Source organism: Phragmites australis, chromosome 11, assembly GCF_958298935.1.
Source record: "Phragmites australis chromosome 11, lpPhrAust1.1, whole genome shotgun sequence".
Taxonomy (NCBI): Eukaryota; Viridiplantae; Streptophyta; class Magnoliopsida; order Poales; family Poaceae; genus Phragmites; species Phragmites australis.
The window spans coordinates 24,422,001-24,493,772 of record NC_084931.1 but is presented as its reverse complement, the minus strand read 5'-3'; the positions used below and the strand labels follow the sequence as shown (position 1 = coordinate 24,493,772).

Sequence of the window (71,772 nt, the reverse complement as noted above, 5' to 3'; positions counted from 1 at the left end):
ATGTGAACACATGACACTCCAGTGTGCCTAAAATCCATCATCGGACCTTCCGATGAGTTGTGAGGAACCGTCCAAATAGTATTCTAACTAATCATCAGGAGGATCATTATTCATGATCACAACCTCGACAATTAACCAGAATACCATTCCGGTAGTCCCGGCACGTGTTTTGTGCCTATGATCGGAACACATGCCTTCCAACTCAAATATCACAACACAGTTTAATAGAGAGCAAATAATTAAACTGGATTACAATTATTAAACATGCAACTGCTTCCACAATTTACAACAAAAGAGGAACAACAACAACTATGCAGCGGAAGAAAAACCTATACAACAAAAGAGTATGGAGCCGCATGCCCTTAGGCTCCATACCAAAAGCGCCGGAGTTCGGAGTAGAAGGTGCTACTCCTGCCCGCCACCCTGATCGGCAGGCACAAAGTAGCCGAACACCGCCTCTTCCTCGCCAACCTGAGAACCTGAAAACAACTTAAGGGCAGCACCCCTTAGTACGAAGGTACTAGCAAGTCTTACACAGTATGAGTATATATATTCTCGACTCCAAGGATCATGCATTTAAAGCTGTAGCAAGGATTAAGACATGTTTAAGTTCATTAAGCGGTAAGCAACCTAGACTCTAGGTGTAAGCAACTGACTTAACCGACCACCCACTCAAACCCTGCCAACTAACTGATCAGAACAGGTATATAGACAACAAATGTATAAAAGTAAACCATTACCACCAAACCACCGACCACATACCGAACAAACCACCCAAACCAACCATGCCACAACCCACATCGAAACTCTACGACCAAAACATGATCGCTCAGTGGAGATAAGCGATAGCGATGCTCATGACCAAGAGCGCGGCAGTTCGAACTGATTATACACCCTGCAGGGGGATACTCCTGGACCCACACGACACAGGGACCATACGGCTTGTGCCACCCGCTAAGATGCACACAAGGGGGTACCCGTGACAACCTTTCCCAACCAGGCCCAACCATGTGGATCAACTATAGCTCGGCGCGGCGGTATTAGAACTACTCCCCGAGCAAACTAATACCGCTAACAGCCCGGACTCAACCCGGACTCACACCGTCTATGACGAGGCCCACATGACCACGTCTGCGAAGGTAATCAGCTCGCCTACCATTATATCAGCATGTGGTGAGTAAGGTAAGTGCTAAAGCCGACTACACCGACGATCGGTGCTTAACCGGTACAAGCGGTCTACGGTGTTCGGGTTCCCTCCCCGAACTGCCTGAGGACTCCTCGTGAGCAGATGACACCCCTAACACCGCCCACACCTCGTCTCAACTCACCACTCACCAAACCGACTCATCCTCAACACAACCACAAGTGTGAACAAGTAATAAGCCCTAGGCTCGCGACAACGGTGGACGCCGTCGTCGACTTCTACCGGAAAGCCTAAGTACCACTAAGCATAGCGAACTATCATTAGACCTCGACGACACCACTAGGCTCCTAGGAACAACACATGAAACGTGACCGAAATAGGATAATGCATCAGCATAGGTTCTACCCAACTCGGTACCCGACACATGCAATGTATACATAAGCGTAGATAACATATTAAATTTTCAAGTAGACACGGTGCAGTATGATAGATGCTTGCCTTGCTGCCTTAGCTGCTGCTCACAGCTACCTGAGTCACGATCACCACTGCGGGAACCTTCGGGGACAGCCTCGTTCGCCTCGTTCGCCGGGTCGAAGTTCCCTAAAAGAATCACGCATGCAATGTAATGAATATGAATGACATGTAATGAAAGATGCTTCACTGTAAGACAACAGTGGAGATGCAATGCACTTATGCCATGAGTTAAAAGCCTTAAGGATTTCCTTATCTGAACTACTGTTTAGCATTTAACAACTTCCTAGATGGATTAAGCTAAACTCTAAGCTTAAATCTAAAAGAAAACTAACTATACTTAACATGAGGGTAACTCTTTTAAGTGAATAGGGAACCCACTAATAGGATTTGCACAACTCGATTTATGGACCAACCAAATATGAAAGGCTTAAAAATTGAAACCATTTTGACAACTCATTAATCCTCAGTAAGCATTTCATAAACCCTAGCACTTTTAAAGAACATGGCATAATTTAACAAGATTGACAAAATTGGATTTACCAATTTTGGACTTATAAAAAATTGTTTAAGAATTATTGAAGATTAAACACATTTCATTAATTGAACAAATTTAATTATACATTTCACAACACCTAGTATTTTTCATGTGCAGAGTATGATAATACAAGGCCAACAAAATTAGATTCATCAATTTTGGAAATACCAAACTTTAACTATGAATTATCAAAGCCTAGACATATTTCATTAACTCAATAATTCACAGCACACATTTCATGGCCACTGGTATTTTTAATGGATAGATCATGTTACAACAAAACCAACAAAATTGGTTTCATGAATTTTGGAGCTCTACATAATTTCCTATGTATTTTTCAAGATTTCAGCCGATTTATCAACTCAACAGATATTTACTTCGCAATTTTCGATTTTCTCTAATATTCAAATGAGCCCACGCCTTTTTCTACCGGCACCGGCCGAGCTCAAGCCACTGACCGGTGGGGCCGGCATATTTTGACCCGAGTCAAAATTGACTCGCGCCAGGACAGAGCGCAGCGCGGCCGGCCGGGGCTCGGGTTGAGGCCGCCGGCGGCGAGCGGCGCAGTCCAAGCGGCCGGGAAGGGCAGCTGCGGCTCCAGCATATGCGCGTGGATCCATTTGAGGCATACGTGGTCACCGGCGACGGCTGGAGAACGGCTAGCGGCGGCGGACGGCGGAAGCTACACGACGGCGGCTCGGTTTTGACTCGCCGACGACGAACGGCGGCGTAATAAGCCTGGCCGAACGCACCTACGCGTTCTACGCGAGCATGTGGATCTAACGGCGTGCTTGCCGGCCGACGAGCTCGACGGCGGCATGGCTGGCGGCACGCGCGGGGAGGTGGCGGCGGCTCGACCATCGTGGGAACATGCGCCGGTGACGGGACGGAGGGAAAACAGCGCGCACATAAGGTGTACAGGAGCACGGGGAAGCTCACCGTGCAGTCGGTTGGGCCGGAGAAGTGAGGACGTGGCGGGTCGACGAAGGACGGCGGAGCTCGGCTGCCGCTGTTGGGGAAGAAGGCGCGGACGGCTCCAATCCTTGCGGGAAACGACCGGGGAAGGAGGGGAAACGGCGGAGGAGGGCCTTGGCGACCTCCCTCTGTGCTCTACCTTGCTCGGGCTCGGCGGAAAACGCCGGCGGCGCGATGATTTGGCCGGCGGCCAGTGCGTGTAAGTGTGCTCTGGGCTTTGCTTTCCGGCAGCGCGAGAGAAGGAGCAGAGAGAGAGAGAGAGAGAGAGAGAGAGAGAGAGAGAAGAGGGCGGGGAGGGGAATATAAGGACACGGTGCCGTGTCCGGGCTTCCGGCAACGTGGCCTGGCCACCGAAGTCAACAAAGGCGGCCGCCGCTTGCTCTGTGAGAGCGGGAGAAGGGGGAGCAGAGCCGTGTGCGTGCGAAGGGGATGACAGGCGGGGCCGATGAACAGTAACCGGCCGGCAAAAAAATATCTTCACCACTTTGGTTATCAAGGTGGAGGTCTTACTGTGGTCTAAAATTTGTGGAACAAATTTTGTTGGCTTCTATAAATCATGAACAATCCATTTTACCTTGTTTGACCCAAAAAGCTTGCACCAAATTCAAATGAAATGCTCCAAAGAGGCAAGCTTTTCTAACTTGTGTTGATTTTTATGCCTTTAAAATAATCCCCAAAAATTTGGGAAAATTCATTTATATTCTCCTCCAGGCACCTACTAATTTCTAAAATTGTCACCGGCCCTATGTTCCATAGAGGTTTTGAGAGATGCTTTACAACGCATCAGTTAACCCTAGTTTAACCAAATTCGGTTAAATTTCACATTGCATGTCTACACTGCTTAAAACAAAACAAATGATGCTAATGATGCCCATTAGCACTTAATTACATGTTCTAGAAACTCTGGGCCGTGACATGAGTTATCTTGAGTCGTCCGAGCCTTTGTAGCATCTCTGTGTAAAATACTCTGGTGTATTCATCCGATGTTCATTCTATTCACTTCGGACCATCCGGTGAATTAAACATTCTCTTCTTTTCCCTGAAAAATACTCTGGTACAACTATCTATATGATCACCGGACTATCCGGTGAGTTGATCTTCATTCTTCAATACTTGCAGTTATCTCTACAAGAAATGCTCCTGTGCTATACTCCGGTGTGCACAAATAAATCACCGGACCTTCTGGTGGGTTGATCTTAAGTCTTCTGCACTTGCATTCTTCTCTACAAGAAATGCTCCGGTGTTACCCAGTGCAGACCACCGAACTATCCGCTGAGGTTCTCAGGCTTCTCCCCCTTTGTTAGAAATACTCCGGTGAGTTCATGTTCTATTCACCGGACTATCTGGTAAGGTTATCAGCCTCTAGATCAAATACTCCGGTGAGTGTAAACTCCTCTACACCGGATCTTCAGGTGGGGCAAATCTTCTTGGGACTTCTCCAATTCAATCAAACTTTGTCCCGGCTGTGGTGGCTTCTTGATGTATTGCATCCATAAGAGCTACTAGCATATATTCTTGATAAACATGTTAGTCCCAATGACTATGTTGTCAATAATAATCAAAATCATAATTATAGCATAATAGGGCTATTCTCGCTACAGAGAGGAGGCATGGGAGGAGGCCGGTGGAGGAGTGGCGCGGGAGGGGTGGGGGGATAGAGAAAGAGAGCAACAGATGCAGATATAGTGGCCACACACTGAGAGAGAGAAAGAGGGAGTTGGAGTCAGACGTGAGTATTGCGAGCTAAAATCGGATTGGAGTCAGATTTCGGGTCCGAATGACTTTTCACTAACGATTCAAATTAGCAACCGATAGTGATACTATCGCTGCCAATTTTTAATACGACTCGGCAATGAAAAGTCATTATTACTGCCGGTCATTTTTTTAGAACCGGTAGTGATGCCTATTATTTTAGGAATCGATAGTGATTGATCAGCATATTAAGACGTATTCTATAGTAGTGGTGGCAGACCAGTGTCTTTATGTTGTCCACACTTATTCCGTAAAAAGGAGTCTTTTGGTGATGAGATGAAGGTAAATAATCTGGTACTAGTGTGGTAGGTTTTTTTTTTTACACTCGCTATTTTCAGTTTGATATTACTCGACCACCAAATTGGCCTTCGAAAACCGTCATGAACGCTAGATTTGGAGGCTACATGCTTTTTGTGTGGGAATACTCTACTTGTTATCTCATTGACATGTGGCTCTGGAACCATAAATCGTCGAGATAGTAGAATAGAAAATATTCAAATGTACTTACCTTGATTATACGTGGAAAATTCCCAATGTCTCATTTTTTATATTTAGTACTTCCTAACTAAGACCCAATTAATGTAATAGGATTATAAGATGTATGTTCCTACAATGTGTCAAGACTATAACAACTTTGATCTTGGTGTTTAGCTTAGTTTCATCTATAGTATCTATAAGAAATTTCTATATTGCAGACATATGCAAGAAACTCATCTCGCAGGTGCTTGCCATGACCTTTGGATGACACTCACCACAACTTTTGATTGTTAGATCAAGTTTGTTTGATGTCGCACGATGATATCTATGCATCGTTGTTCATATATGGTAGGCTCTCTTGTGCCGCTCGTATGCTCATGAGCTTGCTAGCAAGCATAGGCATCAAGTCACTTCTTTTCAAATTCGATCATGGGAATTTTCTTTAATTTAAATTTGAGTAAGCATTATTTCGAGTTGAAATTTATATTCGGGAGTAATCATTATTTCGAGTTGAAATTTATATTCGGGGTGCTGAAAGTCATTTTTTGGAGTTGAAAACTTGGATTGATTCAAGTTTAAAGTAAGTTTCTTAAGTTGAAACTAATGAACGTTAAATTTGTACGAGTTCTGGCTTAAAGACCATTCCAACAGTTGCTTTTACTGTGTGTTCACATATTGTAAGTCTGTCTATTTTGCAGAAATAAGGAAAGCGAAAAGGATCAAGTGATCGCGCGAAGAAAGTGAAGCAGGTGGCACAAGATGTCTACAATGCAACTCATGGATGGACGCTAGATCTAATTTAGGGCTCATGAAAGCTTTTTAGTTTTCTGGTATCATAATGTCTGGGTTACTGGTATGTAGTGTTAGTTTTGGGAGATGGTAAGCTGAAAGTTTGAGTAGGGGTTTTCTATTCTGCAAAGGGATAAAAAGTTCAGTCTGTATGCATGTATGTGACAAAACCAGAAGGTCGATGATGGTGTGGGGCTTTTTAGTTTTTTGTTTCTTTGTTGTTATAGACTTTTGAAGTCGGAACATGTAGCTTGAATGTTTTATTGGTTTTAGTATAAAAATTGGGTTGGGTTTCTCTCCTACTATTTCAAAAAATTAAAAAATATACAAATTTGAGTTTATAGTAGTGCAATTTCTGGGTTTAGTCATCACAAGTTTGTTCGGAAAGAGGTGGTGGGAGTGGATTGTGGTTGGGTGATTGGCCTTTCTATGGACGGTGCAGACTATCTCCAACCATATTCCCTTCATTTCGTTCTCTTCCTAATTCCTTTCCCCGTTTCCCTTTCCTTTATTTCCTCTTATCTCCAACAGCTTCCCTTCGAAGGGAATCGCGAAGGGAACGGAGAGAGAATCCTGTCCTGAAGGGAATGACTCTGGGAATCTCGTCGTGAAGGGAACCGTGAAGGGAAACCGTTGGGAGCGCTGAAGGGAACGGGAATCCCTTTACGACGGGAATCTACCCGTGAAAGGAATCCCTTGGGCTTGGTCTAATTAGCGCGTGAGAGCCGACAACCTTTTGACTGTGTGGTAGGAACCGTGAGTAGGGTTGAGAAAAAGTTTTGAAAAAAATTAATCAGAAAAAATTTAGCTCAAAATTAAGAAAAATTACCGAGAAAAAGTCTAGCGTAAAATTTTTGAGAAAAAAATTAGCCCTGAGAATAAAAAAAAATGGACAAAAATTTTTTAGGTAAAAATCAACTAGAAAAAGTAGCTAAGAAAATTTGAGAAAAATTACCAAGAAAAAGTTTAGCTCACAAGTTTTGAGAAAAAAGTTAAGGAGAATTTTTTTAGCTCAAAACATTTTAAGAAAGGAGGAACAGATTCAATATATTAAAATACTAATGGGCTCCTGTGGACCGTCTTGCTCGGATAGCCCAAGTCACGCACGACTTGGCTGCTGGCGCGCACCCTCAAATCAGAAGTTGTGCCTTTCCATAGGCTAAAATGTAGCCATAGAAATGTTAGAAATAAACATATGCTTTTATCCTATCCGAATTCATTAAGCTTTGGAATCTATACACTCTATGGAATGACCGAGCTAGAATCTTGATGACATAACATTTTAGGATCTTTTCGTTACATCAATACGCATTACCTTCCAACGATGAGCAAAAGTGTACCGAGAACAATATGATACTCAGAGAAAAGCAAGGAAAAAGCTTTCTCAAATTTCCTTTTGCACAATGCATGCCTACATCAGCATAGCTTAACACACAGCATTAATCATGGTAGTACCAAACAAAATTGTAACTTCTATCATCTTATGAGTTTTGAGGTTAATATTATACACTCACTTTTGGTTAGCACATATAAAGATTCCAGCCGATTAATTATACTAATCCCTCTTTCTTTGACCCGCCCAAAATGCAAGGAGGAGAGAGAACAAAAGCAGTGGTAACAACACAACATTCCTTCCTGGCCAGAGGATCATCTTACCTTTCCAAGGCTTAATTTGAACACTATTTCTTTTTGTACACGCGAGTGGACTGCCAAGAGCACGGTATTGGATTCTATAGTGTACTCGAGTAGTGAATGCCTACTTGGCTCAACACGGAACACCCGATGCTGTCGGCTAACGCCATCTTACGATCGTACTTTACTGAAAAAAGATAGCAAAGGCTCCTAGTGGAGTTTGGAAGTCAGCAGTGGCGTGCGGATGTAGGGCTAGCATATGCAACGCAGGCCGACATCACTACAGCTAGTAGAAAACCAGCAGGCAGGTGTAGGGTTTTATTTGGAAAGGGCACACAGGCTGCCAACGACCACGAATCCGCGCAAAGTTTGCCGCTCGGTGTAGGCATTTGTAGCACCTGAATTCGTAAGAAGAGCTAGCACTATTGCTTACCTAATTCCCCATTAGCTGCACAACACAGCGAGACAACTAAAAAGCTAGGCAAGCAGCCTGAGCAAATCAGGTAATTTTGCCATCGTTACGGATCGGACGCATCTGACGCGTGGTCGGTGGTCGTGCGTTAAGATCGTCGAATATGCATGTTGATCAAGCAAGGGGCACAGAGCAATGAGTGAGAGCTTCCGCGGCGTCTGTGTACGTACGTGAGAGCAAGAGGCATAGACCGAGCGAGCGTACAGTACGCGAGACTGTTGAGCAAGGCGTCTGTGCATCTGAAGGGATCGTGCCGACAGGCTGATCGATCCGATCCGCCGCTGCGCGTCTCCGCCTTTTTTTTCCATCCTCCCATCTCTGCTCCGCTCCGCTCCGCTCGATCGCCATGCATGCATGCATGCTTGTTTCACCTGTACGCTTTTCTTCTCCGCCCAACGCCGTCCGGCAGGCCCCATGAGCTGCGGACCGCGGCTTTTTCGCCCAGCAAAAAGCAGCGGCTCCAGCTGCCCGCCAGCCCGGCCCGCTCATGTGTGATCTTTTTGTCCTTGCCATCGGTCGTGCTCCTACCAGCTGCTGCCACTGCATAGCTTCTACATTAGCTGTCGCCTGTCGGCATGGTTAGTTAAACAAACCCTAGTAGAGCTGGGCCGGGCTCATGATGGAAGTATATGCGATTGCCAGCCACACACTCAGGTGAAGTGTACTCCCTCCAGTCATAATTCATATTGTTTTAGATAAGATATAGACTTCAATACAATCATTATTTTTATTAAAATATATTATAAAATATATAATATTATGAAATTATTTTTAAGATATACATATGATTTAAAATTTTATATTAAATATTTTAAAAGCTATTGTTAGTTGAAATTTTAAAAATTTGATCGAAATTTTTTCTAATTGACATATATTTATAACTGGAGGTAGCATCTTATAACAGCAGCCACCTATCGCTGTTGCCGCCGATGATGCGTCGCTGGAACCGTCGTGATCGGTCTGTGCTTTACCAGGATCTTGATAAGGGGGTGGGGGCAAAGCGAAATTAAATTAGTAGGTCTGCCGCCCGGCCGGCCTGATCGATTCGCTATGATTCCCTGGAAACAAAAGGGCCGCGTTGAAGGGTCAGCGATGGGGAGGATATCGAACACGGGACGGCCGGGCGGGGCACCTGACGGCCAGCGCCGCCGATCGAGGTCATCGAGTGCGACGCAGCAGACGTACGGTCTCCATTACCTGGGTCCGTTTCGCCTTAGTTGTGCACTCACTGTACGTGCGTGCCAGTGGATCTGTGATTGCTAGGTTTCCTCTCTCTCGTCCTGTCGATTAGCTTAATTTGCATGCATCGGACATTCGGACGTCCTGCCGCTGGTGCATGGTCAACGGTTTGAGGTTTTATGTCAAGTGTTTTTTAAGATGGTTGATCAAGTTTTCGGATGGCTTGGTCTCTTAATGCAATTATTTTGTTTTATATAAAAAACCTAGAGTTTTCTCTTTTTTTGAGTGAGAAAAAAAGTAGATGGTTGAGCTATTAACGGATCAAGATAACCATGTTTTCAGATGTCGCAGTTTTGATCCAACCCATTTACATGGAGTTAGCCTATTATCGGCTGGTTGCCACTTGGTGCCTAGCCTTAGGATATGTGAACTGGCACATAAACACAACTATAACTCAATTGTTCCTCGGCCCAGATAGATGAGTCTTTGTATAATGATCTTATGGACAGAATAGGGATTTCACAGCCCATTCCACCGGGCTCTAGGGAGAGAGACGATGTTCTTATCCTCTCTCACGAGCGTTCTAGAGTGACGAAAGTGACCACTCAAGGCGGAACAAAGCTTCTAGCCACCAATTCAATCGGCCCCCTCGTCTTCGACGGCCTTCCAGCCTCGGTGGAGGAGGGTGGTCTGGTCTCTCGGTTGTTAGTAGTATTTCCTTTTCGTAGCGTATATTCTCTAGGTTTTTTTAGGTTTAGTTTTTCGATGATGTCGGTTTGTGGTGTTATTGTGAAAGAGTGTTTGTCCCTCTGGGAGGTCCATAGTGGTGGCGTCGTCGTTTATGATATTTTCCCTACTATTCTCCTATGGAGGTTTGGCTTCCTTCGAGTCAAATCCATCGACACATTAATAGTCTTTGGATTTGGCTACATGAGTTTTGATGTGCGCTGCATCTCTGGGAAGAGGTGTGAGCTTTAAATCTGAATGCGTCGGTTCTCCCTTCTGAGCCGTCGGTGTTGATCAGCCAATAGCTCAACCATCTACTTTCTGGCCGGCGAGATTGCATGAAGCATTTATCGTTCTCAATACATCCTAATTGCGGGATATTACTCTTAATGACTACTAAAAATCAAAATCTAATAGTTTTTAATGACCTCTTCTCGTCGGTATGGATTTTGATTCAGTTCCTTCGATCATATTCGGCGATGGTGAATTAGAGATGAAACTTGGGGTATCGGTGACAGGATATGTGTTTTTTTTTAATGTTTCTTTTCTTCTCGCGTTCCTGTTTTGTAATATGTCGATGCTATATTTGATCTAAGAAAAGTCACCCAGAGAGCACGCGCTAACTTTCTGTTTCAGTGCAGAGTGCTGACTGACAGTGACTGCTAAGTTGGTTGGTGCGTTGGCCTCGCCAGTCGCCACGTGATGGGAGCACAACTTGCGCGCTGCCTGCCTCGTAGATTCGTAGCAGCAGTAGTTTTGAATCTGAGCACACGTGCTCCAAAAGAATCCTAATCGTGCTCCAAAAGAATCCTAATCAACAAACAACCACAATCAATCATCCAGGAAGGAACGGACACGACCATTGCACGACGTGACTGAAGTTTGAAAATTCACGTTGCTGTCATGTTGAAGATAAGTTTGATCAGTTTTTATCTGATAATACGTGGCTTCGGCATCAGCTGCAAAAGTGAATCCCGAGTGAAATAAAATACGATAGTTTTATCCCAACCGACGCTACTAGAGCCAGCACAAGTACTTACATCGCTCCATAATTTTCTAACATCGACTAGCTATAGCATCACATTACACAGTGTGTGAAGCGATATTTGAAATTTCTCTCTATTTCAAGCACCACTCCAAGCGCACACTAAATATCCACGAACACCAGCTGTTGTGCGTGAAGTTTCCTAGCGTGCTCTTTCGATCGAAGGACAAGCCGCCGACAACTACGAGGAGGACACGACCATTCCATGGGCCTGACAGGTGACCGCGATGTAGGGCTCTGGATGTCCCCGTCAAAGCACGCCGGTGGAAAACGATGGCGCGCCTTAAGATTGAGCCAACCCAACGATTATCAACATGATCGACTGAAAATCACTGCTGGTGCTGGGGTTTTGTCCATGTAAGACATGCGCTAAGCTGGGCTTCAGCCCGGGTTATGGATCTAAGTTTTCATTAAAATTACTATAGAAACAGTAGAAATTTTTAGATCTAAATCAAATTTGAATGAATCAGTCTAGGTCTTGACCTAAGGCTGGTTCCGCCTCTGAACATGCGGCATGCATGCGGTGTTAGTTTGTCCGTCAAAGATGTCGGGAGACCAAATAGATTGCCTTGAAAATTCAGGAGAGAAAATTGGATGTATGCAGACGCCACTCATGCGAGGTTAGGTTGGCTCCTGTGTGTCTCTGATATCTCGTTGGCTTTGCTTGGACAGGCCTTCCCTCCCCTTGTTGAACAACCTGATTAGAGATAGACTCGTATCTGAATATCGACAGTTTGTTTGGTCTCTTCTTCTATCTTTAATTTTGTTGTATCTAAACTATCAGTATGTATGTGTACATCTCTTTAGTTTCTATTATATAAAATACGAGTTAGTTCTCACGTGATATATTTTTTCTATTCTTCTCTCATCTAATGAACCTCTTAAAATTTAAATAATTTACTTATTTTTATCATCTACTTTCGTCTTCTAACCTCACTATCTCGTTACCGGCTACAGATATAAGACATGTTTTACTAATAATAAATAAAAAAATTAGGAGAAAAAATAGTGGATATTCTTCTCATTTTTTGGATCCCATTTGAAATCAAGCTATGACATTGCTCTAGACGTATTCGTTGGACAGTGCTCGCATAGCACATTCATGTCTCCGTACTTTGATTTTGTGCTTAATATTATCACATCTAATATTTATATTTTTATTATAAAATACTTAGATAGTACATAATGAGGGCATGTTTGGTTTGGCTTTTTTGGGTTTTTTTATTGAAAGCCAGAAGTCAAACCAAACAGCTCACAACTAATTTTAGAAAGTTGAAAAGTTGATTTCTGAGAAAATAAACTGAACGCTGAGAAACTGGTTAAGAGTAGCTTTTTTAGTTTTTGATATGCTGAAAAACTAATTTTTTTTTCAAAAGCTAATAAAAAAAGGCAGCGGATAGAAATCCGAAAAGTAACTTTTTTAAAAGAACCCCTCATTCTCAGACTAAGCCTAACCAAATATCCGCTGAATTACAGATCCCTACGGCGAATAACATCTTAAAGCTTTCACCCCTGACTCTGCCATCATTGGAGCAACGGTCAAGGCTGCTCCGCTGGTGAACGGCGACATGTCTCGGAGGGCCCTTGTGTTCCTCTCGCTCGTTCCACATGCACTTGCAGTTTTGTATTGCTGGCGTTGGAACTGCTCGTCTGCATATGTGCCCGGTCTTATCTGTTATTTATAGTCGTATGGTGTCCATCCTTTATCCACGCGAGCAGTTCTGAATTAGCAGCGAGGAGCTGCGTGTCTGACTAGAGGAAAGGTGCAAGTTGAACTCTCCTGCTGCACTTTCCAGAAGAAGATTCGGTTTGCTACCTAGTGATTCCTACTTGGCATGCAACATGCATTAAAGAAAAGATTGTAGTTGCCTGATATTTTTGGTGGTCTCAGTCGACTTACGCAAAAAAAATAAGATGAAGAAAATACAAATTTAGCATCCATACCAACAGCCGGTGAATACATTAAGATGCATATAATCATTTTATACATATGAGCATACATGCTGAATCTAGAATTTGAATCTGAGTGAGCAGACTTCACTACGAGGACTATAAGCAACTAAGCTATGCTCATTTTACTGCAACATCCGTTCTCTCCGCGCCAACCGCCTCCGCGACCCCCGCACCCATGGCGCCGAGCCGTGCCGAAAATCGCCGCCATGATCCCCCTCGTCTTCGCAACTGCCCACCCCTCCCACGGCTATAAAATTCGAATCAAACCCCTTCCTTTTACCTCACCGCACCCGTACACTCAAATTCCGCCAGATTTCATCCACCCGCGAGATTCCGAGCCGCCGCGAAACTTCGTCAAGCACCCCCACTGTCGTCAAGCCTCTCCGCGCAACCCTGATGCCATTCGAGCCCATGCCCACGTTCTCCAGCCACACCTCATCATCTCCCGCAGTTTCCCGTTGAAGCCCGGTCATCGCACGAAACTTTAGTTACCGCCGAAGCCGTGCCATTTGTAGGGAAAATGGTCATATTAGCCCATGTTTGTGATTTGATGATTAATGATAATATAGTCAATAGGACTAACATGTTTGCCAAGAATATATGTCAGTAGGTCTCATTGATGCAATCAATGAAGAAGCCACTAAGGTTGGAATAAAGTTTGGTTGAATTGGAAAAAATCCTAAAAGAAATGAACTCACTGGATGATCCGGTGTTCACATAGATGAACACACCGGAGAATATATCCAGAGGTATTTGACCTCACCGGAAGGTCCGTGCTAAGTATTTGCTAAACACCGGAGTATTTCTTAATGACACGTGTGCAAAATGGATACAAGTACTACGCCGGATGGTCCGATGCTATGGAAGTGCACACACCGGACAATGAACAGTACAAAGAGGCAGGCAAAGCTCAAACGAATGGTCTGGTGATGAAGCCATGTGTACACCGAAGCATATTTTCCAGAGAGGGTTGTATTTGGCTCGGCTGGTTGAGGGTTGCTCACCGGATAGTCCGGTGATGAATTAATAAGCATTGGAGTAATTTGCACAGAGAAGATGTTGGCTCGGATGGCTAAGATATACTAACCGGAATATCCAATGATGAAGATGTAGTATATACCAGAGTATCCGGTGTTCACAATGGCTTGAGTGGGGTTCCAACTGCTACTTTGTGAAGTGTACTCACCGGATGATCTGGTGTTACTACTACTGTTCTCACCGGATCATCCGGTGTTAACAGCTTTTTAGAGTCGTTGGGTTAACATCTAGTGCGCAGGTTTGAGGCTATAAATACCCCTCTACTCAGTCATTTGAAGGTGTGGCGTGCTGCTGGAGTCTAGATAAGTTCATATACACATCTAAGCCACCAAAGTACTTAAAGTGATCATTCAAGGCAATTAAGCACAAGATTAGAGAGTGATTAGTGCTTATAGACCCAGAGAGTGTGTTGCTAGATGATTGCTGCCTAGAGAGTGGATCAAAGAGTGATCCAAGCTTATACCTCTTGGTACGCTGACGCCTTGGAGTCTTGGTGACTTACTGGCAACTTGAGCCGGAGTTGCTCAAGCTTGTTGACCATCCAACTTGGTGTGGAGCGGTAACGAGAAGCGTGTACGGGGATACGGAGGCCCTTGCCTTTGTGGCTCAAGCTCCAAAGTGATCACAATGGTGAGGAACCGGAAGAGGGGCTAGTGGTAAGACCTTGCCTTTGTGGTTTGATGGCTCATTCGGGTGGAAACCTTATCTTTGTGACTTGGTGGCTCAAGAGCCATGACTGCGTGCCGACCGGGAGCATATCCTTTGTGGAGCTTCAACGTGAACTAGGGGTGACATTCATGCTATCGATACCACAGGAAAAAAAATCCTTGTGCCGAGTTTTCTCTCTCTACCTTATTTACGTTTTCGCATTTTGTTACTTGCAATTTACCTCCTTAGATAAGTTGCAAGCGCTTTGATCGGTAGAGTAGACACACTAGATAAACCTAGTGCACATTTAGATTGAAATTGATATAAGTTTATCTTGTGTTATTTTTTGAGCCAAAATAGTTCTAGTGTCCTAATTCATCTTCCCCTCTTAGGACATCACCGATCCCTACACCATTGAAGCTCACTGTCGCCAGGCCGCTCCGCCGCCCTCCTACGCCAATGTACCCATCAAACAAACTCCCCGACACCAGCCACTGGAGGTCAACTTCGGCGACCCTCCAGAGCTACGCCGTCCTGCCCGCCCATCGTCGACGACACCGACCGCCAGAGACCAGGTGAGCCCCCATCGTCCGATCATAGATGAACGACCACAATTAGATCTGGGCGTACCTCTTAGTGAGCCATTAGGACGCCACCACGTGTCATATAATCCTATTCATCACTCATAGTCCACGTCAGCGCCACTTGCCTTCCATGTGTCGGTCCACATCAGCCAAGCCGAGCCAATCACCAGCCATATGAGCGTGCTGACGTCATAATTAGGTTTTCTAAATTAAAATTAATGTGTTAATTCTTTTAAATAGGTAATTTTGCAATTAGGTCCCTAGACTTTTTGGGTTTAAAAAAAGCCCCTTTCAACCCCTATTTTTTACATCTAGCCCCCTAAGGTTTATATACTTACATATAGGTCCCTAAAATTTAACAAATAAGCCCCTAGACCTTTTCTGTTTTTACTAAATAGCCCTTGCCTTTTAAAAAACAGACCACTATAACTTTAAACCTTTATAACTTTTTTGTTATAGCTCCATTTTAGGTGATTCTTGCGCTCACACGATCATAGCAATGAGTACCTTCTGTTAGTAGGTTTTTTTTATAGCACTTTGATACTATATGGTATGATGTCTTGGTGTTTTATTTGTGTTTTTTGTCGGTAGTTTCCGTGATTAGTTGATAATGTTCTGGAACAGTTCGAGGGATTTCAAGATCAAAATTTAGACAACACTGAGCAGCACTCCAGAGAAAGCAAATATCCTTGATCGCATTGACCTTATTATAGAAAAGTGTGTCTTTTATTTATATGGCATGCTTGTCAATATGTATCCCATGTTTAGAGTTTACTAGTACTTTCTAAATTATCCTTGTCGCTTGGGTCGTAGTTTGGGTGTCGAGGGTAGAAATGTTTAGTCATGCTGTCTAGTCAAGTGGTTTAAATGTTAATATGTTTAATGGTCTATGCAACATGAATTGAGAATGAAATTTTTTATAGAAACATGGAATTAGGGATCCTAACAAGATGGTTGAATTGATGATGGTGCGAGAATGCACAATTGGGTTGTGGTTTGTACCTGTGTAGGATCCTAAGGACCGGTTCATGGATATGTAACCCGGCACAATGGTGCAACCATAAGGCTTATATAGGTATGGTCTGGCCAATTAATTAGCCACTCCTCCGATTCTGTAGACACTAGTGGATGGTTGAGTGGCACAAGAGGGGCCTCTGCAGTGATGGAATCAATGTTAGCGGTGAAACCTTAGTGGGTGCTTATAGGTTGGTGGGAGCTTTGTATCGGCTTTGTAATAATCTCCTAGAGGCAGATCATAGGAAGTGTGCAAGTGCTTGGCCAGCACAGCAACATGGAGACTGTCACCTAGTAATGTGGGTGATGAAATCACGACTCGTGGGTAAAGTGTGCAACCTCTATAGAGTGTAAAACTAGTATATCAGCTATGCTCACGGTCAAGAGCAGGCTTGTACTTCTTCATGATTAGTATGGGATCTTGGATGTTGGGTTTTGGTAGTCGGATGGTGATAACCCAATGAATTGGTAACCGGACATGGAATATCTAGTGAGTTTTAATAGTCGGATGGAATTCGATGATATGTTCTTATGAAGTTAGTGTTGTCACACATAGTAAATATGACTGTTATATCTTTTTGAGTCCTAGGTTAGGATGTTATAGATGCAGTAAATCTGAGTCAAGCCTTTCTGTTCTTAAGCCCTTGTGTCATGATTTTCCATATTTGTGGAGTACGATATGTACTCACACTTGCTATTTCTAATAATAAATGCTGCTTAGTTGGAGTATACTATACGAAGATCAAGTAAGCTAAAGACTACAATGAAGACGGAACGTCCTAGGTCGTGTTTCCCTCAGTCGATTGCTTGTGGTGTGCCTTGAGGTTTCGTTGGAGTGTTCTCGTGTTCTTCCGCTGCTGTTCAAAACTCTGGTATTTGTTTGAATAAAGCAATTTTTATTTGATATAATACTATTATCACTAATGATGTCATCATATATATATATATATATATATATATATATATATATATATATATATATATATATATATATATAGTTTACATTTGATTTGGCCTTGTGAAACCGGATGTGACATTCACGACCACGATGAATCATTTGATTAGATAAAAATTTTATAAAAAAGACCATCATGTTGGTGTACTTCACTGCTCTCTGAAAAATAGTTTGAAAGGTTTGGAACCTTGTTGCAGATTGAACCCATGCTTAACAATCGCGAGCAGTAGCCAATTAACCATACAGCTTCAAGACATGCAATTCAGGATTGACTCACCGTAAGAATTTAAATGATGTGAACTTGACCCGGTGGTTTGTGATCATTTTATTGATGCAATTTTCAATGTAAATTCCCATGCCTAGTGATGGACGAGGAATTTTCATTGACTAGTAACGGGAATGGGGAACAGATGCAGGCTCTGATGGTTGAATCAGTTGTTCTGGTTCGATGTTCGGGATTGGGACGTGAACCATATTAGGCTGTTTCTCATTGACATGATTGGGGGTGGGGGGAGGATTCTGAAAATTAGTTAGCCTCAACACCACGCGGAAGACGTGATTGCATGGAACTACGACAAGAATGGCATATACATTCGGTGCGTTGCGCCTATACCGTCTTGCTTTGCATGAATTCTTGGAGGAGAGGAATGAAGGTTCTAATAGCAATTTGTTTGATGGAGGGTGCAAGATTTGGGCATGCATTTGGGAAACAACAGTTCTGTCAGAGTTAACCTGTGAGTCCTTGCCATCGGCAAACTCGAAAACGCACTCAAGAACACGGAAGAACATAGGTGTTTTGGTGCTGTCAATTTTCACACCTTTTCTGTATATTGCTTTTTTCTTTTAAAGACACAAAAAGCTAACCTAAACAACTAACAAATCCTAGATTCATGCCATGAACACACACAGGTCGTGCCCCACGACCGGCGAACATACCGCGCTTGAATCCCACATGAACTCAAGCATGCAACGATCCTGCAACAGATGCGCATGGCCTGCTTCTACAACAGCCCATGCTCACACTAAATCAAACTGAAAGTAAGGAATCAAACTGAAATAACAAAGACGTCGGTGAGCACTTGGAGTATATGACATTTCTCCCACCTAATCCTTGGTCTCGCCGACTTGCTTGATGCCGATCAGGGCACGCAGCTCCTGGAAACGCACACGTCCGAGTGATTTCGTCAGAATGTCCACCAACTACAGCTCTGTTGGAGTATGCCGAAGAACAATCTGGTTCCCATCGAGGCACTCTCAGATATAATGAAATCTTGTATCAATATGCTTACTTCGATCGTGGAATACAAGATTCTTGCTAAGGGCAATGGCAGACTGGTTGTCCACCTTGAGTTCCGGTGCTCCAGGCTCGGTGCCAACTATGTCAGTCATGAGCTGAGCTAGCCAGATCGCCTGACATGTTGCTGTTGCTACTGCTATGTATTCTGCTTCACATGAAGACAGAGCAACCACTTTCTGCTTGGACGACTGCCAGGTGATGGGATTTCTGCCGAGAAAGAAGACGACGCTGGTGGTGCTCTTTCGTGTGTCAATATCGCTGGCCATGTCAGCATCACTGAACCTGACCAGCCGCACTCGTCTTTCCTCCCGCCTGGTGTAGAAGACACCGTAGTCATGCATCCTAGCGACATACCGTAGTACGCGCTTGACCGCGACGAGATGATCTTCATGTGGTGCCTCCATGAACCGGCTCAGGTACCCCACCGAGTAGGCGAGGTTTGGCCATGTATGCACTAAGTAGCAAAGGCCGCCGATGATGCGTCAGTACTTAGTGGCGTTGACGAGCGGGGAGGCGCTCTCCTTGCTCAATTTGAGCCTCGGGTCCATGGGAGTCTGGCTCGGGTTGCAGGCATCCATGCCACTCCACTCCAGTAGCTTGCCGGCGTACGCGGATTGGCACAGCGAGATCCCCACCGCACTCTGGTTCACCTCAATCCCCAAGTAGTAGGAGAGGAGACCCAGATCGCTCATGAGGAAGACGCACTTCATTTCTTGCTTGAACGTCGCAATCTCGCCGGTGCTGGTGCCAGTGATTATAAGGTCATCGACATAGACACCAACAACCAGCCGCGATGCGCCTCTGCTCCGCATGTAGATGCTGTGCTCAGAGCTGCTCCTCTGGAAACTGAGTGACGCCATGGAGGCATCCAGCTTGGCAATCCAGGCTCTCGGTGCCTGGCGCAAGCCATAGAGCGCCTTGTGCAGGCGGAGCACCATGTCCTCTCTTCCGTTGACGATGAAGCCCAGCGGTTGGGACACGTACACCTCCTCCTTCAGCTCGCCGTTTAGGAACACGCTCTTGACATCCATATGATGGACCTCCCAGCGCTTGTGTGCCACCAGTGCCAGCAGAGTGTGCACCGACTCCATCCGTGCCATCGGGGGAAAAACTTCGTTGAAGTCAATCCCGGCACGCTGGACGTAGCCCTTCACCACCAGCCTTGCCTTGTGCCGCACCACATCGCCATTCTCGTCGCGCTTAACTTTGAAGACCCACTTGAGCCTGATTTCTCGGTGCCCAGTGAGAAGCGCGGCGAACTCCCAAGTGGCACTGTCCTATATTGCCTTCATCTCCTCGCGCATCACCTGCCGCCAGCATGCCTCGCGCTCTGCCTCACCAAAAGAAGCAGACTCATCTGTCGTGGTAAAGTGGAGCTCCTCGTCGAGCACCCGGGGCACAAGTCTTGGCGGCAAGGACAGACCCATGACAGCGTCGATGGTGTGGAACCACAGTGGAGCGTCATCATGATCCGCGTACAGGTCAGCCTCCTCTGGTGGTGGCGACACTAAATCAACAGATGGAGACAGAGCAGGTGGTGGCGACGCGGGTGCTGGCAAGGGAGTTGGGGTGGAAACCTGGTTCAGTGGAGACGTTGCCGGGGATGACTCGGGAACTGGCATGTGCACAACATCAGACGCGCCTGAGTCGATTGCCATGTTGTATTCGACGATGAAGGGCTCGCCACCTATAGCATCAAGGTCGACAGAGGTGGTGTCCTAGTCCCACTGTGCGGCCTCGTCGAACACAATGTCGTGTGACATGATGACGCGTCTACTCGAGGGATCGTAGAAGCGAAACGCCTTGGACCCGAGCTCGTAGCCGACGAAGATGGTGATTATGCTTCGGTCGTCGAATTTCTTCAAGTTGGGGCGTGTATTCTTGATGTGCACGATGTAGCCGAAGATGCAGAAGTAGTGGACCGCCGGGCGCTCGCCATGCCACACCTCGTATTGTGTCTTCCCTTCGAGTGCGCGCGTCAGAGCATTTTTGAGGACGTGGACAGCAATCATCACAGCCTCGCCCCAGAAGTACCCGGGCAGGTCCTTCGCCTTCAGCATGCACCGTGCCATCGCCACGACGCTCTGGTTGCATCACTCAACCACCCCGTTTTGTTCTGGGGAGTAGGGGGCGGTGGCGCTAGATGCCGCGGGCCACGCAGTACTCGCCAAACTCCACGGAGGTGAACTCCCCCCCCACGATCGGTACAGAGCACCTTAAGTTTTCTATCGGACTCGACCTCCACCACCGCCTGGAAGTTCTTGATGGCCACCGGCGCTTGATCCTTGCTGGCGAGGAGCTGTAGCCACATGTAGCGGCTTAAATCATCAACCAGTAGGAGGAAATACCTATTTTCGCTCTTCATTGTGGGCATGATGGGGCCGCAAAGATCCTCGTGGACAAGGTCAAGGACGTGCGCCGCTCTCCACCGTGCCTGGTACGGGAATGGCGCCCTCCTCTGCTTCCCTACCAGGCAACCGTCGCAGACCTAATCGACTTGGTCCAGTGACAGCAGCCCGCGTACCAGCCCCTCCTGGGCCAGCTTGCGCAGGGTCTGGAAGCTGAGGTGGCCATACCGGCCATGCCAAAGCCACACCGCCTCCAAGCTACGCGTCGACAGGCACACATGCCTACCGATCTGCAGCTCCAGGGTGTACAGGCGAGACGTGGAGCGCTGCACCCAAGCGAGGAGCTTGCGCTGCTGATCGAAGATTCGGAGCAGCCCATTGTCGATCTCCACATGACACCCGAACTTGTCCAGCTGCCTGATGCTGATGATGTTCGCCGTCAGCCGGGGTATAAAGTACACCCAGTCAACGCGCGATGCTCTCCATTCTTACAGCTGAAGACGACAGTGCCGCGACCCTAGATGTTCACCATTAAGCCATCGCCAAACTTGATGGAGCCACAAATTTTGGTGTCGAGCTCGGAGAAAGCGCTACGGGCTCCTGTCATGTGGTTGGTTGCCTCGGTGTCGAGCACCCATCGGTGATGCTCGCGGTCCGCCGAAGGTCCGAGCTGGGCGAAGACCTTGGCTTCGTGGATCTCGACGGAGTGGTGCGTCGGTGTGGACGATATTGGGGACGAAATGAAATCGGAAGCCAGCGCGTTAGTGACCGTGGATGGCGAAGAGAGAGTAGCATGGGCCATAAGAAGCGTGGGGTCATTTTCCTCACCTTGGGCTACATGAGCCTGTGCCTTCTTGGGCTTACTGTGGCAGTCCTTGGCCTAATGGCCGGACTTACCGCAATTCCGGTAATTGTTGTCACTGGGCTTCTCCTGGCCCGCGCTCCCTGACAGGGCGCCCTTGCCGTCACGGCCACTGTTGATGCTGCCGCCGTGCCTGCGTCGGGTCTTGCCACGCTTCTTGCCACTCTTGCGCAGCTTCAGGCTAGCCATCCACTCCTCCTCCGTGAGGAGCAGAAGGCCCTGCTTGTCGACGGTGGGTGTTGCAGTCGATTCCAGCTTCTTCTTCCTCTACTCGATGGCGTGCAGCCGACCGGTGACCTCCTCGATGGAGAGGTTGTTGACGTCGAGGAGAGTCTCGACGGAGTACGCGATCTGTTCCAGGTGCTCGGGGACAACCTGGAGCATCTTCTTGACGATCTCGGCGTCGATGATGTCGCAGCCAAGAGTGTGAATGTGATTCGCGAGCCCGACGATGCGTAGCGAGAAGTCGTCGACCGACTCTTCCTCCTGGAACGTGATCTCCCCGAAATCCTTCAGCAATTGACATGCGTTGGCGTCGCGCACACGTTGTACACCGACGCGCACTGTCTTGACTGCCTCCCAGGTCAAGCGCGCAGTACACTTGCGTGCGAGCGACCCGAGCATGTCCGTTGGCATGAAACACAGGACCACCACAATGGCAAGCCTGTGCTCACGGTACTCGACGATGTCCCCTTCCTCCGGCTCAACCGCCTACCAGAGCCCAGCAGCCTCCAGGTTCACGCGCATTAGCAATGCCCACTCCTGATAGTTGGTGCGTGTGAGCATCGGGTACTGCACTGCTCCGCTTGACTCCTTGACGACGCGCTCGATGATGACACCACCACGGCGTCCTCGGCGCGGAGCCAGCGAGTTGGAAACTCGACGGTGTGGCGGTGGAGATGACGAGCGAGGCGCCCCGCCAGGGAGAGGCGTGGACTGCACGGAGTGCACAGACATGGCCACGCCCCATGACTCTAACCGCTCTGATACCAAATGTCAGAGTTAACTGGTGAGTCCTTGCCGTCGGTGAACTCGAAAACACACTCAAGAACACGAAAGAACACAGGTGTTTTAGTGCTGTCAATTTTCACACCTTTTCTGTATATTGCTCTATTTTTTTAAAGACACAAAGAGCTAACCTAACAACTAACTAATCCTAGATTCACGGCACGGATGCACACATGCCGTGCCCCACGACCAGCGAACATACCACGCCTGAATCTTGCATGAACTCAAGCATGCAACAATCCTGCAACAGACGCGCATGGCTTGCTTCTACAACGGCCCATGCTCACACTGAATCAAACTGAAAGTAAGGAATCAAACTGAAATAACAGAGACGTCGGTGAGCACTTGGAGTATCTGACAGGTTCCTCAGAAAGTTAAGATCATTGAGTGGAGATTGGTAGAAACGGGTTGTCTAATTTACAGAACCATAAGCGGCAAAATCTAGAAGATGACAGTACTTGCAAGCTGTGTGAAACAGAGCAAGAAGATGGTTTTCGTGCTGTAGTTTCCTGTACAAAAAGCTCGAGCCTCTTCCGAGAGGTGCGACGCAAGAATTGGGAATTGCCACTGAGAGCAACTTTGTTAACATGGGTCCGAAATGGATGCTGGCGGTGCTTGATAATATCGGAATAGAAGCTAAAGCTTAGGTTTGTTTCTTCTCCGGAGAGCACAGCATTTGCGCAGTGATGCAATTTATGGGAAGGGTGATGCGTCTATCCTCGATTCGCCCCGTTTTGTGCAGAATTATTGGGACTCGCTTCTTGGTATTCGACATGGGCAAAAGATGGATAATACAAGGAAGTCAATAAAACTCGGTCTGTGGGTGATAAAATCGACTAAAGAGGGCAATATAAACTTATAAAGGAGAGTTGTTTGTCTTGGATCCGACCACCAGATGGTTGGGTCAAGGTGAATATGGGTGACGCCTTTGAAGAATCCACTGGCGATGCAAGCATTCGTATTGTGATCCGTGACCATGACAGACATGTAGCTCTTTCACCTTCGCGGGTGCTTCATGGTTGTACTAAGAAAATTGAAGTATGTCTGTCGAGAAGGATCGAAGCTTGCCGTGGAATGGTTGAAGAGACCGATTGCTCTTGAGTCAGATTGTGCAAATGTGGTATCATTTCTCACATCGACGGTGGATGACAAATCCTGATGGTGTAATAGTTGTTGGACCCCATTTTAGGTTTCACTATCTATCTCGTATCAGTTCTTCATCAATAACTGATCTACACATTTCTAACAAAATTTATATCATAATCATACATCGATTATATTATAATACCTTAAGCAAAGTCTCACATAGGACATACATTATATAGTTCATTACAATAAAGGCCTATTGGCCAAATTAAAAGAGTTCAATAGCAACAATACAATGACAGCGGAAACAATTAGTAAGCTCAATACCTATATGCAACTTGGGTGTGGATGTAGCCTTATTCTTCTACTCTTCGTCACCGTCACCGACATAGTCATTCTTCGGTTACTCATCTGAATACAATAAGGACAAGAGTGAGTTCAAAAGGTACTTAGCAAGTCCCATTATAAGGGATAGATATATGCTTAAGAGATGAAACAAGGATAAGGCCATATGGTTTAGTGTTAGTGAAAAGCCAATTTTTATGTAGGGGCTTAGTTGGCAAAGTAGAGTTAAAAGCATTTGGGAAAACGAGCTTAAGTCAATATTAGAGTTCTTGGCCCTATGGGGATATATCTATCTCGCCAGTTCTCTAGTTTTATAGTTGGCGGACATCCACTTTTTTTTTTTAAACTCACGGGGCCTAGCTAATACTTCCAAACACGGGCGCATGTGCCACTCACACATTAAGGGGATACACACACCATGAAGCTAATCATTGTGACCGAACCATAGCATGTCACTGACCATGGATACGACTATCCGGATAAGTTTGTACTCTGTAGAGGTTGTATACTTTAACCATAAGATATACATAGACTCCCACATTAGCAGCTGAAGGAGATGGCATAACGAGACTCAACACCCTCCCAACATCACCGCAATAACCACTTACCAGTCATGTAAACATGGCTCACATACCGTCTCTAAGCGGATCATGGGACTTCACACAGATTGCCTGAGTCTTCTCTTGACTCCTGTTGCCACCACCACCGGCCTTCGAGTGGGTACCGAGCTAAGCTAGTGGGGTTGAATTAAGTCCTGTCACATACATGGCATGTGATTGTTTGGTTGTCGTTAGGAAGGATGTCACAACAAAGTGATCCTTATACGATCGAGACAAATGTCTTCCAGCAATAACATCATATAGGTGCACCTTGCTTCCAAGGTAGTTCCAACCCTGCGGGTACCTTACTCTTGTCAAATTGGACTTTAGGGTTTCATTAACACCATATTTTAGCTCACTAACACCACCCATCATACATAAAATTTCATATATTTCGCAAAAGCAGAATTATTATGATTGTTTATTATGATTCTTTACAACAACATGATAAGTCCTAAGCATATTAGTCATCAAGCAATCATACAAACAATCAATATAGTTGATGTTAAGGACCTTCTAGGGTTTCAATAAAAAACATGTAATCAATGACAAAGTATGGCAAAATAAAACTATATCATAACTAATAGAGCATTTAAATTACTTAAATTAATCATGCATGTATATAGCATTTCAAATTTGACTCTATTAGGTTGTGTTTATAAAACATAGGTAAAATATAATTAAAGGGTGTAGCACTTGCCTTTATCGAAGTCTTCTTTTGCTTGTTTTTCGTAATCCAGATCCTCATGTTACTCCTAGATGTTTCTTCCTCTAAAATACACCAATTACGTCGAATAAGTGAACCAGACAAAAACAGCTCAAACTCAAACTGAATTTCAAATGGACTCCAAAGCTTATAAAACTGATATGGTTGGATATGTTTTAAATGTAAATGAATTTTGGAGAAAGAATCGTCGAAATTAGAGTTGAAATGGAAGAGGAACGACCTTTGCAAGGTTTACTTAGAAGATTAGTTCTAGAATTGAAAAGAGCGAATATTCTTTGAAAAATGAAAAATGATTTTATGATTTAATAACTATTTTTGGAAATGGGTAAGTCACTAGCAGGTGGGTCCAGAGGTCAACGACTTATTCAACGGTCAGCGGGCCCTACTACCAAGTCCCAATCAATCCGACGCACACGAGCACCTACCCAACCCACCCGTCAGTCTCCCTAAAATGCACGAAAATTTCCGCGCGAATATTTTAGACGGATAAATAACCCGTGCACGCAAAAGCTTGGCCCGAGCGTAGCCGCCCCATTTTACCACCCCCCTTGTCTCACTGTCCGCCCCGACGTCAGTCGAGCAGAGCTCCTCCGCCACTCGCCGCCGTTCGCCCACCAAAGGCTCCCGAAAATGCCGACCCCGAAAATCCTCAGTCCTCTCCTGCTCGTTGCCGTCCTCCTCTTGCTCTTCACGTCACCGGCGGGTGCCGCGGGGGCGGGCGGAGGCAACGCGACGTCAGAGTCGTGCCCGCTCGACCTTGGCTACGTGCGGACGTTCCCGTGGGACCCGACGCCGTGCGCGGGGGGTGCGCCCAACATGACGGCCTGCTGCCAGACGCTGCTCTCCGTGCTCGGCATCGGCCTCGCTGAGCGCCTCCGCGCCACGGGCCGCTTCCGCCTCCCGTCCGCGGGCGCATCCGCGGCGTGCCTCGAGGGATTCGAGGAGGCACTCTCCGGTGCCCCGCTGGGCCTCCCGGGTTCCTCCCTCGTGCCCGCCTGCTTCCCGGTGCCGGACCAGTTCGCCATCACCCCGTCCTACTGCGCCGGCGTTGCCACCGCCGCGGACTTCGCGGCCGCCGTCGGTAACGACTCCGTCCAGGCCCTGAATTCCACCTGCGGCTCCGACCTCGCGTCTCCGTCGCGCTGTTTGAGCTGCCTCAACGCCGGCATCGGTGCCACCTCACGCCTCACCACCGCCGCGGCCAACGATACCAAGTCGATCCCCTGCTTCTACCTCACCGTCCTCTACGCCGCCGGCGTCTCCAACACCGCCGGCCCCACCTACCCACCCACTGCCGCCTGCGCCCTCGGCCTCGGCCTCACCTCGCCTCCCTCCACGCCGTCCAAATCCAAGAACACAGCCATCTACGCCACCGCCATCCCAATCGCATTCGTCCTCCTCGCATCACTCCTCGCATTCTTCCTCTGGAGGAAGAGAAAGGATGCCAATAACAAGAAGAAGAATCACAAGATCTCCGAGGAGGGGTCGGCGGAGCGGCGGTCGCACCCGCGGCCCAACACCGGGTCGATACTGTTCGACATTGCCGAGCTCGCGAAGGCGACCGACGGTTTCGCCGACCGCAACCTCGTTGGCCGCGGCGGGTTCGGAGCCGTCTACCGCGGCGTCCTCGCGGACGGGTCAGTGGTCGCCGTCAAGAAGATGCTCGACCCGGAAGTGGAGGGCGGGGACGAAGAGTTCACCAACGAGGTGGAGATCATCAGCCACCTCCGGCACCGGAACCTGGTGCCGCTCCGCGGCTGCTGCATCGCCGACGACGACGTGGAGGAAGGGAAACAGAGGTTCCTCGTCTACGACTTCATGCCGAATGGCGCGCTCGAGGACTTCATCTTCCGGGACAGGGAAGCATCGGCGAAGCGGCCTCCACTGACATGGGCGCAGCGGCGGAGCATCATACTGGACGTGGCGAGGGGGCTCGAGTACTTACATTACGGCGTCAAGCCGGCGATCTACCACAGGGACATCAAGGCGACCAACATACTGCTCGACGGCGAGATGCGCGCGCGCGTGGCGGACTTCGGCTTGGCCAGGAGGAGCCGGGAGGGGCAGTCGCACCTCACGACGCGCGTGGCCGGCACGCACGGCTACCTGGCGCCGGAGTACGCGCTCTACGGGCAGCTCACGGAGAAGAGCGACGTGTACAGCTTCGGCGTGCTGCTGCTCGAGATCATGAGCGCGCGCCGCGTGCTCGACATGACGGCCCCGGCGGGGCCGGTGCTGATCACCGACTGGGCGTGGACGCTCGTCAAGGCTGGACAGTCGAGGGAGGTGCTCGACGGGGCGCTGTCCACCGCCGAAAGCCCGAGGGGCGGGGTCATGGAGAGGTTCGTGCTCGTGGGGATCCTGTGCGCGCACGTGATGGTGGCGCTCCGGCCGACCATCGTCGAGGCGGTGAGGATGCTGGAAGGGGACATGGACATACCGGAGCTGCCTGACCGGCCGCTGCCATACGGGCACAACCTCATGTTCAGCGAAGCCTGGAGCAACTTCAGTGCTTCACCGGCGTTCAGTGGCCCGATCATGGACAATGGGGACATGCTCAGGTGATGAATTGGGCAAAATTTTGTTGATGGATTCATAGAATAGAACACAAAAACTAGCTACGAACTAGAGGGATGTAGTGCTTCTACGGGTGCTGAGTTAAGTGTCCATGTTTCTTGATTGACATTCATTTGTACAATGTATTCAATTCATGAAAGAAACATACATTGCTATTTCTGGTTTTTAATGAGCATCACCAAGACAGAGTGTTCAAAATCTAGCAACAAGAACAGATATATATTAAACAAGCATGGTTAATTACTCATTTCAGTTGTAATGACGATGCGCACGGCCACATCAAAACTATTGATACTGACAGACAGCATGTTCATCCAGATTGACATGAAAAGAAAGATACACAACTAACAACAGTGCATGAGGAAATTGCAAGCTAGAAGCTGCAGGTGAAGAGCTTCAGTTCAGAGCTACACTAGAGTTCAGCATCCTGCCTACTCGTCTTCCTGCAGGTTGGGGTGGTTGGGCTGCACCCGGAAGCTGAACGGCATCTGGGAAGTGAACTCCCCGTCGTGATGGACCTGATGGTACCCGATCTCCAGCTCCCTCATGCCGCCGCTCAGCTCCACATCCTGTTGGTGCTGGGAACGGAAGGGAAAACTTCAGTAAGTTCTCAGCTTTCAGGTTTTCTTAAGTTAGCTCAGAGCCTCAGAACATCAAATTTGTTCAGAATTTTGTGTGGAAATTCCAAGTGAAAAGTAGAAAACAAGGAACGGTAAAGAAAATGTTCAACTGCAATTCAGAAGGGAGAATAACCATCCTAAAAGCCAGAATCTTGTGCTCGTCCTCCAGCATCTTCCCCTGCAAGCAATCACAAAAGGCAATAGATGCACAGGGGGGCTTCGACCGTTCGGGTCTCGTTGTGTAATCTCAGTTATCTTTTCCACTTAATTCAAAGATACGTAACTCTTCTGCGTATTTTAGAAAAAAAAAACAAAAGGCAATAGATGATCAGAAGCTGTAAAAAATGTTTTCGCCCAAGAAAATGGTCCATGATTTCTTTCAAAAAATAGTCCATGATCTACAGGGTAACAAAGCACAAGAAACAAGTTAGAGCTCGTACATTCCTCCTGTGCAACCTCCAGTGGTCCATCTGCAGCAATAACGAAATGGAACCGACATCTGCAGCAATAACGAAATGGAACCAACATCAGAAACAAAAACCCGGTCCAGAAAAATTGCAGCACTTGCGAACTGCAAGCAACTATGAAGCTCTGGAGCCAACGAATGAATGGTTGCCTGCTTGTCGCGCAGGTTGGTTTGCCCGTTCTGGAGCGCCTCCTCGATCGCGATCAGCTCCCTGGGCTGCAGGGAGTTCAGATCATCGCCTTTCAGATGCCTGCACCATCACAAGGCACAGGCCACAGGCTACCACAATCAAAACATGATACACGAACAGTGAAGTTCATATGCAGCAAGAAATGGAAAGGAAATTTGATTTCAGAGACAAAAATGAAAAGGGAATCTGAGCTGAAACACTAGCCTGAGCTCAATCTGCATGTTGTCGTTCTCCTTCTTGACCCGGTCGATCTCTGCACTCAGGCTCTGAAACATTCCCCAGACTCATTGTTAAACCATTCAGCTCGTGGTACTAAAACAAATGGTCAAAGAAAGGGGAAAACTGAAGAGCATGCGCCTTGTGCTTCTCATCCCACAGGATCTTCCCGGAGAGGTCTGGTATTTCTCCAAGATCCTGGACAGCCTGCCACCAAACAAAAGATTGCGTCTTTGCAATCAATTCCAAGCGCACGGTAAAAAGAGAGAAAAAAAAGATCGGAAAACAAGCCCGAAGAAACATACCTTGTCCTGAGTGAGCAGTAGTTGTAGAGCTTGGCGCCGCCGGAAAAGATGACGACGCCGACCTCAGCGTCGCAGAGCACGCCAATCTCACGTGCCTTCTTGATGATCCCGGCCCGCCGCTTGGAGAAGGTCAATTGCCGGTTGGTGGAGTTCTCCATCCTCTTGATCTCCATCTTGCCATGCCCCATCCTCTCCTCCTCTTCCTCCTCACTTTCACCTCCTCAACCCCTAACAAGAGCTCGAAGAAGAGCCGACCCCGCATCACTTCCTCTTCCTCCCCTCGAGCAGCCGAAGTGGTCTGGATCTTTGTGTGGGAGTGGATGTAATGGATGGGGGAAGATGCCGGAATAGGGGACGGTGAGGGAGTAAAGCAGGTCGCCATGGAGGGAGCGGAGGTGAGGGAGCTTTCGGGCCGGTGCAGGATTGCAGGGCTGGAAATGGAAACCGCTCTCGTGCCTTTGTTTGGTTACGTTTGCATGTGAGCTGTGCCGACCCTCGAGAGGAGTTTACATATGCAATTTTTCAAATTTTCAAAACAGACATATATATCTGCATAGTGAGCTACCGGCCACGTCTAACAGATTTGCATGCTTCATACGGCTCGACGCCTATCTGCACCGAGTCTTCAGGCAACAACCGAGCCATGCAACGTCTCCAGGGTTCTGTTGTGCATGAGCTCCACCGAGGGCGCTTCACCACTGCATGGCTCAGCTCGTGGCCGATCCTCATGCATATTCTGTTTCTGTTGAGCATTGCATTATATATATGATGTACTCTGATCAATGATCAATCAATCAATTCAGTCGAGCATATAGCTCTTATACATGGTATCAGCGAAACATTCAGCAGAGACCACAGCCCTTAGGCACATCGCATGAGATGCTTTAAAGTCCATGAAACCTTTGACCAGCAGCTCTACTGGAGGTGACACTGAATCTTTGCAAGCTCAGCTTAGTCTGAATTCCAAAATAGCATTGCAGGCAAGCTACATGGAGCCTGCGTAACAATAGCTAAACCTAAGGAAGGCACATGGTTCAAAAAAAAAAAAAAACCCCTAAGGCAGGCAGATTGGAGTCCGAATACAGCTTCAGGTGGCGCCACAGCAATCATTGATGCATGTGCACGCCTAGTAAGGAGCCCTGATCTGATGCATCAAAACATGGAGTAGTCACGCAGTATCCGAGACGCAAGGACCGGAATGCTCAGCTCATTGCTCATCCCTGGGCCTCATCTTCGCGCATCTGGAGCGCGGGCGTCGGCTCGTAATCATCTGTCGAAATGGGATCACAGGCTAGTGGCTTGGAGATCCATGGCATGTAGGCTCCCTCATGGCACAAGTTCTGCAAAGAAAACGCGGACAAATTTAGATTTTGTGCAATCCATGAAGAACATCGCTTTCTTTTAAACCAGAGTTGGAATTTTCGAATACTGCCTACTGCCTGAGCATTATAGGTGAGCCACCAGGTCTGAAAGAATGATACACCGGCCAATATCTAGGGTAATGCAATAAAGTGAAAACGAAACCAGATCTCCTTTTATATCTTCTGTTAAACGAAACTCTGAAATAATCTTTAAGCAAATTCATTCATAACGGAACTGAATAGATTTTATGATTACTGCTCGTACTGAACTTTACTCCCCGTTACACCAGACCATGAAGCAGCCACAACAATATCATATTTTTTTAAAAAGCATTGTACAGTTCAAAAAACCCCAGATTTTCACTTATTGGTTAGTTTTTTTTAACTTTTTACTTATTCAGTAAAACCTGTGCATTCAGTTTCGCTCTCTTTTTATTGGAAAGGTACATACATACTCTTGCTCCTGCTGTCCTGCATATCCTTGAAAAGAAAAGCACTGCATGTGAATCGTTTAGGATTCACCAATTTTCATCTCCATCGGCAGATATCATAACTCATAAGCACTGGCAAATAAAATAATAAATAGGGCGTTAAACATTGATCACCTCCAACCAGAAGAAGAATTTTCTTAGTAGACTCAGTCTCTCATCACTGTCAGCTGAGTCTATTTGTACGGCTAGATCTGCATGATTAGCCAAACATTAGTCTTGCTTGAAAAGTACTAAATGCAATATACCAATTGATTTCATGCCAGGTAACTTTGTATTGCAGCATTGAAATCACAGCCTTCAAAATTGGTACCAGAACCAAGAGCTAATGCATCCAGAAGTGTATAGGAACATATTACATTTGCTAATTTTGTATAGATGGCACAAGTGATGGATAGATACATTGAGGCATAATGGACACTATATATAGAGGTACATGAGGGAAACCCTAGGACTAGGATATTACTCTAATACACTCGTGCGTGCGCCGCCCACCTGCGCGAGCCCATCGCGCGCAGCCGGGATCCATCGCACGCTGTCGACCTGTGCCCGCCCGTCGTGCGCCGCTCTCCGCTGGCCTTGTCACCATTCCAATCGGCAGCTGCCCTCATCCAGCAGAAGGGGAAGCGATGTAGCAGCCGATGCCCATGCAGCACCGAGTCAACATCATCTTTGTTAGATCTAGATCGTCTTCCACATCACTAGTCAGCCACCGGTTGTTCCCTGTGTTGCGGTTTCGCCATCACCATCGATTGATGTGCGTCGTCGCACCGTCCGCCGACCTTGTCATAGTTCGCCACCCCTGGTCAAAGGAGGACCCATCACGTCGTGCGCGGCCTCGTCATCTTGCCTCCGCTTGTATGCTATGGTGCTACTATCTGCTACAATCTTGAGTCTTTTCATTTGTCTTTGTTTTTCCGCCGTGTCCAAATCTACTGCTAGTGGTTGTTGCTTGGTGCTTAGAGGTTGTCTTTGTGGTCATCACGATATTGTCTCATTGCTTGCCATCTTGAAACAGTGATTTCTCTATTCTCCCCTTTAGCCTTATTTGACACGCCTCACTATTCTCATTGTGTTCAAAGTCTCCAAAGCAAGATTCATATTTGAAGGTATTTGCTGAAGTAGTCATGAAGGCAGTACCCTCTTGTGGAGGAGAACGTTTTGTACCTCGACATTGCTAAAGAGTTGCACGCTTCGACGACATCTTCAATATCGGACTTCAGATGTATCATTAAAAAAAAACTCTAATGCTTAGTGACAACTCTTCAAATGCAACACTATTGCTTTCACATTGCATTTGAGGTGGGTGTTAAGGGTATAATAGTCAAGGATATTAGAATAATCTCCTAGTCCCAGGTTTCCCTCATGTACCTCTCTCTATATATAGTGCCCATTGGGTCTCAATGTATCCATCTATCATTTGTTCAATCTATACAAAGTTAACAACGGTTATTCGTGTCCAAACAACAAAGCATACAAGTAAAATAGGTATCACATGTACGAGAAACAAGATCCCGGTATAGAGAAGAAAGGTCACCAGTACCACCAATACATGCATAACAGAAATAAAAACTATGTTAAATACAACCAGTAAGAAGCTAAAGCTAGCTGAAATTTCAAGGTCTTGGTCTCTGTGGTATGCTACATATCATTTTTTTTTTGTGGTTATAAAACTAGTGAGAAACAATAAAGATTAGTGACTTCTGAATTGATGTGAATGATCCATACAGTGGAGGAAAATAATGAAGCCTTCAAAAAATTCATTCCATTTGGCTGGTCAAAGCTATAGGATGAGAGCATAAATCACTTGGCTGATGGTACTCGATCATATAATGCACGATTGGTTAAATGCTTGTCAACAACTTGCTCAAATTCAGGGAATTATCCTTTCCCCATTACAAACCTCCACCTGCAGACCAAGCCTCCTTGCAACGTGTACAGATAGGAGAACTCAATGGTCAGTGCCCAGAGGTTGATTGAAAAGGCAGACCATGCCGCCTCAAAAATCAAGCTCTTGGACACAATGATGGGGGAATGACTGAATAACCTCGTCGAATTAAAAAAGTTACCTATCAAAATTTAGTAATTACCTGGGTAGTAATCGAGGTACGATAACCCAATTGCCTCTGTAACATAGCGCTTTGATGCACTTCGCAAGTGTCTCTGTCTACTCACAGGCTTCCGGTCAGTGGCTTTTCTCCAAAGCTCTTCATATTCATTTTGGTCATATGGCTGACTTAAAATGGCATTGAGTTTTTCATCAAATGTTGAGGAACCACCACTGCAAAGAGCAAGAGGTGCTCCTTGATCATCTTCACATGCCTAGGCCCAAAAAGCAGCTATAGAATAAATACAGCATCGTTTAATGAGAAAACTGTAAATTATGCAGAAGATAACTCACGTTTAAATCAGAAGGTTCAGTGTAAAGTACAAGTCCACGTTCATCTGTGCAGATCACATCCTGACTATCCAAAGATGTACTTTTATCAGACTGTCCAAGTCCATCTTCACATGCATGCATAGCGTACTCTTCCCCCATGTTCTCAAGTGGAGACATCAAAGGTTCTTGGTCATTCGTGGAACTTCCAGTTCTCAGTTCATCATGTCCAGCAGGAGTCTCTTCTTCTTGCTCGTATACAATCGTAACACCTGGTTCTGGCTCGATAACCATGAAACCATCCTTGAACTTCACAAGGCTCAGAAATAACCCATAAGATTCATCCACAGCTGAGGTCTTCTTCTTCTTCTTCTTCACAGATAATGTCTTTGGTGAAAAGGAGTGACCCACATTTCCACTGGCAGCCTTGCCTGCTTTTACACCTGGTCGTTTGCCATTTGGAACACACTGAGTTCTATGCAGTGAACCATTGGGCGAATTTGGGCCATCTTTGTTCTTTGCGTTTCCATCGGATGCACCATCCTCCCCATACCTCACAGAAACAGGCATGCCATGGTCCCCGTCTGGCACATCAAGGACATAAGTGTTCCCATCTTTTCTTAAATGTTCCAGAAAAAGTTTATACGATGGATCTATTTCTGAAACATCTTTGCCACTCAGACTGTCAAACAACTTGCTCTTGCTGCATGATGATCCGTTCACAGTTTTCTTGGCCTTCATCTGGCAGATTCCTTCGAAGTTCAAGCAGCGACAACTTACAAGCGTCAACAATTAGTCATCAGTAACTGCAAGAAAATTCACAGATTCAGAGGGCAACAACCAGGCAATTCCTGCATGCAATGTATGGTTTGGGAACATAGTAATGGTAGCCAACAGCATCATGCAATCTAACAAATTAAGATCCAATGCCACTAAATAATCTGATGGCGTGTCAATTATTATACGCCAACAAAAGACGACTAGTTGCTATACTGGCATGAATGCCCATGTTTTCCAACCATGCACGAACCCATCGAGTGCCTATTCCGATTTTCGTAACAACTGCAATTGCAAAGTAGCGTCCTAGATGCAATATGTGAACAGTGCGAATTTCACGGCAAGGTTAGGCTTAGGCAAAAGAGAACACACATTGTCTATCCCCCTATGATCTCGGCTGCATTGGAGTCCATCGGCGTAGTAGTATTGGGACAATCTGAGGACAGATATAAGAACAGAGACTAGCGAACTAGCAGCGATTCTTGTTCTTAACCAGAGGAAAGAAACAAGAAGAGAGAGGAACGGAAGGGAAGCAATAGAAGGGCTTCGTTGCTCTGTTACCTCGCGTGGGAGCAATCGGCGTGGGGAGAGGAAGCCGCTTCGGGCTTGAGAGCGATGTGGGGGAGGAGCTCGGGCGTCGTCGCCGTGGCGAGGGAGGATCGGATGGACGGCGACGGTTTTTTTGGCAATCGATTGTCCCTAAAACCCAGATCGGGGAAGAACTGGGACCACAGAACCTGCCAGTGGGGCCCACACGTCAGTGACCAACTTGTTCGCCTCGTCCAGCCGAGCACCCGCCTGCGAAGTCCAACACGCAGCCGCGGCGAGCTCCTCTGCCGCTTTGCCGAAGCGACGACCATGGCGAGCACCACGCAGCCTCCGGACGCGGATCCCCCCGAGTGCCCGGTGTGCCTCTGCCCCTTCGACGACGCCTCCACCGTGCCGCTCGTGCTCCCATGCGGGCACTCCCTCTGCGGCCCCTGCATCGCCTCCCTCCCGCCCGCCTCCGCCGCCGTCGGATCCCTCCGCTGCCCACTCTGCACCCAGTGTGTCCCCTTCTCCCGCTCGCTCGGCCCCTCCTCCCTCCCCAAAAACCATGCCCTCCTTGCGCTCCTCCCCTCCCCCTCCCCACCGCGCACTACCACCGCCACGACCACAACCGCGCCGCCTCCACTACCGCTCCCCCTCCACGCCGCCCATTCCCGCCTCTTCTCCCGCTTCCGCCACGCCGTCCTCCCCGAATCTGCCTCCCCGCTCCGCTCCGCGCCTACCCCCGCCAGCCTCGCGCTCGGGTCCCTCGCCTCCGACCTCGGCGCGCCCTGGTTCAGCTCCCAGGGCCGCCTCGTCAGCCTCCTCTCGATCGAGACGCCCGGCGGGGGACGGCCTCTGGAGCAGGAGACTGCGTTCTACCGGCCAAGCTACGCGTCGCGGGTCCTCGCCGCGGTCGGGGCGCTGAGCGACGCGGCGAGGGAGGAGATGGCCGGTCTGATCGCCGCCTCCGCGCGGTTGGCACGGCGGGTGTGCAGGGTCTACGGGGTCTGGATGGGCACCGACGCGGCGCGGCTGTGGATGGTCTCCGAACGGCACCCGCGTGGTGTTTCCCGGTTATTGGAGGAGAGGATCAATCGAGAGGACAGGATGGCTCAGATTGGAGTCGTTGCAATGGAGATGTGTGAAGCGATCATGGGGTTGTACGGAGAAAGGCTGGTGCTGGGGTGCCTTGGGCTAGACTGCTTCTGCCTCGACCGCTTTGGGCACTGCATGTTTGATTTGAATCAGGCGTTGGCATTGTGCCGGCTAGTCCGAGCAGGTGATAGTTCAGCCAAGGTTGTGGCTTTCGTTGCCCCTGAGGTGGTGGCAATGCTACGTGAAGTGTCGCCAATGAAGGATCATGATTTTAACGGCTTGGTTGCGTGTAGTTCGGATGTTTGGTCTCTGGGTTGTGTATTGGTGGCAATTCTTACTGGGGATGAGCAGCTTGCGGCAGGATGGAAATCTGAAGGATCATATGATGATTGGGAGAAGGAAGTGGTTGCAAGGCTTCAAGCCTCATTGGTTGGTACACAACTGGAACCATTGGCCGTGATTACAGCATCCTGCTTGAGCTATGAACTAAAAGACCGCCCACAGATTGCTGATGTCTGGAAATGTATCAGAGGCTCATTGATGAAATCCAGTGATGATGCTTTAGTTCCTGATGATGACCTTGCAGCTGATAAGAGTTTTAGGTGTTTACTCTTCGGGGAGTTATCTTCAATGTTACTTGAATCTGTTGCTGTCAAGTCCGATGGTAAAATGCAGCCCTCTCGAGGTTCTGATGAAAACAGTTCAAATCAGGATGATGGAAATAATGGTGGTTGCATAAGCAGTGGGGAAAGTCACTTGTCAGGAATTGATGACCCACAGACAGGTGGAGTGTTTAAATCTTCAACATTGCTTGCCCATCGTGATTGTGTCACAGGATTAGCCATTGGAGGTAAAAGTCCAACACTGCTAATGGACTATTCACATCATTCGCTATTTTGTTATTTGGTTTCTTTTGTTAATAGAGTTTTGTAATGCTAGCTCAAGAGCTGCCTGTTAATAAGTCTTTATTTACTGCAGGTGGATTTTTGTTTAGCTCTTCTTATGATAAAACTATCAATGTATGGTCACTGCAGGTATGAACCTGTTGCTATTCTCTCTTGATAATTTGTTAACTGGGTATCATTCTGGAAATAAGGCAGCATGCTTCTCTAGTGAGAAACCACAGTAGCCACATGTTCATAATTATTTTTTGAATGAACCACAAGTTCATAATTATATAAATATCCTTTGCATCTAATTGCCGTATTTTGATATGGCTCATTTATTCTGATTTATATTGGTTCTTGGCTTTGTTCCATAGGACTTCTCTCATGTACAGTGTTTGAAGGGGCATGAACACAAAATCACAGCAATAGTTGCTACTGACAATGATAATCAGTCCCTTTGTATAAGTGGAGACAGCGGTAGTGGAATTTTTGTCTGGCGTGTTGATTCCTCTCACAGGGAAGAGCCTTTGAATAAATGGTATGAACATAATGATTGGCTCTATCGAGGTGTTCACTGCTTGGCTCTCTCCGGAACCGGTTATCTTTACACTGGTAGTAGAGACAAATCTATCAAGGCTTGGTCACTGGAGGTAACGATGCTAAGCTTTGCTTCATTAAGGCTTTGTACTGGAATGTGATTTCAGAACTCTTTCTCATCTTCTATTGGATCATTGAGTTTTTATATCTAAATAATAAGTTTGCACATTTTGGCTTTCATATTCTCTTACTGAATTTGTTGTCAATTCAACATGATTCGAGCATGTTATATGAAGTTAATTCAGCATCCTGCTTTGGCAGGATTATTCACTTCGCTGCACTATGGCAGGTCATAAATCAACTGTGTCTTGCCTTTCAGTGGCCAGTGGTATTCTTTACAGTGGAAGTTGGGATGGTACCATTCGGTCATGGTGGCTCACTGATCATACACCATTGTCTGTACTGCAAGATGATACACCAGGAAGCATAGCCCCTGTGTTATCAATTTCAACAGAAGCCAATTTTGTAGTTTCATCATATGAGAATGGATACTTTAAGGTTGACCTAAATCTGAATGATGAAGCTTAGACTTTCTAGCCACATGCTGTCCCATAAATTCCGACATACTTCCCCCCTAAATCCTGATAGTTTTCTTTTCTAAATCTCGAGTTTTTTTCTTCTTTTTGAAATCAGATCTGGAAGAATGATGTCCTTGTCAAATCAGAGAAGCTTCAAAACGGTGCAATTTATGCAGTTAAATTGAGTGGCAAATGGCTCTATACTGGTGGATGGGATAAAGTCATCAATATTCAGGTATGTTTACTTGCTTTGTTGATACATAAACTCTTCAAGAAAAGGTCTTGCTGACATGTATTTGGTACCTTGTATTTTCCTTATGTTAACTCCTCCATAGGAGTTATTGGACGATGAATCAGAGGTAGAACTCCGAGATGTTGCTTCCATTACTTGTGACTCGATTATAACTTCGATACTGTCCTGGAACGAAAGGCTGATAATTGGACTATCCAACAGGGATATCAAGGTAAATATCATTCTCTTTTTATCATCTATCTGTTCATTCAGCATCTCCACTTTAGCAAAGCTTGTAGGCAGCTGTGCATATTTCATGCTTTTCTAACTTCTGGTTCTATTTTATACTTCCATTAGACTCAAAACCTAAATTGTATTTTGCATCATGCTAGTTAGTAACTTTGTCCTATGGTTCTATTGGGAAATAATAACCTTTTTACGACCCTCATTCATAGAGTTTGGTTCCTAGAAATGTGCATTCAGTGATGATCCTAACATATTTACCCCATCAACATTCATGTTTCCACTTGTTGATAATGCCTGTTTGATGTTGTATTTTATCCTTTTTTTGTGATGCAAGAATGAATTGACTAAATGGACATTCCTTTTTGCAAAACAGTGTTGTTACTGTCTAAAGAACTAAATGGTATGCTTTCATATTTTACCAGGTTTACTACAAGGGGTCTTAGTTCGTTACACCACCCTTCTGTATATACTGTAAATAGCTCAATGTAAAAACAATGTGAGAGAAAGGATTGATGGAAACAGAAGAAACCCTCCTTTTGATGATACAGCATGGTGTAGAAGTCGAAGGAAACATCAATTTTTTTTTTAGCAAGAGCTAGATATCCTATATAATATCAACTAAATTGTAAATTTGCTCCAAATCGTCTGGACTAGAATAAACATAAAAACACAATCTCTGGTTCTTAGGTCCCATATCACACAAAGTCACAAACTGCAAATTAGAATTATCAGTGCTTCTGTGTGATAAGTCACCAGCTAGAAGAAAGGTGTTGAAGATATCTATAGTAATAATATGGTATACATGTTATTGTCCAATATAATATGATGATCGTTTTGACAGTTCAATTTTGTAACGTAGTAAACCTTCACTGAAACTGGACCGCTCGGGTCTGGATTTCAGATCAGTAGGGCTGGTCTAGTTCTGCCCAAGCAAATTTTATAATGTTTTGATAAACCTTATGTATGTATTTCATTTAAGTAATTTTTATACCGAAAATAAATAAATGAATATTATAGCCGGTGCGCGCGGGTGCTGAGTAGGTTCGCGGGTCGGTTTGAGGACATAGCTTTCAATTAGAGTTGGTAGGTGGAATCTAGTTTCAAACTCAATCATCAAATGCATTTATTCTCTTAAACTATGCATCTATTTTCAAATCTGATTGAACCATGTTGTTTTATACAATTATGCAACAAAATGAGATCCAATATGGATATATTTTTAAAAAAGTACATTTTAAATATATTGTTTCAACTACCGAACATATCATTTCAAAATTTATATATTGTTTCAACAATTCATACAAAAATGTTGAACTTGCTTTTCCAAAATGTTGAATTAGATTTTATAAATTGTTGAATCAAGTTTTAGAAAATGTTGATTGTGTTATAAAGGTGTTTTAAAGAATTAGATATAAAATATTGAACACGTGACGCAAATTTGTTCAATTAGGTATGAAATTTGTTGAGCCAAATATTTAAAATTGTTGAGCGCATATAAAATGCACAGAATCAGAAAACTTAACCACAAGGATGAGAAGAAAAACGAAAAAGAAAAAAGAAAAAGAAAAAAGAAATGCAAAAGAATGGGCTGGCTAGGTGACTAGATGGGCTTCCCCCGCTCCTTCGAGATGGGCTGTCTTGGGCCGTTGCACTTCGCTACTGGGCTGTCTGATTTGGTGGAAGTTTTGGAGCTCGTCTGCGCTCATTTGTTGGACCATCTGTTGATGGGCCTTGATGGGCCGTGCTATCCGAAAGCTACTTTCGGTCGAGATGTGCATAGGAGGTTCGAACCTGAAAATTTTATAGGCATACGAACGCATGATTTATCAGATGTTGATTTGTGTTAGAAATGTATGTGAAAAAAATTATAAGTTAGATAATAAATTAACTGATGAATGAGTATTAAGTAGAAATAATGAAAGATTGAGATATGCCAGACGTGTACAAGGGTTTGCCCCAAATGTTGTGGTTAAAAAACTGACCACCATTTCGCTCTCTTTTTCTTTTACAAAAAAGGACAAGATAGCCACATAAAGTGAGCCAAAAAAAAACAACATTTTTCGACGAATTTACTGAGGGCAAAGCGCCCGCCTGAACGCTTTTTAATAAAAGCCAAGGTGTTACCAGCCCGATTGTGGGGACACAAGCGAGCAGGCCAGGCTCAACGTAGCAGCAGAAAGAGGTGTGTGTGTGTGTGTGTGTGTGTGTGTGTGTTTTTTTTTGCTACAACGGAGCTAATTTACGTGGAACGCAGAGTCATACCAGAGCATCAAAGGATCCTAGACATGTGCCGCGGTGCACAGCAATCACACAACTTTAGGTGGTCTTTGGTCTTTCGAAAAAAAGAAACAAGCTTAGGTGGTCTTTGGTCTATCGGGTAATGATCGGGGAAATTACAAGCAGCCTCTCATGGTACTTTGAAAACTAATTTGCATTTATCTATAATCGATAAATTGGCTGTAGGACACCCTATAAACGTGGAATTGGCCGGTGGAGACCCTACAATCGTGGTTTTGCTGGTGAATACTCTTCCTTTGTGGAAATTAGCTATATGACACAGCGGCACCTATAATAAGCATTTCAGGGCCAGGGGAGGAGAGAGATGAATTTGTTGGACAGAAGTGCCCTCCGATCAAAATGGTGCCATAGAACCTGTTCTGATCGTTTCCACAGGCCAAAACGAGCGCATACATTTTTTTTCCCTCACCAAAACGATGCAAAAAAAAAAAAAAAAAATCACGGATATTACACAAGTCCAAAAAATATCAGAAATTGTGCTTTAAATTGGCATGCTTATTATATTATCACCAAAATGCTTAAGATACACGTACTTTACTCTAATGACAAGATTATTCCTAACACGAGCTTCCCAGCGCAACAAGAGCAACAGGAGAAGCGATGAAGAAGAACACCTCCCTCTCAACCAAGGGTATTTTTGTCCTTTCACCACATTTCTCTCTCCTCCTTACTCGAAAATGAATATTTTATTCCTGACGGTGTCATGCAAAAAATTACCACAGAGAAAAGTGTCCACCAACTAAATCGAGTTTCTGGCCAATTTCACGTTTGAAGGTTGTCTTCTAGCCAAGTTTACCAGTCGATATAGTGATTTCAATCGGTCAATCCTAGGAATGGCAACGGGTTTGTTTCCGTCAGGTTTTGCTAGAACCGACTCGAACCCGAAATCCGACTCGCCAAACCTGACTCGAATCCGAAATCAATATCGGGTGCAAAACCACCCCGTCCTTGGCCCCGACGGGGACCCGAAACCCGACGGGGCAACCCAAAACCCGGCAGTGTGACGACGGCGGGTCGGGGCGGGGCGGGCGAGCGGGGCGGGTGCGGCAGGGCGGGCAAGCAGGGTGGGGCGGAGCGGGGCGGGGCGGGGCGGGGTGGGCAGGGTTTCGGGTTTCGGGTGATACCCACGGGTGAAAAAACAGACCTGAACCTGAACCCGACCTGAGTTAAGGTCTCGATCCAACCCGACTCGATAGCTTCGCAGAGTTTTTTTGCACCTGAACCCGCCCCCGTCGGGTCTGAAACCCGCGGGGACCCGACCCGACGGGGGAAATTGCCACCCTTAGTCAATCCCAGCTATTCCATCATGGCTCACTCGCAGCTGGCCTCAGATGACGGGAAGGTTATACATCATATATGCGATTGGAATCCGTCTTTCACATGCCCTCATTCCCTTCTTGATTTTTTAAAAATAATATTATTTTATTAGAAAATTACAAAAATATTATTCAAAATTAGAAACTTGCAGAAATAGGTGCCTACTGGCACGTGGAGTGCCGACAGCCTATGTGAACAGTGGGTCTGGGGTACGTTGGCACACGGTGTGTTGATAGGTGGTGAGCCTGGCACGAGTGCGGCACCACATCAGTACTCGACGCACTGCAGAGGCCTATCAGCACTAGGAGTGCCGACAGGCAACACGTAAGGCCTGTCGGCACGCGGAGTGTCGACATGCCTAGATTATTATCTAGCCGCCGCTGATTTCTCTTACATACAGCTCGTCTTCCACTTGTGGCCGAATACAGAGGGCGGCGAAGCTGTTGCAACATGCGGGGAGAGATAGGCGCGACGGCAACGAGGTGTATGCGGCACGGCGGTGTGGAGGCAAGGAGTAGCGCGGCTGCCAGCTAGGTCGGCGAGGAAGCGACGCAGTGGCGAGCTAGACTAGCAGGGAGTTAAATATTTTCGATCTAGAAAACCTAGGAATTAATTAGAAATTTAGAGACATAGAAAATAGTTGTAGATTAGAAAACTAGAGAACTAGAAATAGTTAAAAAATTTAGGTACAAATTTTAGAAATTAGATTAGAATTTTTATGTAGAAATTTAAGAATATTTAGATTAGGAAATTTAGAATAGTAATAGTAGAAAATTTAGAATAGGTAGATCTAGTTCGGAAATTTAGAAGAGTTACAGTAGAAAATTTAGAATATTTTGGAAGTTTAGAATAGTTAGACCTATTTCAAAATTTTAGGATAGTTCGACCTAGTTTTGAAATTTAGAATAGCTAGAAACATTAGAATAGTTAGACAATTTAGTTAGAAAATGTAAAATAGTTAGAGTAAAAAAATTAGAATAGTTAGAAATTTTGAAATAGTTAGGCGCAGTTAAGAAATTTAGAAATAGACGAGTAGACTTTTCGGTATATGTAGAAAGTGTCGATAATTATTGGTATATGTAGAATAGGCAATTTGATTTGCTTGGAGACATATCTGTAGTAGAAATATTCCGTAGATTTAGGATATGAAAAATTGTAGTAATGTTTACATTAGATAATTTTTTGCAGCATTAAATTTAAAATGTGACGTCAATGTGCATTGTTGAACATTTAGGGTAGAATTATTGTATAGTAGCTGTTACATTTGATAGGTGTGTAGAATAGAAATATTGAGGTCAAAAAGAATATATTGCAGTAGATTTTGTATGGTCATTAGGGTTATTTTAGCTGACGTAATGTTGGTATGGTTGTTGAATCAATGATGTCGACCGTAGTGGGTTTAAGAGTTTTTTACGGTCATAGATATGTCATGAATTGTGACAGCGGGGTTGATTTGAGTAACTTCCAGTATGTGGACACGACACTGAATAGTCCAGGAGAGATGAGGCAGGGCGAAGTGTTTGGGTGGCTGCATAATCTACTGCAAGTTAGTCCGGCACAACATTGATTGATGGTCAAGGTTTTGATTCCTAGGCGTCGCGAAACCGGGTGGCAGTGGGAGCTTTGGAAGCTATAAAATTCAAAGAAATAGTAGCAATTTGTGACAATGGGGTTGACACGGGGTTTTCCCCATGTCATCCTTATAGAAGCGAGTGATGTTTGTTCGATAGAAGCTGAGCCTAGTACCTTAGAGGCGGTTGGTGAAAATCTTGTAGTTGCGGAGGAGAATGTGGTTGCGTAGGTTCCCGTGAGGATAAGTGCTATGGAGGATGTTGAGATTGCAAGAGAAGATCATGTTGATAGTGAAGATACTCAAGCCCCAATGATTGCTGATCAGGGGGAGCGAGATGAGGCACTTGTGGATCAGATGGAGGCAGATGATGATGAGTTTCACACATTTGTGGACTCAGCTGTTGGCACGAAAGGGGGTATGGAGAGTAGTATTCTTGAGCAATGGATAAATTTTGCAATGGAGAATTTTACGGTTAACGATGGACACCAGCCCCGCATGGGAGTATGATTCGATTGTGGTGAGCAAAGGGCAAATGTTTCATGACAAAGTCCATTGGCAGGATGTAGTAAAAAGATGTTGTTTCTCAGAGAAGAGCTAGTTCAAGGTGGTTATTTCCAATCCTAAGACATACGACATAAATTGAGTAGCTGAAGGTTGCACCTGGCGAGTGCATGGTTTCTTGCTGAGGTGGGAGACTTTATTTGTAGTGTCCACTATTGAGCATCATACTTGCAATTTGGACAGACCTCTTCCCTCACACAGGAACATGACCACATATGTTGTGGCTAAGGAGATGTAACCAGAGGTTGTGAAGAAGACTAGTATGTCCCCATTCTCCATTATGCTTGTTATTGACAACAAATTTGGGTAAGAAATTTCATATGATATGGCTTGGAGAGCGAAGCAGAAGGTGTTAGAGAAGAAGTTTGGCACATATAAAGACTCCTACCACAACCTCCCTTTACTGCTAGAGGTTATTCAGTGGAGAAACCCAGAAACCTGCATTGCTACTCATGACTTTGTGAATCAGAATGGAGATCGAGTCCTTCAGCTCGCTTTCTGGTCATTCGGGTGTATGATCAAGGTATTTAGACATTGCCGGCCAGTGATGTGCATGAACAGGACATTCCTCATGGGCAAGTATAGGGGGGCGGATACTCAGAGCTATCAGGATTGATGGTGAGAACTAGGTTCTACCTTTGGGTTTTGCATTCATCAAACGTGAGTTTATGAAGAGTTGGATGTCGTTCCTGCAGTGGGCAAGTATAGGGGGGCAGATACTCAGAGCTATCAGGATTGATGGTGAGAACTAGGTTCTACCTTTGGGTTTTGCATTCATCAAACGTGAGTTTATGAAGAGTTGGATGTCGTTCCTGCAGTGGCTTAAGAGAGGTGTTGTTGGTAACAGGCCTAACATGTGCATCCTTCATGACTGCCGTGCAGGCTTGTTGAACGCTATCAACACATTGTAGAGTGGTACGGATGGGATATTGCCGTTGTCGGATCTTCATAGCCGTTGGTGCATGTGACATATAGGAGCAAACTTCTATAAGCAATTCAAGAGTAAGATGTTGATGGATCTTTTTAAGAATCTATGCAAACAAAACCAAATGCGAAAGTTTGATGCTCTGTGGCAAGAGCTGGATAGCCTTACTGGCAAGCACATGAAAAAAGTTTTGAAGAAGTCAATTGTCCTAAGGGAGGAGGAGCTGGAGGGCTTGGATTCTTTACCCATGGAATCACATGGTGTAACGAGAAGGAGAAAGGGTAGAAGGAGGGTTAAGTGTTTCTCTGACTGGGTAAACCATGAGCCATTGGAGAAATGTGCACTCATTGCGGACACTGATGGCCCATGTTATGACATTATGACAACTAACCTTGTAGAGGTTTATAATTGGGTAATTAAGGAGAATAGGTCCCTGCCATTGGTGGCAATTGTGAAGGGAGTCACTCGAGGAACGTAGCGGTATCTCTGAGAGCGTTATAGCAAGATCTCACTACACATGGCTAACCCGAGGAGGGTGTACACAGAGAAGATGCATCGGGTTCTACCTGTTGGTAACCGCTAGCATGTGTTCGAGGTGTAGTTGCCTCACAAGGGTAGACTTGGCATCGGAAGGAATAAAATAACTATGGAATGTAGGTTGTGACTAGCGGACAACAAGTGCCAATGCACATGCAATAAAACATCCATGATGCATTTGCCTTTCTCTCTATGCTAGCTTGTTGCACAAAGGGCAACATAAAATCAGTGCATTTTGTGTCATTGTACTACCGGAAGGAAGCCGTAGAAGGTACAAGGCGCAGCGAGTTGATTGGGTGATGGGTGGTAATGGAGTTCATGAAGCCATCTGAGAATGGTTGGACTTGGATTACAGACCCAAACAACAAGGCTAGCACAAAGGGACGACACAATACTCGGCATATCAGGAATGACATGGACGCTGCTGAGGTGACACGAGCCCGCAAGGAGTGCTTGATATGTGGAGGGCCGCATTCAAGGGCGTAGTGCGATCAGTATCCAGTGGAGACCTCTAGCACAGGCGAGCAGGTAAGGCGTGTGTCAGTCCAAAAGCCGAAGAAGAGGAAGGGCACTACAAATGAGACTTAGATTTGAAGTTCATGGTGACTGTTCATTATATTGTATGACACTATGTGTCAAGCTATTGTAATGTTGGGACCATGTTGTAATATGTGTTGAACTGTTGTAATGTTCGGACTATGTGTCTATCTGTTATAATATTGGGACCATATTGTATATGTGTTGAACTATTGTAATCTTCAGACTATGTGACAATATGTATCGAATTGGTGTAATATTTAGATCATGTTGTATATGTATCGAACTGTTGTAATATTCGCACGTGGTTGCAATATGTATCAAACTGTTGTAATCTGTATTGAACTATTGTAATATTCAGACTATGTTGTAATATGGAATGTGATGGAACGTTTTAGATGTTGTTGTAATATGTTTTCAAATTGTGTACTATTTGTTCTGTTGTATTTACTGCAAGTTTGATTTTCATTGTCCAGTTTTGACATTTTATTGGTATGTGGTTGTAATATTCATTATGTTATGGAGCAAAATCCTTTTTCTTGCAAGTATGGAGCTCATCGACCTGGTGATAAATCACTCTTGGAGGGCTCCGACCTCCATCAACCCTAGCGACTATGGACTCCAAACCACTTTTGGAGGCTTGATCACAGTTGGATCCTGAGGTAATATAGTCCTCCATTGTATTTTTGTTCTTATAAATCCACCAGTATCTGACTCTCCTTATGTATTTATGATAGGTTGAGGGCCTCGGGTCTCCTTCCGTTGGTGCGCCTCCTCGACTCGACTAGGGACCAGCCACTTCAGATTCCCCTGGACCGATCATTGTTGACAGTGGTTGTGGATTGCTAGAGGTCGGAGATGCACTCGTTTCACTTGCCTGTAGGTGAGATGACACTCACCCTACAGGATGTCTCCATGCTCCTTGGCTTGCCCATAGTGGGGGCGCCAGTGTACTCCTTGGATGTGCACGCCAGGTGGAGGATGGGGATACTTGCTCGGTTTGACGGTGTGATCCTTGCGGGTCAGGAGCCAGCCTAGACAGTCTTCAACTCCCAGCACGGGCCGATGAAGGCTTGGCTCAAGAAGTTCTAGGCGCAACACTTGATAGCAAACTGAGAGGACTAGAGAGTGAGGCGGCACCTCGAGGCGTACCTCCTCTAGCTATTCGGGTGGGTCCTCTTCACCAGCATGCACCATGACTCCATCGACAAGCGGTTGGTCTCCTTCACGCAGTAGATTGCGGACGCCCCCTTGACCAGGTCCCTTAGTACAGTTGGGGCTCCGCAGTTCTTGTGCAGACCTACCGAGCATTGTACGACGTGTGCACGAGAACGAGTGAGTCCGCCTCAATCATAGGTTTTCCACTGGTGCTGAACTTGTGGTCGTATGAGTGCTTCAACATAGGATGTCCACAGCCGAGGTCATACGATGCTTCATTCTAATTCCCAGACGAGTTCAGCCTTTAGGACCCCGTCGACGGCCCTGTGATAGGTTCACTCTAGTGCAAGCACGATTTAAGTAAAAATCTTAACACATTTTATAATCTACCATTCATTCCTTACAATAAAAATGTCTATCACATACTTTTTTTGTAGCCGAGGTGGGTGACAGGGATGACATGCGCTTCGTACCCCTAGTTCATGGCCGTGTTCAACCAGCTACTGACTGACAGGGTGCGGTGGACACACTACGACTACGAGGCGATCACGAGTCATGCGCATAGTGGCCTCTCCAACTTGTTCCACTAGGACTATACGCTCTAGCTGACGAGGTGACGGTTGGTCTTTGACGTCACGATGAAGACTTACTACCCAGACTGCATCTACAAGCAATTCGAGTACCACCAGCACTTCTCCCTGTAGCATCACCCGACGCACAATAGTCACATGTAAATATTTCTTGTTATATGTTTATTACTCACGATGTTTTCAATTCCGTAATTGTAACTTTGTTTTCTAGGATGACAAGGAAGGGTCAAGGAATCGCGTATGATGAAACATGGAGTGTGAAGATGCAGCCGTGGATCAAGAAGTGGGAGCACACACCTGCAGATGTTTACGTCTCTAGCGGACCTTATGACTAGTCGACCGAGGATGCGTACTTGTGTTGCTTCCACGCGTTGACATTGGTTAGGTGCTTCCCAGTGCCTACCGATCCACCGTAGCACGAGCTAGAGAACACCAACACGTTTGCCATGAAGCCTACGGTGGAGTACCATGCCATGGTATGTGTTACTTATTGTATTCTTATATTAAATGTGTTGTCTGGTGCATTACAGATTGACATCTACAGGGACGTTGGCACCGAGTTCTTTGACTTTGCTGATCATTTCTAGGTGGTACCACATCGAGTTGACCCGGTCGAGATGATCATCGGTATTCATCTCCTCACACGTCATTGCATGGACGGGGTTCGACGTGCTTCGTGCCAAAGGTTACCAGACATCGAGCCCAGTACGCGGAGGAGGTCTCCAGCACACATTGATGCTACGACACCATGTTTCAACATCGAGCCCTTGTCGTCCACTCTGCCACCTCTACCATGCTTCATGTCCACTCCAGGTTGGGCACGAGGACTTCGATGCCAGGTACGTCTCTTTCCAATAGATCCCTCACTATTGCACATTACAATTGCATGATAATCTGTTGCATGACATTTGAAATGGTGTGGCAGGTGGGTCACATGCAGTGGCCTCGCCAGGCTTCTTCACCGCACCGCCCGGTTCGTCGGCTAGCTTACCTAATGATTGGATGGAGGTGCCGCTTGATGTGTAGGCCTATCTTAGACAACGGGGCACCTCCACCGACGCAGCCTTCTCAGGATGACCCTGCCACCTTGCGAACGTTGGATGACCACGCCACCCTCCTCAAGACCCCCTGACGTACTCCACCAACCATGTCCATCACCAAGCAGTGGGCCGTTGGAAGGCCTTAGGTGTTCCAGCAAGTGCGCCTGGGACCATAGCGGCGCCCCTTGACTCCTGTAGTAGCTAGTTGTTACATACGTTTTATGTTATTTATGTTATGTGCATGTCATATTATGTATGATGGTTCTATGATGCACATGTTATCCGGTGTACTGTACATATGCTATTGCTTCTATTTCCTGTCATTTTGTTCTTTACAAAAATGTAGTAGTGTGCGGTCTTATCCGTCTTCAAAGAGTAGCAACGTGCGCTACTTTCTACATTCAAAGCATTCCAATGTTACGTCGTTTCGCCTTAAAAGCATTGCTAAGTGCGGTCCTTCCTGTCTCCCGGAAGCACGTATCGGTACTTGGAGTGCCGACAGGAAACCCCCTATTAGTACAACCACATCCTGCCTAGGGGACTCGCCCCATTATGTCATTTCTCTTTCCAGTGTGCATAGCACAACAACGAGCTCGAGAGCAGAGAGGATCTGATAAGAGGAGGAGGAGTGCATCATGGATTTTTGGAGGAACCACCCCATGAGAGTGCCTCAATAGCACAAACGTCTGTTATGCACGTGTGGCGACCTAGTTTGGATGTCTATCTCTTTCGATGTTGACACTTTTGGTAGACGGTTCTTCATATGTCCTAACATTGATGATGATTTTATTGTGTGTTTATCTTCTTCATTTCATTCTCAACAACCAAGCTTGTAATACAAATGACTCTCATAACATCTCCGAGTTTTCATCCACAGTCTTGCCACTTCAAGGAATGGGTCGATGTGGTGTGGATGCCTTAAAATGGGGGTACATCAGAGAGGCTGAAACCAAGAGTGAGTACAAGATAAGGATGGAGGAAGCACAACAACGCCAGGAGGCACATCAAGAGCGCCAACGGGTACGTCAGCTGCAAGAACAAGAATGCAAGCGACAAGCTGAGGATTTTCAAATGTGAGAAGATCATCGCCATCTCCGAGAGGACATTCTGAGGAGGTAGGAGTTAGAACTTCAGAGGCATGAGGAACTACTACAGATGTGTCAAGCTCTCCTGCGTCGCTAGGAAGAAGTGGAGCACGAAGCAGCACATGAAAGAATGGTGAAAAATCCCCGCTCCACACTATAGAATCTATTGTAAACCGTGCACTTGCAACTTTGCAAATAAAAACCCTTGATAGTTTGAACCATAGTACTAATATGCGTGCACCCATAATACAACATTACATGATGGGGTGAACATTTATTCAAATAGGAATAACATGGCATAAGGAAATAGAACATAAGGCTAAGACAACACATCGGGATACAATGCTTCTAGTCATACTGACTTAGAATGAACTGCGATGACTCTCCTAACTTCCAGCATCTGCTGATGGTGGTGGAGGAGTAGAAGGAGGAGGAGCATACTTTTGGTGACACGGGCAAGGGCACCAGGGATCGAGGTATACAGTAGGATCATTGGTGTGGATGACCGGCTCGTCCTCCTCAGGAGCAGTTGGAATAGCATCAACCTTACACTTCAAGTCGAAGATACGGTCTCGGAGGTGATGGATGTAATATGGGATGGTCTATTCAACAGGAGGATCAACCTCATCTCGTGTAGCGGCAATAGTTGTCGTCGGAGTCAGAGTCCTGCAAATACCTACAAATTTATGACTAATATGTCTTAAAATATGATAATGAAATTTTTAGCATTCTCACTGTCCCAAGAGGACATCGGAAGAATCGACGCTTGCTTCCATCATACATCTGCACAACGCAGTCATACCCATGGGAGCACTTTCGCCACTGCTCTTTCGGGTGGCCGTAAGTTTTAAGATGATGTGGTGGCCAAAACTCACTCTTCCCCTACCAAGGAAAGTTCTCAAGTGGCTCATGATACGCACTAAGACCAAACAAACCTGGCCAGATCACAAGTGCCCTCCCCACACCACTTGACCCTTGCACTTTCTCTCACACACCTCTAGCATCCATTGTTTCCTATGGCTTCGGTTGGAAGTCTGCGAACCCTTTTATAGATGCATGCCCGCGAACGAGGTAAGCTAACACTAACCTTAAGCCCTAGGTACAATGCTAAACATAACATTAAACCCTAATTCTAATTATTTAAGACCTAGGCTTTTCATACGTAGCCTTTTCAGTTATAGGCTTTTTAGGTGTAAGCTTTTCAGATATAGCCTTTTCAGATGTAGGATTTTCAGCGTAGCTTTTTTCTGAGTAATCTATTCCTTCTCCTAACTATTTTCCATGGACTCAGTACATGAAACTTCCCTGATTTTTAGTATAAATAATAGCCCAGAAGGACCTTGTGCAAACAAACTAAAGACTTCTACTCATACCAAAATGACCTCTAATCCTCGCCCAAAGAAGTCTATACCAGTTGCTACCCCTATTGGGGTCAAAGTTCCGATATGCTGGTGTGAAGACCTTTGTAGGGTTAGAAAGTCCAACGACTTCTCGAACACCTACGATAGGAAGTTCTTCATGTGCTCCAACTACAAGTACGACTCACCGGAGGGCAGCAACCATGGTGGCTACCGCAACCAGGTACTTATATATATTGCAAAACAATATCACAATTATATGTCATTTACCACTGACGTTTTTTTCTTTGCTAGTCTCTACAACAACTATGTGACTTCATACAGTGGCTGGATACTGAGCAAAGTCAAGCATATGTGTTCCTCTTGCACACGCAGCACCGGGTGGCATGGAGACGATTCCATGAAATGGAAGAAGACGAGAGGAGGAGGCTACCTGAAAACACATGGAGGAACAACAGAAGCTAAGAGAGGAGGAGAACCGCCTGAAGGAGGAAGTGCGTGAGACAGATAGGGAGAGAAAGCGCGAGAGGGCACATCGGGCTAGTAAAGCTGGACTTGAGGTGGCGAGGAAGGGAAAGTACCCCGTTGCACTCAGTAGAGTGTCGGTAGTAATTGGCTAGTTTCAATTCCCTAAGGCATGTTAGGTTTAGAATCGGTACATGTCTTGGTTAGTATGAAAATTTTACCATACATGCCATTGTCACTGTTATAGTCTATATCTGAACCGTCTGTGGTTTGTGTTGATAGTAATTGGCTTCTTTAAATCCCTAAGTCATGCCATTGTCGTTGTGTGGCTCGTTTGTGCTTTGCGCAAATAAAATTGTCTTATTCAATGGTCCTCATAGGATCTTAACATTTCAATATTATGCCATTGCATTGTTTTCCATTGCAAATTTCCAGTAAATAATTTTTTGTTAAAAGACAGTTCAATACCAACAAAATAACTTAACAAAAAGCCATAAACATGTGTGCCGATAGACCTATCGACAAACCACTTGCCGACAGGCCAGTCGGGTTCAACACCGCTGCCGACATATCTGTCTGCAACTACCTGTGGGCCTATCGACACACGGTGTGCCGACAGATCCTTTTGACCAACATTGTATGCCGGCAAGCCCCATGGCCCACTACCACATAGGCTGTCGGCAGGTACTTAGTCAGTACTCCACGTGCCGACAGACACCTATTTCTATAAATATCATATTTTGGATAATATTTTTACAATTTTTCAACAAAATAATATTATTTAAAAAATTCTTCCCTTCCTCCCGTTGCTTCCCCGATGCCTGTCGTCTACACACCCAGTTATCCTCCTAGCCTCTCCTACCTCCTCCTCCCTCTCTTGCTTTCATCCTGTTCCCCAGCCTGCGTCTCGCGTGCCCATCGTCTCCTCCGTGCATCATCTCCTCCTTGCCCTCAAGCATGTGCTCCCCAAATATGGCCACTGCCCACCCATGTGCTACTGCCGCACTCACCTCCTTCTTCTCGTTCCTGTTCGTCACAACTCCTCCCGCTTCTAGTAGATGTCGCCACATCTAATTTTCCGAACACACCTTCTTTCTGGAACATTTGATTTTCATCTTTGGAACAATTGCTCTAAATAGATGGAACATTTGACTTTTGTTCCCAAAACATTTTTATTTTAATTGTTGGATCATTTGATTTTTTGAAGGTGGGGATCACCGACGTCGGGGGAAGAAGTCAGCAAGTGGCGAGAAGGCACGGGGGCGGGCAGCGATGGAGTGGAAGTGTGTGGGGGTTGCGCGGGGTTGTGGTGTCCAAACTTAGGCCAACGTGGGTTGACCTGTGTGGGGTGTGCGAAACATTGCTAACAAGCCCCATACGCGAAGTGTAACAAGTGGTGGTGGAGCAAGGATTCAAAGAATGTGTATTCAAGTTATTAAAAAATATTCAACTCTAGTGTAAACACTCATTGATGCATCGTGGATAGCGCGAAAGAATTTTTTTTTCCGTAAACCATAGCTTTTAGCAAGAAGCTATTTTGATTAAATCTAGTACAATACACTATGCGATGGGCGTGTGGTAGCGCGAAGGAAAATTTTCATACCTGTAACTGTCCAATACTAAACCAAAGGCGTTGCCGGACTTCCGATCTTCGGTGGTGAGACGCCACTCCAGCACGGGCATGATGGCTCTAGCACCAGCGTGTGCAACAGTCGTGCATGTGCATAATCGTTGGGGCAGACGGCATTGCCTCCTTTCTAGGAAAGCTGCTATATGGGCTGCCTGCTGAGTGGTCAAGGCTTGGCGTGGCGGCGGCCTACCTACTCTCAACTTTGATCTCTCAAGTCTTAAATTGGGGCGATCTGTTAGGCTAATGGGCTGACAAAGTGGAAAATGGGGCTAGGAGTGATAGAGTGGCTTGAGTGGGGCAGTTGGACATGGGGTGGACGCTTCCCGTGCGAAAAGATTTTTCTCATCTGTTAGCGCTCGAAACCGACAACAAACATATGAAAACACCAACTACCATCATTTTTTTTACCAAAAATAATAGATATCCAGTTAAATACCCTTAAATCATGCTAGCGCTGCCCCCGGTAATAAGCCCCCTCCCCTCAAATGATTCCTTCTCCCAAACCAAACATGTAGATGTTGTTCAAGGATAAGGCACTAGAAGACAACCTTATCATTTGAGCATACATCTGATTTGCCATGGAAGGAGGCGCCATGGCACATGCGTTACATGCGTTTACTTCGGAGCAGGATCCTCTGCTATTTCTCCCGACCGCTGACACACGGGGCCGGATCCGTATGCAGCGAGTGTGCTATTACGACAGAGGATCCACATCCGTTACTTCGATCAGTTGTTGATGTTGTGCTGCGATGTTGCGCCGGAGCCCTTACATGGAACGTCCAGACATAGCACACCCCATCGGCTTCCAACCTCGTCGATGGTGACCGGAGGTGTGAGGGCAGGGCTATAGCCGGACTGAGAGATAGAGGAGGGGGGACCGGAACACTAGAGGTTGGGAGAATAAACTGTCGCAGGTAGTGGTTCAACATGTACACTCAAGTATAAAAACCTTGGGCATTCATCTAAAAAAAAAAAGCTTAGGCGCACTAATTTGCTTCGATCGAACGGCCACGGCGCACTGTACCCTTCACTACACGTTGCAAATTGCAATGCGAACGAATCCCCGAATACTGTTCGCAGGGCCCAGGGTGGATACTTCGACATCATAGGATCGCAGCATGCTATCCTGGACAGTTAACCGATTCAGAGTTTCAGACCTTTTCGATGACTCCAAAATCTGCTGCAGCGGCGGCACCGCATGCAAGCGCTGGAACTCGACGAATGAGAGCCTGGCACGTGGTTCATCCAAGGCAGCGTCGCTCTGTCCCGGGCAGGTTCATGCACCTTGCCGACAGGGATGCCGACGCTTTGGACAATCCGCCAATGGATTAACGCAAGCTGTCAAGCGGGCATGGTCTCATTCAAGCGCAACGAATGCACGCAAAAGGAAATCACTAGTTCACTGAATTTAGTTGAATCTCTCGTGTCGCTGGAAAGGTTGAGCACCTACGTATCGGTGACACAATGCTGAGTAGCATACAAGGCGTAAGGCTGTCACATTCAGTGTCGTATAAGGAATTGATCCCCTGTAATTTAAGACGTGTTTGGTTATTTTGCCCACTCGTCTCGTTAGAGAGCAGATTTGGCTTTCTCACGCTGACAAGGTGAGCACGGGCATTAAGGCAGCTGGCAAAACATACAAACGCGTGATTTCTTGCTTCGCCAAGCAAAGCTACCAAACGTGCTCTTAGTGGGGGCAGCTTGACAGTGTCTGTCAAATACAGTGATTACTTCATCAAATGGAGGCACGGTGCATCGATGCAATGGCGGGTGACGAGCTCCAAATGGCAAGATAGGTTGGAGTGAGGGGTAGCAACAGATGGAGTGGTTACAACGGTTATGTATCAGTGATCAACACCGATAACTATTTTAGTAGTTCTTTATGTTTTTTAAGGAAATATCTGTTCAAAAAAGATGTCTTTTGATCGGACATAAACATGTATATTTATCTTATATAAATATATGATTCAATACAATAAAACATAACAACTTTTATTCTCTATTCCTGAGTTCTGTATCTATACTCTACAACTCCAAACAACAACAAAGATTGCCAGATTGTCACCACTTCTGACATTTGCACTTACAACAGTCGGTGGTGGTAGGTTGGTGATCCGAGCCAGTAAGTGATAGGAGGCGGTGCATGGCTATGGCATCTCGGGTTAGGGTGCAGATAATGGTGGTAGATTTTCACGGGTGGTTAAAGGGATGAACCTGTGTACGATAATTAGGATTTGGGTAGTCCAAAATTGACTTAAATGTGCAAACTTTTAATTTGCTTCATGGATAATGTCTCCCATATTTGTTTTGTCAGATCTCCGCATGGCAAAACAATAATCCCTTTTTTTTCAAACCGCGGGTATCAAATCTAGCGGTCAAGAATCAAGTGGCAGCCCCTTACATGTTGTAGCTTTGTGCGTAGCATCTTGTGGTACGAACACAGAAGATGTTATAGGAAGAGGAGAATATATAATGTGAGATTAAGCGAAGCATGGGTCGGGATGCTGCTTGGGCCCACCACGATTGCTTGCATGATTGGGGACCCCACACGAATCAAGTGGCAGTCTATTTGAATCATTGAGGCTATCTTCAACAGCTCCTTAAATTTTTATTCTCAAAAATACTATTACAACATCTCTTATCACTGTTACAGCGTTTCTTATTTTTTCATCTCCAACAGCTACCCTATTTCTTACTTTATACTACTTTTTTCCTCCCTCCGGACCCACTAACAGCCTATGTCTACTACTACAGTGTTTTCCTTCCTCGGACCCCTGCCAGCCCTGTGAACAATATTGATACAGTACTGCGGATGCTACAGTACTCTGGTAAATTCACAGCACCATACTCTCTCTCTGCAACACTGTAGCATACTGTAGCACTAGATAAGGGATATGTTGGAGATGCTACAGCAGACCGCAAAAATACTGTAGCACTGGAATCTGCAAATTTAGGGATTCCGTTGGAGTTGGCCTGACACTGGATTAGAATTGTAAATTGTAAATTGTAAATTGCTAATCACTTACGGGGAGAATGGCAAAAAATTAATTGATATGCTAGTGCATGTCTGCAACTCTTCATCTAGCTAGGTCTAGGATGATGATACTAGCGAAAATTGTCGATCATTTTAGCTCTATTGTGTAAGTGATTCTGTTTTTGTTTTCTAATAGAAATATTTTATGATCAACCAAATTAAGGTTGTTTTAGCTCTACATCTAAAAGTGAAAGTTAATAAACTAAATATTGCAGGGCTATAAAGCTACTACTAATGCATTTAAAATACATAGCAACCACCTAAACTCATCTTCTTCCTCCGGCTAGCGCCTCCTTCCTGCCCTCACTCTTCTCATGTCTGCGCCAGCGCATCCTCTTACCCCCTAACTCCTCCGGCTGCGAACGTCCTATGATCTTGTCCAATTGGGCCCACCGCTTGTCAGGCCTCCCTACCGGTATCTATAGCACTCCTCTCCAAACTCAAAACCTTGAACGCTCCTTGTTGTGCCGCCTCTTGGTGGCTCCATTCATCGTAGTAGTTACTATGAGCAATCTCCTCAACAACAACGAGGGAAGAGGCCTATGGTTTCTAGGACTATCCCCTCTCCTGCTCAATAGATTGATAACCATGTAGGTGTAGTTTTATGATTAGGTCAAAGCAAGCAACCTAAATGTTCATTCCTTTTACCTGATAGCAGATCTCGACCAACGACCCTTGAGGTGGAGCTGCTAATTGTCATTCGAAAGAAATTAGGGGGCAAAATCTTTCTGACTTTCGGATTGGTTATGAGATTCGTGCTTTGTCTAACTCTTGATCCATCTTCGACAAGCTCCATGAACTTCAACAGTGGGGTCAATGTGTTAGCGTCCGGGGTTTGGGGTGCCTGAGGAACTCTCTAAAGAAATCTAGGTTTAGAGGGAGTTCATGGCGGAAGTGCCAGGGCGGCGAGGCGGTGATGACGCCACCGGAGCCGCGGACTCGGAGGCGGGCAGTGGGCGTTGTAGGTGACAGTGGCGTCAGGAAAATGAGCGGTCAACATGGTCGTGCCTGACAGAGGCAGATCCGACAGTGGAAGCTATTGAAGACAAAGGAGAAGTGTGGCGCATGAACATCACACCAGAGAGGGAGAAGAAAGAAGATTCTTGATGACCGGAGTGCGAAGAGGGCAGCGTGGAAATGACAGCGACAACAACAAAAATTGAACTACACGTCGGATGGTCCAGCATTAGGCATCAGTGAACGCCAGAGCTTTTCTTATAGAGAGGTTGCAAATCGACTCTGATGGACTTGCACTCGCCAGATGGTTCGACGCTCAAAGGGATGAATGTTGGATGCTTTGTCGGAGCATTTCTTATAGAGATGTTGTAAGATGGATAGTTTGGAGAAGAAGTACATGCTGGATGATCCGATGATGAAATAGTGAACACGCCAGATCATTTCTTGTAGAGAGGTTGCAAGATAGCCGGTCTGTTGGATTAAATACACCGGATGATCCGGCGATGAGGAGGTTACAATGTCGGAACATCCGACGTTCATGATTTTTCTGGGATGAGTTCTTTCAATAGAGAATTTTGATTTTGACTAATCCATAATAGTTTTGAAGATGCATGTTTCTTTGTCTAGTATTGCGTAGGTAATGGATGCAACTTGACGATCGACGATAGGATGATCAGGACTAAGTAGAGTGCTTGGTGCCGAACAATCAAGGAGGCCGGGCGGAGTCAAGGGTAATCCTAGCTGTGCGTGTGGAAGTCAAGCAAAGTGTGTAAAGGTGGATGAAAACGATGTGTTGACAAAGTCAGAGGAAAGGGATATCGGTGCAAGTGATAAGTTGACCCGAGGAATCGGGAGCTGGAGAGACTTACTGGCGGTCAAGATCGCAAGATAGTGTACACGCGTCAACATCAGGATGCTTGCTTGGGGTCAGAGTAAGCGATAATGAGTCATGCTTTGAGAAATGTGCGAGGCGGTTTCGCGGTTTGGCCTCAAAACCATGGAAGGATGGAGTGCATGTGGCATCATCGTGAAGCTAGGGTCTAGGGGAATCTAAGTCGTGAAGAAGCCACGACCATTCGATGAATGGAGCAAAAAATAGACCAAATGCTCCGGTAGTAGGTAGGAGGTCATTGGAAGAGAAGGATATTTTGGGAACAAGGAAGCTTAAGGTATAAGCAACCTCCCTAGGCCTATAAATGTAGGGGTAGGGCTGTAAGAGGGTGAGCCAACCACTTGTGTTTGTGTGCTAGTGTTTTAAAGGAAAGGTGAGAGGATAGCTTAGCCTTTGTAATAGGTGATAGCTTTTTGTGAGGAAATCATCTTGTAATTACCTAAAATAGGGCTGATCTTTTGAAGAAATTAAGTACATATTTCCTCTGATGTTCATGTTTATCTTCTTCCAGTTTCTTTTTATTGGCTCTTTTGCTTTGGTGCAAGTTTTTGCAGTTTCCTTATTGATTTTTGTTTTCCTTGAGAGCTGCTCCTTTTGGGTCGTACAAGAGGTGTTCTTCTTGCTGCTAGAGGGTTAATCATTTCATATGAGTTGATTTGAACCTTCCCAACCATCTAGATATATCAACTTGAAGAATCTCTTCTTCTGGTGGTTAGTTCTTGTCACACCCGATTTTAACGGATAGAACTATATGCTGCTTATATGTGCCCAGAATATTCAACACATATAAAGATGTCATAGATGAAGTAAAAAAGCAATACTTTTAAGGAATAAATATTTAACTCTTACATCAATTGACATATATTGTCTTCTATATAGATATTTGCAGCGAAATAGAAAGCACTGATACCCAACAACACCGCAAGTAACTGACCGGGAGACACATGCTTAGAACGTCATAACCTCGTTTTGATAGTCTTCAACATCTTCACTCATTGAGTAGCACCACACATGTCGCATGGAATAGAGAAAATAGCAAGTGTGAGCACATGACGCGCTCAACAAGTGTACAAGAGAATAATGATATGCATGCTTATATCAAGGGCAAGCTTGCACATGGTATATTTGCGTAAATGCAATTAAAGAAAAGATATTCAAACTCAAAAGCATTAGGTAGTTATTAAGTGAATATAACCCAAACAACCCAATAACTATCACTCAAGGCTACCCACCTTGCCAACCATAACTATCTCCACAACCATTCCATAACCATAATCCAAACCAACTAATCATGTGAGGATCTAAGTCTCTCATGACTGCGAGCACACCTGATATACCAGATTTTACACTCTGCAGAGATTGTCCAACTTTACCCACGAGTCATGATTTTCATGTAACCGTGTTTGCAATATACTTAACACAAGCCAATTGTGTACCGCTAAGAGATCACTACAAAGCATGGTCCATCAATTAGGTTCTAGTACCCCAACGAATGCGAGCCAGGTGTCTAATCAATATGCTAAGCCTTACTCATATCGGCCTCGTGGTTGGTACGGTAATCCTTGGGTTATCACTCCATAAAATGGTCCTTATATGTATTACTTGGGTAAAGACTATTCAACAGGGAAAGTAACCAAAAAAACCTAACATTTTTGCCTGAAACGTATCCACAAGCCTGCCACATGAACCACCATTATCAAACCATCTCCTTGCACAAGTCCCAGGGTTCCATGTTACTATATCAAGTTTATCATCAGCACTGCATATGTCCACTAATCCTGTAAATGACACTTTCCAACATCTCGACATCATGGCTAAGCACTTCTACCCACAAAAATACCTAAACATAAACCACTTAGGCTTCAAGGGATGTAAGGAAAAACTAGGATAAACCTTAACATAGGTGACTACCTATCAGGTTAATAGACAATGTATGCAATTTGTAAAATAAAATATTTAAAAACATAGGATTAAAATGATCAAGGTATACACTTGCCTTTTACCCAATGTTGCTCAGTGTTGTTGAAACATTTGTCTTGAAATCCCTCGAACTGATCCGAAGCGTTATCAACTAATCGTGAATTCTATCGACAAACAAAAGCAACATTGAATAAACACCAAAAAATAAACTACAAATTGCAAAAATAATAGGAACAGAACAATGGAGTGGGATCTTGGATTGGGCTGCATAAAGATAACAGAATTGACTGGACTTCTTTCGAAGAAAGATAAAGAGACAGGAACTAAGGCTAAGGTTTCACATGAAATGAAAAGATTAACTAAATCATTAACATGTGCGACCTACAAATTAATATATTATTTTAATTTTATAAACTTATGTTTCTGGTACAGTGACATGTAGATCTAGCCAGCACCTATATGCCAATGCAATAAACATAAATTTACTAACCAAAATAATATCTTTATGCTAAGAGATAACTACTATAGAGGTGTGAGAATTACTATTTAAAACTATCATGGTTGGGTAGATCTTGTTTTTAGAAAGATTTGAGCGCAAGAATCACTCAAATCGAAACTAAAACGAAGAAGATACGCTAAAAAGAAGTTTTGGATTAAATCTAAAAAGAAAATGACATATTTTGAACAAAAAATAAAGGTCAGGGGCTTTCTTGTAAAATAGAGAGATCTATTGTAAATATAGAAAATTTTAGGGACTAAACTGTGAAAACATAGGTCTTTTTGTAAATACAAAGAAGTTCAGGGGCTTAAGTGAAAAATTGCCAATTTCTGGGAATTTTTGGAATTACTTCTATACATGAAAAGATTGAATTGCTAACTGGGTTGACTTTGATGATGTTGCTAGTTGACTGGGATGACAAGTCAGCAAATTTGCTGACATGGTCGGTTGAGGTGGCAAGCATGGATGACCAGATTATGAAGGACACATGGCAGCCTCTGGTTTGCTGGCAAAGGGGTATTTGGATGGTTTAATCTGGGCTGTTGTCTTTAGATTTAATGACCAGGAAGAGGAGGCGGTCGGTCGATGGGGACAGAGGGTTGCAGCGAGCATGGTGCGGTGACGCGTCACCAGAGCTTCGGCTCGTCGACGGTGACGGTGATCGGTGAAATAGCATCACATGGGGGTGGTGAACTCACCTAGTGTATCGGTCGGTCCAAGGAAGCAGCGCAGATAGCTGGCGACGTTGAGCAGTGGTGGCAAACCTTGAGTCTCAGTGGCGACAGGGTTCCGGTAACCAGGAGGTAAAGGCGAGGGCACGACCAGACTTTCGAAGCTACAGCAAAGCTTGTAGGTGGCTAGTCAGCAGCAAATGGCACATGAGGCAACAAATATGCGAGCTCCGAGCGGCGTGGCAATGGCGGGCAGCGGTGGTTAGGGTTCTGGCGTCTCGGCAAGTTAGGGCACGGGGAGGCGGCAGATAGTGGAAAAAAGAGATGAGGCCACGCCCCGGGTTATATATAGGCGGCGAGATCATGATTATGTGGTGCGCACGCCAAGGAAGGGGAGAGAGGCGGTGGCTAGTCGGCTCCGAGGTGGACTCAGGTGGAGTCTGTGATGAAGACAACGGCTTGGCGGGGCCCACATGACGGGGACGCGCGGCGGTAGCGGAAAGGTGTGGGGCACGTTCGGGCGATCAACTGGCGAGCGTGCAGTGGAAGCTGTGGCATGTGACCGCTAGAGCGAAAAGCTGGGCTGGGGAAAACAGGCCGAGGAGGAAAGGAAAGGAGAGGGGGGGGAGAGAAAGAGGAAACGGCCGACTCGGGCTGGTGAGCTGGTTTTGGCCGGCCTAGGGAGAGGAGGAAAAGGAGGGGTTGGCTTGGGCTAGACCAGGCTAAGACAAGAAGAGAGTTGGACCGGCAGAAATGGGTTTAGGCTTTTATTTTGTTTTGGACATTTCTAGAAAAGAAGGAAGTAAATTAGAACCCAAATAAAGCCTAAAAATATTCTAGAAAAATTCCAGAAAGCTTTTGAAAACATTTAGAGGCCAAATAAAATATGTTGAACTCATGAAACATTTTGATATTTTGCAAATAAAATATAACTCAAATAAAATCCAAATGAGCTCAAATAAAATCCAAGGAAATCCAGAGAAACTCAACCACTCAAAATAAAATCTAAATGCCTATTTCCAGCATGAATGCATGCAAACAATTAATAACCTTATTTAAATTTGAATTTGAATTTAGAAAATAGAATTTTTCCTATTCTAATTATTTAATCTACAACTATTCTTGGAAAATTTTAGAAATTTGAGAAATCTGAAAATCAGGGTGTGACAGTTCTCTTGTATTTAGTAGTTTTTCTTCAAGTTGCTTAATTCCTTACGCTATGACTTTTAATATGGTCTAAACTGGAACATAGAGTTCACATTCATCGAAGAGGAGTATTGGTTTTGGAAGTATTGTAATATGTTCTTGTCTCTCTTGCTTCCACATGTATTTTTGAGGTGTGTTGGGTTCAGGAATAAGAGAAGGCCATCAATTTCGAAAGAAATTTATTAAGACGTCTATTCACCCCCTCTATTCACCAATCTTGCTCCAATAATTGGTATCAGAGCTGGTTTAATCATCAGTTGACCTTTACCAATTTTGTGATCCGTATGTGACAATAGAGAGACATGAGGAGATGTCTCTATTTGAAAGTCAAGATTTTTTGTATTGGAAGGTGCACATGGAGGCTTACCTCTTGAGCTAAGGAAGTGCAATATAGGAGATTGTTTACTCAATTATGAGATCTCTGCTGCTCGTACTTCTCAGGCCCAAATTAAATAATATGAAGCCAACAACAAGAATAGAAATATATTATCCATTAGCTTGAGCTGTAATGAGTTTGACAGAGTCCTATACCTTCATATCGCTCGTGACATTTGGTCCATTCTTAAAGTTTTTCATAAAGTCACTAACCAAATCAAGGTTCAGCGCCAGAGCATGTACAACCAAAAATATAAGATGTTTGTGCAGGGCCCTATAGAGTCTTTGGATGCTATATTTGCTAGATTTGATGGAATTGTGAGCAATCTTAGATCCATTGGGGTTTTATCTTACTCTGATCATGAGAGGGCGATCAAGCTTCTCTATCTCTTGACCGCATATGTGAAGTAAAGATCTCGAGCATTGAAGAGTCATCCAGTTATGATACATTGACTTATGATGAACTCTTCAGCAAGCTGAAGTCCACCAAGATTACCAAGGCAGCAAGTATAGGCTTAGAAAACCCCCTGTCTCAGAATATGGCGTTGGTTTTAGGGCCTAGCGGTGGCAGTCAGTCTGGAGTTGTTGTTTCTTGTGCTAACCCTTTAATTGGTGGATTTGCTTTGTCTTCTTTGGTTTTTATCACAGAGGAGCAGGTGGATGTGCTTGATGATGGGGATCTTGCACTAATTGTGAAGAAGTTCACCCGCTTCTACAACAACCATCGAGACCAGAGAAGTGGTGGTCCTCGGGCCTACTTTAAGTTTGGTGACACCACCCACTTCAAAGAGGACTACCCCAAGCTCAAGAAGAGGGAAGACCATAACCACGACCACGACAAGCATAAGAAGTTCAAGAAGCCATTCTTCAAAAACCATGACAAGATGGCCAAGAAGGCGATCAAGATAGATTCAAGGGCGTTTGTGGTAGCACTCAGTGATGTTAACACTTCCTCAAGTAAAGAGGAGAGCTCGGAGGAAGAGGAGTAGCCCATAAAGAATAAGAAGAAGGCCAAGGACTTCGCTAGCTTTTGCTTCATGGCGAACGACAACGGCAATGACCCTGAGCTAGATCCCTCTGAGGTATTTTCTTCCTACGACCAGCTTTCTGCTTAGATTGATACCTTGAATGATGCTCTTGTTAGCCAGATTAGGTTAGTTAAGAAAGTTGTGCGTGAGTTGAAGGAGCTTAGGGCTAAGTATGAGTCTGTGTCTATTGAACTTGCATTGCTTAGGTTTAGGCCCGATGATGAGAAGTGTGAGAATTGTTTGGTGGTCATGGCTAAACTTATCGAGTTTCAGACTCTGCATGTTCAAGTTACCAGTCGGCTTGAGACTGCTGAGAAGAAGCTCCTTGAGGAGGAGTCTAGGTCCACTCCGCCTGCAAGAATTGCCCTTTACTTACAAAGGATGTTGAACTAAAAGCAATGTGCATTAAGGAGTTAGAATCTAGATTAGGGGGTGATGGGAGTTTGAAGGATGTGCAGCTGAAATTTTCCACCTACACCATCTTTCAGGACAAACTCAGCTATGTTAAAGGGCAAGTTGAGAAGTTTTTGGCCGATAATGAGTATCTCCTTTCTTTAATGGAGAAATGCTTAGAGGGAAAGGGCAAAATAAATTTAATCTTGGCCAAGACCAAGATGCGTATTGATTAGGCGGGTTTGGCTCTTGGGTTGGGTTTTGATATGGTAGCTTACAATGGGGTTGAGAAGACTATTTTCATCACACCTACTACCCTAGAATCTGAAAAGTCCAAAATCAATACTATACCACAACCCATGAAGAAACCCACACCACAGCTTACCAAAAAGAACTCTAAGAAATCTCCACAGCCAAAGATGAGAGTCCCTATGAGAGAGCCTAGAGTGACCGACAGCCGAATTCTTGAGAGACGCTACCATTGCACCTACTACCGGAGAGGGGGTCACTTGGTTGGGTTTTTCTTTCGTTGTAAAAGAGATGAGCGGCATGAGTGGGAGTGGAGCACTCGGGACATGTACCGCCCCTTTTTTTCATGAGCATTCTTCTTGCTGTCGCTCTCGAGGTTCCAGTGCTTTTCAGTTCTCTCCTAGTGGTGCTACCCGACGTGGATCTTACCATGATTCATATGGTTTTGGTTCACGTGTAAGAGGCTTTGAGTCACGGCTCTTTGGCGGATCATGTTTTCCTCATCATGGTATTCACCCTCAGCGCGCCAGTGTTGATTTGCATACACCTACTTTTACTGCTTCAAGGTGGATGACCCAGTACTGGATTCCCAAGAGGTATCTGTCTAACCCCAGTACTAAGCCAACCACCTATTATTCATCTCATATGTTGATGGCCGGTGGAGGCTTGAAGAACAAGTGGCTCGTTGACTCTGGTTGTTCACACCATATGACCAGAGATGCATCATGGCTCTCCAGCCTCACCTCTACGAAGCGACACAAGTACATCATATTCGGGGATGACAGAAAAGGTAGAGTGAAGGCAAAATATATTGTAAGAGTGGGTGAGATTTTCACTCTTAAGGATGTGGCTTTGGTAGAGTATCTGGGATACAACTTTCTTTATGTATCTCAATTGCTGGATGAGGACTTGGAAGTGTGCTTCAAGTGTTTTGATTTCTTAGTAGGAAGAGTATTTGGAGCTGATTTTTCTGAGTCATTTGGTTCTTCTCGATGCTTAATTGCTTAACCTTCTTCTGTGTTTTGGATGTGGCATAGGCGACAAGGGCATATGAGTTTTGATTTGCTTCTCGTTTGAGTGCCCTAGGTTTGATCTGTGGATTTCCTAAGCTCAAGTTTGAGAAGAACCTTGTCGGCATGGTAAGATGGTCGTCGATTCTCACCTACCAGTCAATCTAGTGATGACTGAACGATCAGGAGAACTTCTTTATATACAGACTATTGGTCCTTATCGGGTTCGTTCGATGGATGGGAAGTGGCATGTACTTGTCAATGTTGATGATTACTCTCTCTACTCTTGGGTCTTCTTTCTTGTGAGCAAGGATGAAGTGTTCTCACACTTTCAGAGCTTGGCTTTGAGATTGTTTGAGGAACTTCCTGATGCACTGAAAGCAATTCTCAATGATAATAGCACCGAGTTAAATAAGTATCTCTTTGATGCTTTATGTCTTAAATATGGTATTGAGCATCAATTTTCTAGCCCACGTGTTTCTCAGTAGAATGGCGTAGTTGAAAGGAAGAATAGAACTTATGTGGAGATGACTAGGACGATGCTCGATGAGCATAGGACTCCTAGGAGGTTTTGGGCGGAGGTTATTAGCACAGCTTGCTATATCTCCAATCGGATTTTCTTATGCTCGATTTTGAATGTGACTTCTTATGAGTTGCACACAGCTTGCTATATCTCCAATCAAATTTTCTTGCTCAATTTTGAATATGACTTCTTATTAGTCGCGCTTTGGGAGGAAGCCGGAAGTTTCTCACTTTAGAGTTTTTGGATGTCGTTGCTTCATCCTAAAACGTGTCAATCTTGATAAATTTGAGTCGCGTTCTTCGGATGGAATCTTCTTGGTTATTTGCTTCATGGTCATTCTTACAGAGTTTATAATCTTGACACTGACACCATCATGTAATCCTGTGATGTGATCTTGGATGAATCAACCCCTTGTGCTAGCCTTGTTCTTGAGTATACAGGTGATCGGGAGGTGAGCGAAAGCATCTTTATTGATGGCGACCTTCCATCTCTCAGGGATGAGGAGGATGATCCACAACTTCCTACCATCACACCTTCTTCCGAGCTGGCTCCTCCTTCTTCGACACTGGCAGAGGGTCATGCAACCTCTACATCTACTTCAGCTGCTTTCGAGCCTACACCTGTAGCGGTTAAGAGGGAGATCATCTCATAGCGTGAGGCTACACAATACATTCAGCGGAGACATCCCCTGCAGCTGATGATCGATGACCTTGGTGAGAGGGTAACGAGGCTCAAATTTGCTCAACATGCTCATTTCACTGATTCTGCATTTGTTGCATCTTTTGAGCCTCATGATATTGGACATGCTCTTTCTGATACAAATTGAGTCAATGCCATGCATGAAGAGTTAAAATTTTTTGTGATAAACCAAGTTTGGGTCCTTATAGAGCCACCTCAAAATGTTTATATCGTAAGAACCAAATGGGTTTTCAAAAATAAGCAGTGGGAGGATGGGTCAATTATTAGAAACAAGGTTAGACTTGTGGCTCATGGTTTCAGTCAAATAGAGGGGATATACTTTGGAGAGACTTTTACACCAGTAGCTAGACTAGAAGCCATTAGGATACTCCTAGCATTTACGGCACCCCAAGGTTTCAAGATGTACCAAATGGATGCCAAGAGATCTTTCCTAAATGGTTTTATATAGGAAGAGGTCTATGTTAAGCAACTCCCAGGTTTTGAGCACCCCAAATACCCACATAGAGTATACAAGCTTCAGATAGCTTTATATTGGCTTAAGCAGGTGCCTAGGGCTTGGTATGATAGATTTAAGTCTTTCCTGCTAGAGCATGGGTATGTGATGGGATCGGTGGATAAAACTTTATTTACTTTTAGGCATGACAATGATTTCTTACTTGTTCAAATACATGTGGATGATATCATCTTTTGTAGCTCTTCTCATGCTCTTGTAGTCAAGTTTGCAGAAACTATGAGTAGGGAATTTGAAATGTCGATAATGGGCGAGCTCAACTTTTTCCTTAGACTTCAAATCAAGCAATGCAAGCAAGGTACATTTGTTCACCAGACGAGGTGCACCAAGGATTTGCTGAAGAAGTTCGACATGAGCAATGCAAAGCCCCTGGCGACACCGATGGCTATATTGATTGTGCTTGATCTTGAGGAAGATGGCGAGGAGATAGACCAGCGAGAGTACAGGAGCATGATTGGCTCCCTCATGTACCTGATGGTGACAAGACCCGACATCCATTTCACGGTATGCTTGTGTGCCCGCTTCCAAGCTTCACCAAGAAAATCTCACTGTCAAGCGGTGAAATGCGTATTGAGGTATCTCAAACACACCCTTGAGTATGGTCTTTGGATTTTTGCATCTTCTCTCTCTCTCTCTCTCTCTTCGTGGGTTTTCTGATGTGGATTTGGCTGATTGTAGAATTGATAGGAAGAGTACCTCTGGTACTTGTCATATCTTAGGTACCTCTCTTGTATGTTGGTCTTCTTGCAAATAGTCTAGTGTTGCGTAGTCAACTAATAAAGCTGAATATATTACTGCCGCTAGCTGTTGTTCTTAGATTTTATGGATGATTGCTACTTTGAGGGATTTTAGATTAGATTTCAAGAGTGTACCACTTTTGTGTGACAACACCAGTGCCATTAGCTTAGCCATTAACAGTCCAACACTCCAGAACAAAACACATAGATATGAGATTCCACCTCTTGCGAGACAACAATAAGAAAGGAGACATTGACTTGAGATATATAGATACACAACACCAGTTTACCGATATCTTTACCAAACCTCTAGATGCAACAAGATTTGCCTATTTGAGGGGAGAGCTTGGAGTATGCCATCCCTATGGCATTATGTGAGGGGGGGTTGCAGTTGTACATACTTTATTATATTTTTATTGTATTTGCATTGCATTATGTAAGATAATCATAGTAGTTAAGCTTTTACGTGTATGCATTTAGCATTTTTTATTGCTAGACTTGAATTTGGACTAAGCTGAGTAGTTGTGTTGAGCAAGCTTTTGAACTTAGGCTTCTCTTGATGCTTTGACATAAAATATTTCAAGCAAGCTAACTTTCTTAAAGATGCAATTTGGTAATTTTATTAATCATTTACACTATGAAATGCTGCATTCTTAATCACCATGTTCGTAATTGTTTTGGCTTAGTCAATGATTGTGTTCAGGCTAGTTTGATGAAAATCTTGCTCTAGGCTTCTTGATTCAAGGTTGTCGATTGGGGAATATTGCACTACATTTTCTGTCTTTGTCAAATGTTTAGTTCATTATAGAACCTTAGGGAACATGTGTTCCTTATGTCGCAAAGACACTTCTTGACTTGATCTTGTGAAAATTTTGATAATGTGTATAATTTGAATAATCTTAAGAAATCAAGTTTCTTGTGCTCCAATGAGATCAAATACGATTGTCTTAAAATCTCAAGGTGTTTGTCGTACCCAGTCGTACGACACTTTACTTAGATAAAAGACAACTTGAGGATAAAAAAAATAATAAAGAAATATGCCTAAATGCTCAATTTTATTCTAATCACTTGATCTAACTAAGTCTTGGTTTCATATGTGAGTGTTTGCAAAGCCTATTATCATGAATTCTGGTGTGCCTAGTTCGAGATAAAAGTTTGTTAGTTCTTAATGCTTTGTTAGTTCTTAATGCTTGTATTGTCTCGACACGAGTGAATACTTATGTAGTGGTCACTTTTAATATGATTCGGCTATGTGAACTTAAATGCACCAACAATTCTTCAAGAATAGTTTGTCAAGCTTCATGCTCTTATGTCACTGTCTTTTTTTGAGCCTTTATGCGATCGTGAGCTACACATTCTACTCTCTATAGCCCTTTGATATTTCTAGCTTGTGAAAATGTTTTGTGGTACACTTGTAAAAGCTCGTTAGGTTTGCATATTCAAGCATTCATGGATTTTTTTCCCTTGATGTTTGCATTTTCAAAGGGGAGAACATATGAACTAAATCACAAAGAAGAAGAATCATATAATGTTTGCATTCATTAATGGGAGTTAAAGGGGAATTTTGCTTTGAGCTTTTCTTTACTTCTTTTTGGGTTTTGCATTCCTTCTACTGCCAAGTGACATTTTTTTTTTGCTCCTTCTTGAGTTTTTAGTCACTTGGATGAGCTTCACTTATTGGATTTCTTCAAACCAAAATATTTGTACTCTGAGAGTTGTCAATGCACTCATCAAGGGAGATATTGAGAAATCAAGTTGAAATGTGCCTTGATTTATATGTGATGAGTGATTGACAATGTTGTTGAATTAGTTTGATAATTTTTGGATTGCATAAGCGTGCATATATACTGCAATTATGATCATGACTAACCAAAGTTGCAGAAAAAATAGAGTTGGCATTTTTGTGACTGAGTTCAGGAAAATTGTATACATCAGATAATCCAGCGCTGAAGAAAATGAACTCGCCGGATGATCCAGCATTCATATGCAGTACACACTGGAGCATTTCAATGAAGAAGCAAAAATTGAAGTACACGTCGGATGGTCTAGCGTTGGGCATCATTGAACGCTAGAGCTTTTCTTGCAGAGTGGTTACAAATTGGCTCTAGTGGACTTGTACTCACCAGATGGTTCGACGTTCAAAGAGATGAAGAAGTACATGCCTGATAGTCCGGTGATGAGATAGTGAACACACCGGAGAATTTCTTGCAGAGAGGTTGCTAGATGACAGGTCTGCTGAATTAAATACAGCGGATGATCTGGTGCTGAGGAGGTGGCAACACCGGGACATCTGGCGCTCATGATTTGTCTGGGATGATTTCTTCAATAGAGATTTTTGATTTTTGACTAATTCATAATGGTGTTAGAGATGCATGTTTGCTTGTCTAGTGTTGTGCAGGTGATGGATGTAACTTGATGGTCGATGGCGGGATAATTGGGACTAAGCGGGGTGCTTAGTGCCAAATGATTGAAGAGGCCAGGTGGAGTCAAGGGTGATCCAAGCTATGTACGTGGAAGTCAAGCAAAATGTGTAAACATGGATGAAGATGACGTGTTGACAAGTCAAGTGAAGGGGATGTCGATGCAAGTGGCAAGACAGACTGAGGGATCAAAAATGGGAGAGACTTGCCTGTGGTCAAGATCGTAAGACTATGTACACGCGTCGACATCAGGATGCTTGCTTGGGGTCAGAGCAAGCGATAGTGAGTCACACTTCGAGGATCATGCGAGGAGGTTTCACGGTTTGGCCTCAAAACCATGGAACGATGGAGTGCATGTGGCATCATCGTGAAGCTAGCATTGAGGTGAAGCTAAGTCATGAAAAAATCATGACCGTTCAGTGGACGG

General features: G+C 45.1%; 3 protein-coding genes and 1 pseudogene across 6 annotated transcripts; 2 read left to right on the top strand and 2 right to left on the bottom strand.

Moving 5' to 3' along the window:
• Positions 1-26,159: 26,159 nt before the first annotated feature.
• Positions 26,160-28,691, top strand: LOC133884330 (probable receptor-like protein kinase At1g11050). Its single transcript, XM_062323691.1, has 2 exons — positions 26,160-28,225; positions 28,560-28,691. Exons 1-2 carry the CDS (start codon positions 26,295-26,297, stop codon positions 28,567-28,569), a joined length of 1,941 nt encoding a protein of 646 aa, XP_062179675.1. The 5' UTR covers positions 26,160-26,294; the 3' UTR covers positions 28,570-28,691.
• LOC133884333 (MADS-box transcription factor 4-like) lies at positions 28,460-30,625 on the bottom strand (annotated as a pseudogene).
• A 165-nt stretch (positions 30,626-30,790) lies between these two features.
• On the bottom strand, positions 30,791-35,740 carry LOC133884331 (uncharacterized). Of its 3 annotated transcripts, none has more exons than XM_062323692.1 (5): positions 35,603-35,740; positions 34,289-35,070; positions 33,978-34,209; positions 32,005-32,081; positions 30,791-31,378 (listed from the first exon to the last, which is right to left on the bottom strand). In XM_062323692.1, the coding sequence occupies exons 2-5, from the start codon at positions 35,003-35,005 to the stop codon at positions 31,253-31,255; spliced, it is 1,152 nt and encodes a 383-aa protein (XP_062179676.1). In that variant the 5' UTR covers positions 35,006-35,070; positions 35,603-35,740; the 3' UTR covers positions 30,791-31,252. The 3 variants fall into 3 exon arrangements, 2 of the variants coding, with proteins under 2 accessions (XP_062179676.1, XP_062179677.1); XR_009903088.1 differs by lacking the exon at positions 32,005-32,081 and adding an exon at positions 31,851-31,962 and having other exon boundaries at positions 31,245-31,378; XM_062323693.1 differs by lacking the exons at positions 30,791-31,378; positions 32,005-32,081 and adding an exon at positions 32,110-32,930.
• LOC133884329 (uncharacterized) lies at positions 35,657-39,987 on the top strand. 2 transcript variants are annotated; one of them, XM_062323690.1, is made up of 7 exons: positions 35,657-37,517; positions 37,646-37,701; positions 37,929-38,204; positions 38,413-38,649; positions 38,785-38,904; positions 39,005-39,133; positions 39,570-39,987. In XM_062323690.1, exons 1-7 carry the CDS (start codon positions 35,657-35,659, stop codon positions 39,588-39,590), a joined length of 2,700 nt encoding a protein of 899 aa, XP_062179674.1. In that variant the 3' UTR covers positions 39,591-39,987. The 2 variants fall into 2 exon arrangements, 1 of the variants encoding a protein (XP_062179674.1); XR_009903087.1 differs by lacking the exons at positions 39,005-39,133; positions 39,570-39,987 and having other exon boundaries at positions 38,441-38,649.
• The last annotated feature ends 31,785 nt before the right edge of the window (positions 39,988-71,772 follow it).

What these genes read in the sequence shown, in the direction of transcription:
- LOC133884330 (XM_062323691.1), top strand. Translation starts at nt 26,295, where the DNA reads ATGCCGACCCCGAAAATCCTCAGTCCTCTCCTGCTCGTTGCCGTCCTC.
- LOC133884331 (XM_062323692.1), bottom strand. Translation starts at nt 35,005, where the DNA reads ATGAAGGCCAAGAAAACTGTGAACGGATCATCATGCAGCAAGAGCAAG. An exon ending in CTGAACCTTCTGATTTAAAC is followed by an intron (nt 34,210 to 34,288) that starts GTGAGTTATCTT and finishes TTTTGGGCCTAG; the next exon opens with GCATGTGAAGATGATCAAGG. An exon ending in AATTCTTCTTCTGGTTGGAG is followed by an intron (nt 31,379 to 32,004) that starts GTGATCAATGTT and finishes TTTTCTTTGCAG; the next exon opens with AACTTGTGCCATGAGGGAGC.
- LOC133884329 (XM_062323690.1), top strand. Translation starts at nt 35,657, where the DNA reads ATGTGGGGGAGGAGCTCGGGCGTCGTCGCCGTGGCGAGGGAGGATCGG. An exon ending in TCAATGTATGGTCACTGCAG is followed by an intron (nt 37,702 to 37,928) that starts GTATGAACCTGT and finishes TTTGTTCCATAG; the next exon opens with GACTTCTCTCATGTACAGTG. An exon ending in ATAAAGTCATCAATATTCAG is followed by an intron (nt 38,905 to 39,004) that starts GTATGTTTACTT and finishes ACTCCTCCATAG; the next exon opens with GAGTTATTGGACGATGAATC.